The following is a 60948-nucleotide window of genomic DNA, read 5'->3' as shown; positions in this document are numbered from 1 at the left end:
AGTTAGGAGAAAAGGTCAGCAATAGTAAGTCAATGTCAAATTGTTTGAAATCTTCCTGGGCACTGGCAAATCTCCCATGCTGAGGATGAGCCCAGGTGTGACTCAGGATGACACACCCTGTCTACTTGGCAAAGACCACTTTGAGGACCCAAGTGCCATCTAGGGCCAACCCATCCAGGGAGGCACCCTGCAGAGTTCCAGGACTATTAGGCTCAGCCAGTGGGCCAGGACAGTAGACACAGATCTCTGTTCTGATTCAATGTGTATACAGTAATCTGTCTCCATGTCTTCTGTGATTGGAGTAGCAGGCTCTTACCTAGACCCAAAGTGTTTCTACCCGAAATGATCTCCTTATACACACCCCAAACCCCAAGATGTCTAATGGTTGAAATTCTATCCACTCTTTGAAGCTTTTTCTAAAGTATTTGTGCCACCATTATAACATTCTATCCTAATGATAACTTGTGTTTATGTAGCTTCTTACAAAGTGCTTTCACATACATGATTTCATCTTATCCTTACATCAGAGTCCTATGAGGTAGGTAATGGGTATATTATTATTCCCCATTTTATAGATGAATTAACTTAGGCTGCAAAGTCAGAACTTGAACCCAGGTCTTCTGACACTAAATCAAATATATGATATAACTTCTAGGTGTCCCTTCTCTCTTTATGGCACCTGACCTTTGCACAAAGTAAGCATTTAATGTTTAATGAATTGAAGACAAGGCCTGTGGTTGCCTTAGTTTGGACAGAAGCCAGCACAGTAGTGAAGCTGCTGATTAAGGCCCTAAGACTGACAGAATCAGGCTCTACTCCCAGAAGTTTTGGAGGGCCTTCATACTCATCCTATGGTGGAAGTACCATTGAATGAATTCTGAAGTATCCTCAATGGATTGGCTGTTAATATGAAATACTAGCCTCTATTCCTCCAGGAGATATTTTGGTAAGATAAGAGGGACAGAGACCTAGGACCTCTGGGGACAAGTAAAAGTTTGATGTGAGTTCCTTTGTATGGAGTTACAGCACTCTTTCTCTTTGAGAAAAGGCAGAAACCAATGAAACACTTCCTCTACCTTTGACCTTCTACCTCAAAATAAAGGTTCTCAGAGCCTACCTGGGGGAAAGATAGCCCCTCACCCTCAGGAGCAAAGGCATAAGCACCAGGGCCCAAGAAGTCACCTGTCATAAGGAAGCCACATGTAGCTACAACGATCTGGAGGTTATTTAATCCTTAATTCTTTTTTCCCCTCAAAAAGCAGTGTTGTTCTACTCTTGTAGTATTCTCTTTATTGTTTTGGCCTAAAATCAATGTAATTGTTCTTGGCAGCTTTGTTCAGATCTACACTCCCACCCCTCCCCTCCCCCCTCCCACCCCATCAAAAAAAAGAAGAAAAATGATGCTGCACTTTTAAAACATAAGCCATTGTTATCTTTATAAAACACAATATCATGCGGCTGCTTGTTTCAGAAATAAATGTCCGTTACAACCGCTTGGGCAGTTTCACAAATGGACCATCCAGCATACAGTCAGAAGCAGGACACTAACACAGGTCAAAGAGAAAACCAAAAGCAAACAAGGACTCTGGGTGTGGGGCCCCAAGGACAGCTCCGCCCTCACTGGGCTCAGGGAGGTGTGAAAACTGAACTGAAACTAAACCCCAGGAGTGCTCTGAACCCTCTGTCCACCATACCTCCGCTAAGTGCAACAATACCAAATACACAAAATAATGTCCTCCAGCATTTTCTTATTGCTGTTCAGCCACTGGACTGTCATTAGACTCAACAGATTCTCTTTATTTGCACAAAAGAAGATTCATTTTCAAAAGGGAGATGAACCCTGCCCCTCTTTAGTGCTTCTCCACGAACCTTGGGTGCTCCGGTAATGTGTCCCCAACCTCCCTCTCCCTCTGCAGCAGCCTGAAGCTCAGAGTCTGAAGAGAGTGGAATGGCTGTAGAATACCATTTTGGGTCCTGCATCAGCCCAGGGAGAAGGCAAGTCCTTAAAAATTGAAGAGATTAAAAGATAAGAGCACCTCCTCAGTTGCAGAGGGCCAGACAGAGCAGAGAGAATCCAGAATGCCTTGGGTGTCCTCCACAGACTTGGCACATCCACTTGATGTCCAAGCTTTTGGGAGAAGCAGGTAACCCAGTACTCATCCTGGCACAGATACCAGATTAATAAATAAAGCACAACTACCCTTGGATGCTATTTCCAAAGCCCCCTTTTTTTGCTACACAGAAGTAGCTCTCCCCACATCATATTGCCAAATGACCCGCCCTGCTAGGTTCCAGCTCCAGAAAAAGCCTCCAACAGATCTGTACACAACTATTGGCCCAGGCAAGGAGAAAAAGTATTTTCCAAACTGTCCTGCCTGAGGGTCTCATCCCCACCACCAATACTGCTTCTCTGGACCCTAAGGGTCCTGTGGCATTGATCCTAGGTAGACGGGAATGCCCGACTAGCACATCAAGCAAGAATCAATTCAATTCAACCTTGGGCAGCTTTTGCAGTGTTCAGGAGTAATCCCTCCCCTTTCTCTGTTTAGCCACTGGCTTGACATCTCAACACTCTAGTCAAAACAGTGGAAGGGATGGATCTTTCATCCAGTCTGATCCCAGGCACCCATGAAGGAACAGAAGGCAAGAATTTGTTCTCTCTGCTCCCCTTGCCCACCCAGCCTAAAATATTTGGCCACCTAAGGCATTGAATTCCAGGCCTCCTCAGAGGAGGCTACTCAGAGATGTGGCCCAGAAAGAGAGGCAGCTACTGGGGTAACTAGGACCAGAAGCATACAGGGTGCTCAGTATTACAGCAGGAATAGCACCTTGTGGTGGTTGGGGATGGGCCTAAGGAGAAGCAAAGCCTCCTGTTGTCACCCCAGCTTGGCATGCCTGTTGAGTCTGCATCAGCCGAGGCCTTGGGATAGAGACATAGCAAGAGGCTCACATGGACACTCATGCAGCACCAGATGCCAAGGTGGGCACTACACTATGAGTCAGGCCTATAGAAAAAATGGAATTCCAGGTGCTCAGAAGCAAAGAAGCAATGGCTTCACGATAGAGCTTAACTATTGACACTGGGGCTCTGCAGAGGCTTGATCTCAAAAAGGCATAGAAGCAGAATGGGGGTACTGAGAAAGGTGGGGGAAGCAACAGACAGTTAAGCGACTGGCTGGGGTACTATGGGTGCCCCCAGCACCTGGACAAGAAAGCCCACAGAGCCAAGAGCTTGCTGCCAGGAACACCTTCTCATTCTGCACACGGCACCTCACACACAAGTGCAAATTCTAAGATCAAGTTTATATTTCAAGTCTCAAAGGCTAAAAAAAAAAAAATCACAAGAGCAACAAAGCTATTTCGTTTTTGTTTGTTGTTTTTTTTGTTTGTTTTTTTTTTACCAATGCCCAAGCTGCTCCTCGCACTTTCATTCATTTATTTTACAAATGGCACATGTAATGCCAACATGTCTAAAAAAGCAATTCAGACCCCAGCTCAAAACTCAACAGGAGGGAGGCAGAGAGAGAAAAGGAGGAACACAAACCGGGCCCTGTGGCTGCCACCTGCCACGGGCATGGATAAATGCTGGTGAATGATTGTACCCTCCCAGGAAAACTGCCCTGAACCCCAACCCCAAGACACATGCGGAGAAAACATGCAAAGCCACTGGTCCTGGGGGAGCTTCAAAAGTCTGGAGCCCCACCCAGAGGTATGAATGGACACAAACTAGAGGCAAGGATATGGAGATGGACAGAGGAGGGCAGAGTGTTGACATCACGATATAGGCACTTGTGTAAGGAATGTAGGCTCCTAGGTGAGCTCACCCCCTCCCAGAGCCCCTCCCCACCCTGCCACCCACAGCTAGGGGAGAGCCACTGGCTTTCCCAGCCATCCAACCCTTGGATGGCAGGGTAGGCGATACTACCGGCTAGGAAGGAAGGAGGGAAGGAAGGAATGGAAGGAATTACCAAACTGTCCCAATGCCCTATTCCACAACTACTGTTTGTGCTAAGTTTTGCTGATATCTTTGAACAATATGGTCAACAAAAATAGAGACTGGGGTAGGTTATTTTGCATAGCAAATCATGGTCTGGCAACTCTTCTGCTGGGAAGGGGGAAGAGCCAATTCCAACACCTGCCCACCTTTCCCTGAGCAGACAAGGATGGAGACTTAGTTTCAAGCCAGCCTCCAGGCTTGTGTCTGCTTTACCAGCTACTAGGCCTGAGGGCCAAGGCTTTCTACATGGGCTTCATTTAAGGGTGTGGCCCTCAATGTCAGTGGCTGCAAAACAACCAAACTAAAGCCCAGTAGAAGAGATGACAGACTAAGCTGCCTAGTGTCTATTCCCTTAAAGCATACAGAGAAATTCCCACAATGAGCTGAGGTTCCTTGTCCTCACCAGATGGGCAAAATCAAATAAGCAGTCCTTATCCTTACCCATGGCAGAGGAAGGGGCCTAACCACTGACACCCTGGGCACCTAGCAGCCTAGAGAGGCCTTGGACAATCTGGTGCCTGTGTTCTTCCCAAAGTGACAGACCAGCTATACCCTTTTGACCCAACCCCAGCCAGACCCCTTCACTGACTGCAGAAAGAGGGAAGACTATATGCACACATGCATACACTTCCTCATCTGCCTCTTGAGCACAGAACTAAAAGTATTTGTGTAAACAGCAGCAAAAGCAAGCAGCAGAAGCTATCAAAAGTATGTTACAGGCCATGCTGGAGTTGGAGAGCCTGAGCTCCGACTAAGAATAGAGGAGACAACAGGATCCTCCGGGGAGGGGGCGCAAGGGAATGATGGATAATGCTCAGAGTAGGGGAGGGAGCCAAGAAACAACAGGGCTCCCACCCCACACCCTGCCTACTGGGCAGAACAATGACCGAGGTGCATGACCCTTCTATGGACAGACGGACGGACGGCTCAGTGTGTCTGGGATGTAAACTCAGAGGACATGAGAGTCACCTGCAAGTTTTGGCAACAGACTCAAGATACTGTATAAAAATAACATTTAGTTTTCTCTTTTTTTCTTCTTTTAGACCTAAGTATCTTTTGTTCTAAGATAGCCCAGCAAAGAAATGTTGAAACATGGGAGACTCAACTGTCATGGAGGAAAGGATGCCATTGAAATAACGCTCTGGGAATATGGGGACAGAGGGGTGGGAGCAGGGGGAGGGCAAGGGTCAGTTATTTCAGCAGCTAAGAAACTTGTCATGTTTGAAAGTGCAAATGTCTTCAATGGATTTTAACCATCTTGAGGTTGTGATCTCAAAGCAATGGGTTCACTCTGTGAATGTCATAGTCAACTCCTTCTAATGCAGACAGCTGGCAGCGTCACCTACAGGAGGCCTGTGAGGCTTGCGGTGTTCCTCCCCTGCTTCCCATATCCCCCTTCTCCCCCTCCCACACACAAAAAAAAGGTACAAAAAGGTTGCAGTTCTGCAGCATTACAGTGAAGGCACTGGTCACCCACCAGTGGGGCAGAAGGAAGACAGGGCTGTGTCAATTCGGACTAAGTGCCATAGTGCCTTACATCTGATGGGGAAGGGGAGGGAGGAAGGTGCCACAGTGGGAAGGTGTGCCGCAGAGGGGAGGGGTGACAGCTAGGGGGAGGAGCAACCAAAACTACTGGTGGTAGAATTTCCCTACAAACTGGATTTGAAACCCATTAAAACCTCTACTATTAAAACCTAAAATATTGGTTTGGGATTTTTTTTTCTTCTTAAATGAATCTATACCTTTTTGATTAAGGCTCCTAAAAATCCTTCCCTCCTCCTCCTCCCACCTTCTTTTCCAAGCCAACACTTTTCCCTCTAAAAGAAGTGAACCCAAACCTACCAGCTTCTGTCCCTCGAGCCGCAGCTGTAGAGCCGACCTTATGGAGCCCTCCCAGTCACAAGTCTTAGTATTGCATTTTAAAATGGGCACCTGTGAGCGACGATGCTGCCTCTCTCTTGGTCCACTGGGGTCGGGTCAGATGTGGCAGAGCAAGGGAAGAGTCAGGGGCCTCTGGCTGGTGGTCCCTCTTTGCCAGCCCTGCCCCCATCCCCCCACCCCCTAGTGATGCAGCTTCTGCTCTGCAGTGGGGAAACAAGCTCTCCTTCCCCCTATCCCCCCTCCCCCCAGCCTGCTCCCATCCCCCTCCCACTCCCCCGGATTCCTCTTCCTTGGGATTCCTTCCATCTGTATGGCTCCTTGGGCTCTGAAAGCTTTCTTCTTTCCAGTGAGGTAACAGCGTTCTGCCTTTCAAGCAAAGTACATGGTGCGCAAAGTGTCTTGGTGAACCTGCACAGCCTTGGCCAGGGCCTGGGGATCCTGCCCATTGCTCTGTCCCGATATGTGGCTCCCCTCGCCGCTAGAAAAAGGGAGACAGATAAGCACCCCCTCGATAGTTACAGGAGATGCTTGTAACATTGTTCTCCTATGCCCCACAGCATCCCTTCCTTCTCATGCCCTACAGCCCAGGCAGAGGAGTTATGGGCATCAAGTTGTACAGAGTTAGAATATGGGAGAGATGCTTTCCCTGCTTCTCTTTCCCTCCCCTTCTAGTCCTCTCCCTGGGAGTGGGGGAGCAAAGGCCCAGCCTCACAAAATGAATAGAATACCGTTGGCCTGGGACAACAGAGAACCTAGGGTCCAGGCCCACTGTTATTTACTGTCTGACTTTAGGCAAATCAATTGCTCTTTCTGGGCCTGTTAAAGGTTAGACTAGAAGGTTCCTTCCAGTTCTGCTAGTGTGCAAATTAAGAGGTCCTCTCCCTTTACTGAGGCTCTCTCATCCATCCTGCTGCCCATCTTTCAAAGAGCACTCTGCCACCTTCCCAATGCTAACCCTTCCTCACTAAGCCAGCCCTCCCTTCCAGCTGTGCACCTCACCTGTCATGCTCTTTGTCTACCAGGTGATAGCGGGCCCGGAAAGCCACGAGACGAGCATAGTAGGCAGGTGCTGGGATGGAAACGGAGCGTGTACAGCGCACGTAAGTGTGACATAGCTGGTAGGTCAGGATCTGCAGCTCATCTGCTGTGAATCGGTTATCATCCCAGAGGACATAGTAGTGGGATGGTCGGCTTGTGCCCTATGGAGAAGGGGCCCGGGAAATTAGGGAAGGACAATGGCTTCTAAGTAGGAACATCCAGCATACCTCCTCCCTCCCTCAGAGCTGGCAAACACATAAACTATCAATAAGCCTGCCTAGGGATTAAAATCCATGACTTCTAAGAAGTGATGTTCACCTCGCCATTTTCAAATCTCACATTAAACTTGTAATTAATGGCATAGGATTAAAACTGAGTTGTCCACAAATCTAAAATAGGAGAGCCACACAGATGAATGCTAATCGATGAACTTAGTAGGGTTCTAATCCATTCCTAGCTCACCCCATCATCATTGTCATCCCTCCGACCACTACCACCACCAAGAGCCTGACATCCCCAGGCATCAGCCTAACTACCTGGATGCCTGCATGGCTACACAGGTAGAAGTCAAATTCAAATGGATGAGTGATGTTGGTGTCCACGGTGGTACCTGCTGGGATATTTCCACTCTTCCCAATCTGCATGGAGGAAAAACAAGAGTAAGATCTTGGAAATTGAGCCTGGTCCCTAACCTATCTCAGCTGAATTCTGTATGGTCCTGAAGTAGGCCAAGGCAGTCCTGTCACGAGCTCTGGGTCCTTTGTAACCTAGGGACAGGCCTGGAAAGCTAACACAAAGAGCGCTGAAAGGCAAAGGTTGGGCACTAAGGGGATGGTATCTGGAAAGGAATAGAGGGCTAAGAAAATGTCTGATTTTTATCTCCAAGGATGAATTATCACAGGATTTTACTCCTACACTATCCTAGAGGAGACTCTCTTTTATGTTCTCAAACACTTCTCCACATGACCAAAAGCAAACTTTTCATCAGGCAAGCAGGCTAACAGTTTTGTGTCACACAGAGGAAGGAGAAAAACTGGGCCAAGGGCTTTGTGCATCTCACTCTTTCATTCTTGTCAGCACAGAAAAGGCGAGTGTGGTGGCGCTTCTGGACCACAATATAAGTGATCCCTGGTTGATAGTCCTTCTCCAGCTTGATACAGGCATCTCGGATGGCCAGCAGCTCATAATGGAGGATCTGGAACAGCAGAATTAAAGAATGTCTTGACTGCCATTAACCTTGGGGTGACCCATATGCTTGGCTCTAGGTGGCACAGTGGACATTATGCTAGACTTGGAGTCAGTCTAACTTCTAATCCTGTCTTAGACATTTATTGTGTATTAGTTAACACACATGGCATATAAGTTAACCTCCTTTCTATCAACTTCAGTTTCCTCATCTATAAAATGGCGATAATAATGGCAGCTCCCTCCTGGGGCATTTGTGAAGATCAAATGAGATCCTATTTGTATAACTCTTTACAGACCTTGGAGTGCTATAGAAATGCTAGTGGATCTTGTTAGCTATGTGTGTAACAATATGGGTAGACAACCAGAGCACTGTTATTTAACATTCAATAAGCATCAACCTCTGCTCAAAGATCCTAAGCTAGGTGCAAGGAAAATACAATGACAACGTTTAGCTAAGCCACAGTCCCTGTTCTTATGGAATTAAAGTATCTCATGAGAGAATGATGTATGTACAACAAATTGCTCTGTGAAGTTCAAGAGGGAGAAGTCTGTTACAGGCCGGAGGATCAGTGAAGGCTTCCTAGAAGGAGCAGCTGATGAGTAAAACAGGCAGCATTGGAGAGGGAAGGCACGAGGGCATTCCAGGCACAAGGAAGGTGTTAGCAAAGACATAGAAAGAAAGTGCAAGACAAGTTTGGGGGAGAGAGAGAGGGGACCAAGTTGGCTGCAGCTCAGGGATATTCATTTGATAAATCTGGAGAGGGAGAATTGGTTTCAGGTTCTGGAAGACCTTAAATGTCAAGCAAAGAAAAGCTAAAACTCAGGAACTGAGAGGGTGCCAGCAGTTCATGCTTTTTGAGCAGTGATATGACATCTATGCATAAAAGATTATTCCAGCAGCACAGCAAAAGATGTATTAGAGGGGAAAGAGTAGATGCAGAAAGATGTTAGGAAGCAATCGCAGTAAGTCATAGGTGATCATCACAGCTAGCCCAAGAGATGAAAATCTATCTAGAGTTGTGGCAATGGCAACAGAGAAGATGAAATGGATGCCAGAGATGCTGGAATCAACAGACTTAGTAAGATAGAAGACAAGAGAGGGGGAAAGATCCAAGTAAACATCAAGGTTACAAACTTGGGAGACCAAGTAAAGGTCTATTACAGACAAAAAGATGAGGTCAAAAGGGAAAAAAGTTGGGGAGGTGAAATAATCAGTGTAATTTTGGATACATTCAGTTTGAGTATCCAACAAAATGGAGATGTCCCATAGGTAGTTGAAGATGTGGGTCTGGAGCACAGGAAGGTGTGACTTAGAGACAAATTTCAGAATCCTCCTGACAGGGGTAGTAACTGAAGCCATGGAAATGAATGAAATCCTAAGGGAGAGAAAAAAGGGCCAGGACACACCTTTGAGAAACATTCATATTAAGGGATCAGGAGAAGGATGAGAGGTCCACAATGGAGAATGAAAAGACAAAGCTGAAGGAAGAAGAAACGGGGCAAGTGTGTGGTATCTCAGAAACCAAGGGAAAAGAAAGTATCTGGGGGAGGGAGTAGCCAACAACGTAAAAAAGCCACAGAGAGGTAAAAGCAAATGAAGGATAAGAGAAGCCCATTAGGAGTTTGGTGACCTGTGAGAGCAGATTCAATACAGTGAGAGGGATAAATGTCAGTTTATGAGGAGCTAAGGAGAAGATGGATGAATGAGTAAACAGACACTTTAGGTTGGTATAATTTTTTTAATAAGATCAGTACTGAAGGAGAAAAGAGGTATAGAACAGTATGAAGACATGGTAGAAAAGTCAAGGGAAGGATTTTTGTGGATTGAGAAGGCCTATTTTTTTGGCATACAAGAAAGAGCCAGATTAAGAGGGAGAAACTGAAGATGTGGGAGAGAAAAAAGGGATGACTGCCAGTGCAGATTGCTGGAAGAAATCAGATAAAGGATGCAGGTAGATGGAATAGCATGAGCAAGGAGCAGGGGTCTCTCTACTTCTATGACCACAGGAAAGAGAGAGGGTAATCCAACCATTCTGGAGAGCAATTTGGAACTATGCCCAAAGGGCTATAAAACTGTGCATACCCTTTGACCAAGTAATACCACTCCTAGGTCTGTATCTCAAAAAGATTTTTTAAAATAGGACTTACATATACAAGGATATTTATAGCAGTCCCTTTTGTGGTGGCAAAGAATTGGAAATTGAGGGGATAAGCAGCAATTGGGGAATGGCTGAACAAGTTCTGGTATATGATTGTGATGGAATATTATTGTATTGATGAGCAGAATGCTTTCAGAAAAACCCAGAAAAATTTACATGAACTGATGCAAAGTGAAATGAACAGAATCAGTAAAACACTGTACACAGTAATAGCAATACAATGACCAACTGTGAATGACTTAGCTATTCTTAGCAATATAAAGATCCAAGACAATTCTGAAGGACTTATGGTGAAAAATGTTATCCATCCCCAGAGAAAGAACTAGTAAAGTCTGAATGTAGATTGAAGCATATTGTGAGGTTTTTTTAACTTTGTTTTTCTTGGTCTTCTTTTGTCTGTTTTCTTTCACAACACAACTAATATAGAAATATGTTTTGCATGACTGCACACGTTTAACCTTTTTTTTTTTTTTGCCTGTTTGGAAGGCAATTGGGGTTAAGTAACTTGCCCGAGGTTATGTGGCTAGTTGTGTGTGTGTATTAAGTGTCTGAGGCTGGAACCGAACTTGGGTCCTCCTGACTCCGGGGCCGGCGCTTTACTCACTGTGCCACCTTGTTGCCCCTTTACACATTTAACCTTTATCAAATTGCTTGCCTCCTCAATTCCAGGGGAGAGGGAAAGGAGAGGAGAGAATTTAGAATTCAAAATTGTAAAAAAATGAAGGTGAAAAACAATGAAGAGAAAAAAAAGGAAAGAAGGTAATGCTAAGCTGGGGGTGTGCAAAGGAAAACTAGGGGAATTCATTCTAAATCTTCTCAGCTATAAAAGACACTAGGTTATCTACTGCAATTATGAAATGTGATGGGTGGGGTTGCAGGGTGTCAAGGGTGAATAAAAAGTTGGCAACAAAGTGAGGAATGAGATAAGAAGGTAACAAAGGAAGAGAAGAAAGATTGTTGAATAGCAGTGAGAGCTCAGCTGAGGTTGTATCCCAAATAGAGTGCAATTAGCTTGATTTTGGAATTTTCACAAGCTTAATATTACTGCTACGCTATTGGATGGACTAAGAAGGACCCTGGAATTGGAAGAAAGGATAGACAAGGTTAATCCAGATAGACAAATTAGCAGGGATGGCGGGGACTGTTAAACTTTAGTAAAGGAAAAAATTTTAAGTTTAAGACCATAAAATCTGGGATTTACATTCACAGATTTATGTGTTGTACAATTCTTGAAAATGTATGTTCAATCATGCATTCTTAATTCTCTGGAATTATCTCTTTGTATATTTTAATTTCCCCTTTGAAAAAGTGTAGAAAATGTACTTGTACCCCAGAACGCACAGAGATAGGGAATGAAGGAAAGAAGCAGGAGAGGGAAGGGCACAAGGAAAAGGGTCAATGGCAAAGGGACTAAGGGTAATTAGGGTTCAGATGAGGAAAATATTTTGTAAAAGAAAAGGACCTGGAAAGATTTAAGAAATTGATCAATGCTGTTGGCCAAATCGTGACTTTAAAAGAATGATGATCAACAATTAGAATTATAGAAAAATGTAATAGTCTGCCTTAGAAGGTAGTATTTACCCCATCAAGAGATCTTCATACTGGAGTTCAGATGACCCCTTGTCTTGTATGTTTTAATTTTATTTTTAATTAATTTTTTGATTGACCCAGTGCTAAGCACGTTGTCTGGCACACAGTAAACACTTAAGAACCAAAGGGCCTATTCTTAATGGGTATGGACTAGACAGTCTCTGAGGAGCCTTTCCAGCCATCAAACTATGTGACTTTATTCATAGGCAATGGAAAACCACTAAAGGTATTTAAATAAGGAATTGATTAAATCAGAACTGTGTATTAAGAATAGAAATATGGCTGTATCCCTGATATAGATTAGAAGGAAAAAGGGCTAGAGTGAGGCAATGGCCAGGGAAAAGAGAGGGTACAGATATGAGACATCTTAAAGATAAAATCTACTAAGGACTAGGCAGCAAATATATACGCATCCTTCCCTACTTTGGAATGATACACTAAAAGGCACTAAGCTGTGCATAAACTTTGATGCAGCAATATTAAGTCTATCCCCAGAATAAGTTCTACCACTTGGCTTGGCAGTACCTGCCAATGATATTACTGCAGGCTGGAATGGAGGAATTTAAACACTTGAATTTTCTCTCCCCGTTGTTATAAGTTAGGTTTGTTTTCACTGGCCTTAACCTATGCCTCAGTTTTCTCATCTACAGAGTGGAGATTGGGGGTAAGGGTAGAAAATTTCTTTAAGAACTTTCCATTAAGCCAGTTCTTTCTTTGTACTTTGCTTCATCTGTGGCCTACCTGGTCTGGATACTGCACCCCAAAGTATCTGCCCCCATCCCAGGGATTCCCTCACCTGTGGGAGTTGACCCTCAGGGACACCATCTCGGTAGAAGATAATGCGGGTAGGTTTAAATCGGGTGGATTTGTAGAACTGTATGAGTAGCTCCCGCACCATGTAAGACAGATCCTCAATGATTTCCTGTCTGGGTCGTTGGACTCGAACTGTTGCACAGTAACGACTTGGGTGAGCGTCCATGCTGCCAACCACCTGAGAGAGGGTGACCAGGGAGAAGGAGAGAGCCCAGCTTTACCCCATTCTTCTCTGTGTCAAGACTTAAGGGCTCTTGTGAACATGGTCTCAAAGTACAGTATATAGGGCTGGCATCTTCTCATCTGGAACAGGTCACTGACTGCTTACAATTTTTGCTTCTGAACATGGTCTGGGCTTTCCATGGCCATCAAAAAAAGTTGCTGGTTCTTCCAATTACCTTGCTGAGATGGAGTCTACCATGACAAAAGGGAGTAAATGGAATGGGGGCAGGGAGAGTGCTCTACATGAAAACCACTGCCCTGAAAAAATTATAGGAAGGATATCATATGTAGGGAGACAGAAAGAGGTCCCTGCTAAAGGCACCTACCATGGTGGGCAGAAGGGAAGAGTCTGAGATGGAGAAAGCTGGGGAAAGTTAGAAGTGAAGCCTTGTTCCTTCTCCTCCTTATATAGGAAACACCATGATCAGAGCAAGAGAACATCAGCTCAGAAAATCTCTGAAAACTTTCTTCTCTTCAGTGAGACTACATGTTATGGGGGAGTGGAGGGTTAGGACCCAAGCTTAATGTTGGAAATAAACCAAAGTACTCCATGGCCTCAAGCAGGAACCAACAGTCTCTCTGATTTTTCAGAAACCTTGTCCTGAGCCAGGGAGTAGGGAGAAAAGGGGGCTTATATATAGGAGCATCACTATCATAATCCAGTGCTTTTCTAGGTAGGAGGAAGGTGGGAAACCTAGGGAGGGAGATTGACTGAGACACCCACCTTTGCCAGGAATGACTTTCTCATCCCTCACTCCCTACTGAGAGCAAATAAGGCCAGTGTTTGGAACAAATGCACCATCTTCTGGTAGCTTCCAAAGCAGGGGGAATTTATTCTCTCTGATCCTTATCAGACTCTATCTTTCCTACCTGGCTCCCTTTCCAGGGGTACAGGGAGGGATATACCATGGAACATGAGTGGAGAAAGAGTTTGTATGAGCATATGCATGATTTTTTTATGTGTGAAGGGATTACCCTCACCTCCAATTATGACATCCACTAGAGGGGGTTGGGTGTTGGATGGTTAAGAATTGGCTGGGAGAGGTAAGCAGATATGGAGAAGGGGATCAAAGAGGTTAAGGACCATCAGCAATGTCTTGGGGGTGGGTGGCTGCTAGGGTGTATTGTATACATGTGGTGGAGAGGAGGAAGGAGATTGCACATAGGAAAGCCAGAAGAAGGAGGAGTCACTCACAGCTGTGATGGAGGGTTTTTTCCCATCCCCGGCTGGAGGATGTGTGACATCTGCTCCCAGGAATATGACAGGCTGCTGAAAGACAGCTGAGCTAAGGAGGAAAAATAAAGAAGTCAGGAGTACAACTCTTTCATTCCCATTCCCCAGCCTGGCCACACTCCAAGTTGAGGCCATCTCTCCCATGCCCCCCTGTTCATACCGCTGATGAGGGACTAGGATATTGTTGATTCCCCCAAGCTTGACGTTGATTTTGAGACAGAGATTCGACAGAGTCTGGGGAGATGTCTTCACCACATTCTTCACTTGCACACACTGAGTGGCCATGCCTAGCAGGGTGTCCCCTACGCGCTTTACCTCCGCTGAGGGTCAAGGAGAAAAAGAGACATAAGGGAGGGGAGAAAAGAGGTTGTGAGCTTGAGTACCCACATAGGAAGGCAAGATGCCTACATTCCAATTGCTGGTATGACCCTTCTATCAGGCACTGGTGTGAAAGTGAGACCACTGCAAAATACTTCTCTCTGCAAAGTTCCTCAATTTCCCTACCAGTAACAAAAGCAGTCAGCAAAGGAATAAATATTTAGTTCTTTTAGAAGATAACTTTCATGTACACAGTTTCTTCTACTCCTTAGCCAAGTACTTAGACAACTTCCCATCCCTAGGCTTAAGTGATAGTTAGACTAGGTGTCCTCTAAGGGTCCTGTCAATTCTAAAGATTTAATTCTACAAATTTAAGTTCTTTCTGGGTTCTTTCCTTACATGTCAGTTAGCCTGTCTTCTAAACACCCCTTGAGGAACTTCTGCCCAGACAGGTATCTCTCCTATAGTCTAGGTAAGGAAATCAAAGTAGAGAAGGGTGCAGAGGGAGAGCTGAATCTTCACCAGGGGTCATTAATGGAGAAAGGTCAACCTTCCTGACAGCAGGGGATGAAAATATCTTGAGTACAGTCTCTACAAACCCTGGGTTCAACCTGTCCCTGTAACAAAGAGCTGTATTTGTTGGCTATTTCATTATTAAAAAGTAGACTTCTCCATCTCTCACATTAGCCAGTGAAAATCTTTTCTGCAAAATAGGGACATTTGTACTCCTACCTCAAAGGGCTAAGGAAGCATTTTATCAGTCTTTAGGGTCTGTACAAACAGAACTACAATTATATAATTATGTAATAAGAATATAATTAAGATTTCGATAGGCAAAGACTAGGGGTGGTGCTATATCTGAGGTGGGAATCCTTCTCCAATGTTTCAGGTAGGACAAGCCTGGGGATATTTATTGTGGGTATAGTGTGATGGACCTAGAATGACATCCTAAGTAGTTGAGCCTTCACTTATGAGGGGCTGGAGTATGAATTAAAGTTTTCAAGCAAAGGAGTAACACAATGGTTTGTGTATTGGGGGAGAGGGGACAGGGCCATTTGGTGAGCAGAGAACCTGGACATGGGAAGCTGATTAGAAAACTACTTAGTAATCAAGGTGTATGGCATTAAGGGCCTGGATTAGAATGGGGATAGAGGAAATAGAAAAGGAAAAGGAGGATTATAAGGGGAATACTTAGATGGAAAAATCAATAGGATCTGGCAAATGAGAGGGAGGGAGAAAGAGAACAGTAAAAGATGACTGAAGTTTCAAGACAGTGGGACAGAAAATGGACAAGAAAAGTCAGGAGTGGTGGTGGGAGGAAGTATGAGATGTTTTAAATCTTGAATTTGTGGAGAGGCAGGTAGCTAGAAGGGGAAAGGAGAGGGAGAGAAGTGGAGGGAAGAAAAAAGGAGGGGAGGGGAGAAAGGAAGGAAGGTGAGGATATGGAAAGGAAGTGGAGGGGAGAAGGGAGGGAAGGGAGAGGAAGGGAAGAGAGGGGAGAAGATGGAAAGAGAAGAGAGGAAAGGGAAGGGGGCAGGAGGAAAGGAGGGGAAAAAGGAGAAGGAAGGAGAAAGGATGAGTGGGGAGAAGGGAGGGGAGGGAATGAAAGAGGGAGAGGAGAGGAGAAGGGAGGGGAGGGGAAGAGAGAAGAGGGGAGGAGAAAGGAAAAGAGAGGAGAGGGAAAGTGAGGGGAAAGGAGGAAAGGAGAAAGGAGAAGGAAGGAGAAAGGAGGAATATGGGGGAGAGAAGTGGGGAGAGGGGAGGGGAAGAGAGAAGAGGGGAGGAAAAAGGAGAAGAGAGGAGAGGGAAAGTGAAGGGAGAGGAGAGGAGAGGAGGGAGAAGAGAAAGGAGAGAGGAAGTGGAAATTTTATCTATATATATATATATATATATATATATGTGAACAATTTGAATAGAAGTGGCAATGAATACTATGGCAGTGAATGAGATTGCCAAGAGGGTGTAAGAAAAGAAAGAAGAGTGAGATAACAGAACACTGGGAAATGTCTGTGTTTAGGGACTGAAACGAGTGAAGGAGTCAAAGGAGGAATGGTCAGAGAGGTAGGAAAAACAGGAGCACAATGTCAAAAGAAGAGAAGCCAAAAGAGAATGGTGAACACCAAAAGCAGATGTTAATGAGGATGAGGTTTGAGAAGATGGCATTTGGTGATAAGGAAATTCACTGGTGACCTTGCAAAGAGAGGAAGCTGTCACCAAGAGTCTTTTTAGCAGCTATGAGAAGAGAATGCAGACTTTGGAGTGAAGGTTAAGGAGTTAGGTGGGTGGTAGAAGCAAGGGCTTCAAGTGGAGGGCTGAGCACCAAAGACTCAAGATAGGTGTGCTAGTAAAAGGGAGGAGAGAGCTATGATGGTCAATCAAGGGTAATAGGATTGAGGGAAGGGTTTTTCTTTTAAACTGTTCTTAGGAGTAGGGAGACCTGAGCATGATCACAGGCACTGGGAAGGGATCTGAAGAGAGGTAGGAAATGGCCTCTCCTTCCTCAAATTTCTCACAGCACCCCTTTTTAGAACTTGCCACATTGTGGTTGATAACAAAGCTATTTGTTACACATATCTTATCTCACATTATTAGACTGTAAGTTCCTTGAGAACAAGGACTATGTTCTGACTCATCTTTCATTCATTCATCATTCAGAGATGAGCCCAGGGTCTCAGTCAGAACAGACACTTAATGTTTGTTGAATAACTGATGGAATCAGGGCCTGGAAAAGAGAGAGACTGAAGAGCCCCAGTGGAGGAAAGGATGGGAAAATCCTATCAATTGTGAGGTAAAGAGGAAGGAAAAGAATGGAGACAGTCTACTAAGCAGACTGGCCATTTGCTGATAAAAGAGCTGACAGCAACATTACCAACTTTTTACCCTCCTTTGCCTTGTCTCATGGTAATGTGTCCTCTCCTAAGTAAGTGAAAGGTCAGGCCAGGGGTGCTCTTCACGAGGAATTTGGACAGGCTGCTGCCTGTAACCCCAAAGAAGCAGATCCAGGCAGCTCATCTCCCAGCCCTGAGGCTCCATGTGTGTTCTGGTTCCCTCCCCACTCTCAAGTTTGCCAAAGCAGAAAACCAAGGGCTCTTTCCCCATGCCCTGACTTTCCTCAACCTCTCAGGGTGGAAGCCCTCTCCAGGGCCTGGATTCTGCCCTCACACCTCTCAGCCACTGGGGCTAGTCTCTCAATCTCAAAACCCCTATCTCCATGTCCTCCCCCAGGAGGAGCCGCACCATACACAGGCGTCTTCCCAGGCAGGATAACAATGATGAGCTGCAGTCCCGAGTAGGTGTTCTTGAGATGCCGGAACATGGGCTCCACGCTGTCTGCACCCTGCGCGTATTTGCAGAAACAAGGCTGGCCTTGGATGGGCATCCCTGCATCCTTGGAAATCTTACGGAGCTGGTCTGTGAAGTTCCTGCAGGGCATTGGAAAGAGGAAGGGGGGGAGTGGGAGGGAAGCACTAAGAGCCTGCCAGCCTAGAAGAACCGCCGAGTGCATCCTCAGGGCTCAGAGCCCCTCGCATCTGAGGGAAGGTGAGCCCTGGCTGCCCTTTAAGAGATGGCCATTGGGCTGAGATGTCAAAGAATCATCTCCCTCCTCAACCTCCCTAACTAGAGCTTCATTCATGTGGTTTAAGGCTTCAAGAAGCAATATAACATAGTGGAAAGAGCCCTGGATTTGGAAGAGGAAGACTTGCATTCAAACCCTAGCTCTGCTCCTTGCTCTCCTATGTGACCTTGGACAGTTCTTTATGTCTAGGGGGCTCTTCATATGTAAAAGGAGGGAAATGGAACAGATAACTTCTAAGATCCCTTTCCATCTATCTAAATCCATGCTCCAAATCCTATGATTACTGCACAAATTCAAATACCTCTGCACAAATTCAGACAGCTAAGGATCACACTGAGATGATTAACAGGCCAGATGATAGAACTGGGACCTGAAGGTATGGAAAGGCTGAATGGGCTAAAGCCAATCAGATGGAACCAAACAGCGATAAACATGAAGTCCTGCCTCAGGCTTGGGGTGGGGGAGTGGGAGTGCTGGAGAATGAACAACAACACATACGATCACTTGAAAAGCAGTTCACTGGACACCGGTTTTTAGCAGGAGTTTGAGCGACTGCGGGCTCAACATGAGGTAAGAATATAATATGGCTGCTAAAAAAAAATCTTAATGGAGCTTGGGCTGCTTTAACAGATATCTAACTGAGGCTCCAAAATAAGGAAGCAACAGTGGGGCTGCCTTTCCTGGGCAGCCCTCATGGGGCTGTATTTTGGAAACACTTTAAGGATGAGTGTGAGCACGAAGGCAAGGAGGACAGAGGATGCCAGAAACCATGTCATATGAGGGAACAGTTTGAAAGAATAAAGGATGTTGAGGCTACAGAAGAGAAGACTTCTGGAAGATATGATAGCTGTCATCAAATATCTGTGACAGCTGTTATGCAAAAAGACCTTAGAGCTGTTCTGAGCCGGAGAGGGTAGAGCAAGGAGCAATGGGGAGGGGAGGAGAAGCAGGGAAGAGCCACAGGGAGGCTGACTTTGGCTCAATCTAAGGAAGAACTTTTTTCATAACAAGGGCCCCAGGGGACTGAGGCGGGGCATCCAAACAGCAGAGGCCCAAGCCCAAACTGGACTGAAATATAGAGGCTTCCATCAAGAGGCAGAACAATCCTCTTGGTGTGTCAGTCACGCATACACACCAAATTCTATACCCTTTTCTTTCCCTAAATGAGCCTTGTAGACAATCTCTTCTCCTAGACGTGGGCTAAAACTAATCTACTTCAGAATCTCTTCCTATAAGGTCAGGTTACAAAATAAGGGAATTCCCATGAGAAGTAGGTAGAGGGTATGTATATATATATATATTGTGTGTGTGTGGTGTGTGGTATATGGTATGTGTGTGTGGTGTGAGGGAAGCTTCCCCCAAGAATGTGTTTGGGATGAGAAAAGGATGTTAAATAGTCTTCCCCTCCCCACCCCAACCTTGTTGATTCTGTCTTTCCTGGGGGAGCTCTGGGCAATATCTAAACAAGATCCAACCCAGAAAACAGTCTGCTTGTAGACAAAAGGGGACAAGGCAGAATGCTATAAAAATTGGCCTTGGAGGGTTTAGTGGGACAGACAGCCTAGCCCACCCTGAGCTCCTTACTTCAGCACCTCTTCCCGACACTGCTTTTGGGGTGCAAAGCAGGCAATGGCCCAGACTTTGATCTCAATTCCATTGTAGAACTGCTTTCCTCGCATGTCCCATACACCTTGGTTGGGTGTGGCGATGGCTCGGTTCTGAGAGCATGGGTAAAAGACAACCAGCGGTTATTTATTGCCTGGGGTATCCCAATCAAACCCCAGGATGGGAGGACAAGTCTTCTAGGATGCTGTTCCTCCTTCCTCCCCACCCTATTAAATAAACCAGATCACTGGAGATGCCTGTTCTCCCCATCCCCTGTCCCCAAACATGATCCTGGCCTGTTCCCTAGCCCACAGTCTTCTCTGTTATTATGCTGGGGCCAGATGGATACTGCTGAGTTCATTGACTCCTGCCCTAGCTCACCCGTCCACCATACTGGAGGATTGGAGCTGGGAGCACTCGGCCAGTCACTTCTGTCATGTCATCTCTCACTTTGATCCCAAACTCCTGTATGTAGGGGTCTAGATTGTAGCTGGCATTCTTCATCTGTTTGGAAAACAAGAGAAAGGAAAGTGAAAGGTGAGAATAATAGTGTCTTAAGGTGTGTGTGTGTGTGTGTGAAGGAAATTAGGGAAGAAGTATAATTAAAATCATGCAGCAGAGCATCAAGGAAACTGAAGATTCTGCCCCCTCTTCTGCCTTTGAACTAAGGTTTTGGGGAGGATGCCTAGACCTGGGGCTAGGGGCTCTGAGTGATTTTGCTGCAGGAAGGAACAGGCTAGGGTCAGCACAAGGAAGAAGACAAGGAGACTGCAGCTTGAAGAACTAAAGCAAGCAGGAATGAGAGTCTCCCATATTCTGTTTTGTCAAGCTTATATGGGGCCCTTGGAGGGTAAGCTCTAAAGCACTGGAGCAAGGATCCCAGGACCTAACCCCACCTTTACCAGCCCCCAAAAGATTTTCTTCAGGAGCAGCAGAATCTAGCTGTCCTCTCTAGAGAGCCCTCTTACCAGGCGGCTAATCTCCTCCTGCCTGTCCGGGGCTGACCTTGCAGTAGCTTTGATCATGGTTGAAGTCTGATTGTCCGTCAGCTTCTTGATACAGCGCTGTCCAGCCACAATGTTACAGACCTGAAGAACATGGGCATGTGTGTACACACATACACACACACATACACACACACAAAAAGGTTCTGGGATCTTTCTCACCCACCCGTGTATACACATCTCATCCTTTTCAGGGAGCTCCCAGAGAAGGATAAAATCCCAGGCCTCAGACCTGATTTCAACCCCCTATTCAGCACCAAGAAGGGACAGAAGACCAGCTTTACGTATAAGCAGCCCACTTTTGCATGCATTTATGCCCCCACTTTAAGAAAACTGCAGGGGCATCTAGGTGGTACAGTGAATAGAGCACCGGCCCTGGAGTCAGGAGGACCTGAGTTCAAATCCAGCCTCAGACACTTAACACTTACTAGCTATGTGACCTTTGGCAAGTCTCTTAACCCCAATTGTCCCGACTTCCCCACTCCAAAATGCAAAAAAAAAAAAAAAAGAAAGAAAAAAGAAAACCGTAAATGTATGAAAATCAAAATTTATACAACAGATTAAGAGATGATATTTGTATTACAAAAGAGTTCTTCACTTTACAAAAGGATTCCTCTAAATATACAGCTCCCTTAGCACATTGCAGAAATTGGATATATACTCAGGTTTGAGGTGGAATTATATTTAGTCAACATTTCTTTCTAGACATTAATGAAATGGGATGGATAAGCATAATTCCAAAACAGACCATTCTACCTCAGGGACTTCAGAATGCACTCATCTCAAAAGGTTATAAACAGCTGCCCACTGTCATTTTTGTCTGCTTTTAACATTGCTATTCTGCTGTGGGACAACTTAAGATAGAGAGCTAGACTTCACAGAGAATTAAAAAACCTAGGTTCAAGTCCCTATCCTGATTATGATTTTAGGTAAGCCAGTCCTCTTCTCAGACTCTGTTACCTTATCCTTTGAATGGGAATGCTACTACTGTCTGCCCCAAAAGGCTTGTACTTGGATCAAAGAGACGACCTCTGTAAGCTCTGTAAATTTGGAATTCTTACTCTCTTGTTAGTTCCCTATGGACAGAGATTAGGACTCAGTTACTGTTTCTGGAAAGAACATAGCCCAGGTGGATGTGATTCGTCCCTTTCCTGAATATAGCTGGGCTCACTTGTTACTAGAACATTACTACCTAGTGAGCTCCATGGGTCTCTCTGTTGCCTTTAACATCAAGCACAGGGCCCTGCATACAGTAGACACTTAATGAACACTTGAGTTGAGCAAGGCTTCCTGAAGATATTCCCCCACCACAGGACCCTTCCCTACCACACTGGACTCAGGTGGCTAATAGTACCTGGGTCCAAACACTGATAGAAGGATGAAGAGGGGAAATGAGATATTAACATAGCCCCAGAGCTTGCTGAGAAGAGGGGGAGGAAGAAAGATGTAGAATCATCAACCAGAGATCAATCATTTGCTATAAAAGAATCTATAGAGTGATTAATTCAGACCTGGCTAATCAGGAATACAGGGAATATTTGAGACTCTATTCACGTAGTAGCCCTGACAACAGGTAAATTCTGGAACTTTCAAGCATCCAAACTATTGCAGGGATGACAACTGTGATGGGCTGTCCATGCTGTCTGAATGCCAAATGTGCACTTGCCTAAAAGATTCTTTTACAAAGAACTCACACAAGGCAAGTGCTCACAAGGAGGTCAGAAGCAGCCATACTAGGACACTCTCAAGGTCTATCTGAAGAACTTTGGAATTGATTGTGAGACATGGGAGATGATGGCACAGACTGCCCAGCATGGTGTGCCCTCATCAAAGAGGGCACTGTGCTCCATGAGTAAAGCAGCACTGCTATATCTCAAAAGAAAGGTGAAATGTGCAAATTTAGAGACATCTCCACTCCAAATGTTCACATGGGCTATTTGTGCCCACCTGTAGTAAAACCTTCCAACCTCGTATTGATCTGATCAGCCACAGGTGACACACTGTAACTTGACCCCGACATAGTGAAGTCATTTTGGTCCTCTTCAAGGACGAAGGACAACAACCAACCATGCTACTGGCTCAAGCCAGGAACTGAAATAAAATTAATAAATTATACTGCTGCTTACACTCTTATGGTCCTGGTTAAATGTCTGAGGAAAGCAAAGCTTTGGGAGTCTGGATAATAACAGACTACGATTTTATAGCTTTATGGTTGACAAAGTACCTTCACATCTATAATCTTATTTAATTCTCACGACAACACTTAAGGAAGAAAACAGAAAAAAACACAACTCGAAGACCTACAAAGTGCTGTCCTCACAACAAGTCTGTGAAACCCCTAATTCAAGCCCTGTTATCTTTATTTTAAAGGTGAGGAAATTAGGCTTAATAAAAGACACTTACTTGTCCAAGGATACCCAAGAAGTGTCAGTACTGGGACTTGAACCTAAGACCTTTGGAGTCCAGCATTTCTACAATACAACACTGGTCTAGAGATGATGATTATATTTTGCTTTCTGGTACAGAAATCCAAAAAGTTTCAGTTATAATGAGCAGGCATAAGCAATCAAAAAGAAGGCAGGGGCTTTCAAATGATATTCTTTGGGAGTTACAATGTAAACAAAACAATTAATTTGGTAATCTTTAATTCCTAGAGCTGACATTAACATTCTGTATTCCCTAAAATTTGACTTTGCAGAATTTCTAGGAGCCTATGTCACTGACTGTGCTCCCCAATTACTTCTACCTCAGTTTCACCAATTTTTCAATAAATGCACCCCCTGAGTACTTTATTTCTATTCCCTTTCTTGGTTCCTTTCCCATTATCTCTGGAATCTCACTCCTTTTTGAGTTTCTTTGTCTCAAAAAATGACTAGATTATTTGACCTTAGAAGTGACCTTAGAGCCAATTTCCTCCCTTCCCTTTGGCAGTTTTGTTCTTTTACAGATCTCACAGATCTCCCCAAAATAGCAAGAAAAAAGCCTGAGACACCCAAGGGAGCTGGTCCAGACTCTTGCTGGAAGATTCAGTAAAGAATACTACATGAGACCTTTTGATCCAGGGGGTTGGAACAAGCATGTAGTCACTGTCATTTCTCTTTGTAGACCATTAAGGTAGAGAAGAAGGGTGCACTGAAACAAAGACAGCTTACCTTCTCTGCATTTGTCTCTGGGGATATTTTGTAACTTATATACTAATGTTTAAGTATTGAATTTTAGATGTAAAGGACAACTGTTTTTCTTTTGTAACTACATGATTTTTAGATGTTTGCTATTTTAAAGCAAGATGTGATTACTTGTGATATAAACACTTTTCAAAAGGAATACATCTATCTTTTAGCAAAAGTCATTGGGAAGACAGAATTCAGTTTATAGGTTAACATTTTGGGAGCATATCTCTTCTATAGAGTAAGGCAAACCTGTATGACCAAAAGGTTTTAGGTCCTGTGGGGATCCCAGCTACAGAAAGGAGGGAAGAATAAAAGGGTGAGAAGGAGAGGTGTAGGTCTCTGACACCTCAGTCCTGAAAAAACTGCCCAACAAGTCCTCTATTAAGCACTAAATTACCCAGCCTGTTCCACTGATTTGGGGTGGGGATGAAAAAAATCTGGCAGCTTTGTGGTCTGAGGGCAGGTAAAGATGACAGAAGAACTAGGTTCCATTTACCCCAATCCACCTAATGCCTCTGGACCTAAAGCCACTAAGACCCCTCAATTTCCCAATCTGCAAAATGGGAGACATGAGGAAAAGAAGGCAAGAGTATGGGAAGAGGATTGGGGATGGCTGGGAAGGTATGGGAGAGAGGTTCAGTGGGAAGGAGGGGCCTCACCTCCAAAGGCAGGTAGGTATGTTTTTGTTCCTGGCCAACCTGCAGGCATGGCAAGTGGGGGTACTTAAGTTGTAGGTTGTACTTCTGCTTGAAATACTGAGCTACAGTACACTCTACTGTCTGTCCACTCTCCAACTGCAAGGGAAACCTATGGGCAAAGGAAGCATGTTAGCAAGTTATTCCCCTTGAACCACATCCCCACTCCCCCTATCTCTAGAAATACCAGGCTCTTCCCCCTTTCTCTGACCATTGCTAACTTCTCAAATGTAAAGAGAAGAGCTAAAGTAGATGGGGCTGAGGGCAGAGATAGAGGAGAGAAGAGCCAGGCAGACTCGAAGCCTTGTGAGGAGACATGAAAGCCTGTCATAGCATTGAGCTCCAAAGATATGGGGTAGGAATTTAGCATACCTAAGTGCCCCTAAAAGAAACAGGCTAATGAGGTTGGAGTGAGGGTCAAATGTCTTGCCCCGTCTGTTCCAAGCCTTCACCACCCCTACCTCTCCCAGACACAGGCAGCCAGGAAAGTTTCAGAGTTCTTTGCCCCAGCTTCAGGAAAAATCCCAGAAGTTACTTAAAGGTCTGGAGCCAGGAAGCAAAAAGATGTCTGTGATGAAACAGGGGGCTGTTTTTGTCTGTGTATGTATAGCAGGTGGGAAGGCCACAGGAATACAAGATCACACAATCACCCTAGGACAGGCAGATGGGCCAAATCCCAGGGCTCATCGCTAGAAGAAGGGCTATCAGGTTTCTGGGCCCTCTACCACTTTCCTCATGCCCCCATCCTAGCAGCTGGGTAATCACTCAGCATCCGCTCCTGGATGTGAGCCAGAAACCCTGCCCACTTACGTCTGGTGGCTGGCAGGCCGGCGGGTGACGTTACATACTCGGTATTTCCTCTTCATCTGCCCACAATGGGTCACCTCCACCTTGAGGCCTGGGTGGGGAAGGGAAGATAGAGAAATAGGAGAAATTTTAAGAGAGGAGTCTTATCAGGAATGGACTCAGCAGCCACCATCCCCTCAAAACTACCCAACATCACAAAGGCCAATTTTTATACCTCAACACATTGCTCTTCCTGTGGTGGAACCCACTTTGTCCCCAGCCTCATTTGCATTTAACACTCACCTTTGATCTCCTTGGTGAATCGAACTCTCTGGGAGTCAGTGAGTGGCTTGGGCTGCTCATCGATGTTCCTTATGTCAAGCACCTCACACATAAACTCAATTACTGGCTGTGCTTTGTAGAAAGCGGTGGCCGAAACTGCAGGGATTAGGCAAGAGATAACTCAGAGAAAGTTGGAGGTCTGACTTAAGGGAAACCTCTATTCCAAGGGAGAAAGGCTCCTATGTCTTAGAATCCCAGGATTTAAAGCTTAAATTCAGCACTCCTCACGTCCAGTGGTTTCCATATTAGACTCTAGAGTTATTTCAAGGAGTTTGAGAAGCTATGTGCCATGGCACTTACCATTATCATTTTGATCTTTATTTAGCTCCAACAAAATATGCACTATAACTTTATTTAGGTGAACATACCTTCTATGGATTAAAAAAATATTATGTCTTGCACCTCTATGTACTTTTCAAACATGTGAAGGCTGTTGTGATGAAATACAAACTCACTGAAAGCATTACTGAATTAAAAGTAGCTAGTCATCTTGCATTTCCTTCCTCAGTGGCTACAACTATAATGAAGGGAAGGGTCTGTGTTGAAGTTACGAAGGGTTCCCCCATATTTAAAAAGGTTTGGAGTCTTGCATTTAGTCCAGCTCCTTGATTTTAGAAATAAAGAGACCTCTGGCTCCTCCAGAGCAGAGGATAGAGCAAGGTGGGAGGGTGGAGAAACACTGACACTGACTACAGAACTGGGAAGGCTTCCCCCCCCCCCCCCCCCCCGCCGCCCTCCCTGTTACTTACCATCAATATTCAACATCATTTTCCACATGGCTGGTCGCACAGACTGGTGAAAGCCAAACCAGACTTCACGCCCACCCCCCAGAGGGTGGTAGTATCCCTCAGGGGGAGAGAAGAAGGAACGACCAACAGGAGTGTACCTAGGAGGGATAGGTAGAGACCTGTCCCTCCAGCATAACATGACCAACTCCCTCCCCACCCATTAAGTAAAAGCCATGGGCCAAGAGACTGGACACCCAGGTTCTAATACAATCTCTGGCTCCTCCCTTGTTGGTGTCCAGGGGAGAGAGCATCTGTCCCTTTTTAGGTGTTCCTTTTCTTTTCCAAGAGGTATGGATTCAGAGAGTACCAAGAAGATAAAACATGGAGAAGGACTTAGAACCCTTCAGAAGGGAGAGATGATGGAGATATGTCTCATTTGCCCTCATCCTCCTATTCCCCTCCTGGGGAATAAGAATAAAGCCCTGGGGGGTGGCCAGGTAGCACAGTGAGTAAGAGCACTGGCCCCAGAGTCGGGATGACCTGGGATCGAATCCGGGCTCAGACACTTAGCACCCACCCAGAAACACCTGGCCGTTTAACCTTGAGCAAGTTACTTAAACCCAATTGTTAGAGGAGGCCAGGTGGCTCAGTAAGAGCACCAGCCCCAGAGTCAGGATGACCTGGGATCGAATCCCCAGAGTCAGGATGACCTGGGATCGAATCCCCAGAGTCAGGATGACCTGGGATCGAATCTGGGCTCAGATACTCAGCACCACACCCAGAAATAACTGGCTGTGTAACCTTGAGCAAGTTACTTAACCCCAATTGCTTTAAAAAAACAAAAAAAAGAAAAGAAAAGAATAAAGCCCTGGGAGCTAGGCAGAGGGATAATAATTCTTATTCAAGGCCCTTACTACTTCTTACCACAACATCCAAAATACCCTTCCCAACCAACCTGGGTGTCTCCTTTCCCTATTTCACTATGACCTTTTCCACAAACTGAGCAGTGGTCATTTGCTCAGAGTCCCAGGGAGTTCCCTCATCTGAGTACCTCATAGATGCCAGGTGCCTCATGGCTACATCCAGTGCCTGCACAGACTCCAAGGGGACAGGAATCTGGCCACTGACCAGGGCCTCATGAAGCATACGCCAGCTGACAATGGCCATCCATTTGATGGAAACCTTGAAGATCCGATCCTTTCCTTCACCAGGGATTGTCACCTCGAAATCCACCTTTGGTTGAAAATAGGGTAAAGGAAGGGAAGAGAGCTAGCTAGCACTCATATCCTTGTTCCTACTGACCCCTCCTAGACTATAAAGGCCATGAAGTCAGGGTCCACATTTTACCTAAACTTTCTATCTTCCCAGAGCCCAATGCAAGATTATGCACACAGTAGAAACATGACAACTATGTTTAAAGAATGAATGAATCAATGCCCTCTCACTCCCAGATCCCCAATTCATCCTCAAACACAACTCCTTCAGCTATTGGGTGTCTATATAAACGGGCTGTCCTATTCAATCCTGCCTTTAATCCAAGCTCAGTCAATCTTTGGGACCTGAGGTGGGAAGAGAAAGTTGCCAAACGATCTCCAGAAGGAAGTTCTATAGAGCTAATCTTGGTCCCCTCCACTGGAAACCCAGAGTCCCTTATTTCAGGCAATGTGCTTTAAGCTGGGTTAAGCAAGAGGACAGAAGGCTTTGTGCTTAGCCCTAAGCCCATGCTGTGGGTTACATATCTTTCTTCCCCCACACTGTGCCATGGAAACACATCAGTTCCATACAATTTCTGGCCCCTTACCCTCTCATTGCCAATAGGCAAGGCAGTAACTGTGTAGATGTTCTTCTTTCCATCATAGACAGGTTTGCGGTCACCAAAAATCTGGGGCTTGAAGTGCTGAACCATATACTCCACCACCTCTCTGCAGGGGAAGAGAAGAGAGAAACTCATAGAGTCCTTAGCTCCAGAAAGTCTTGCGAAACCACCTACCCTACCACTGTCCCTCAATCTCCAGTACTCAAGGGGAAAAGGTACCCCAGGGCCACAAATGCACTTAACAATATATTTCATGATGATAGAGTGTTTCACAATTTACAAAGCACTTTCTCTGCCTGTTAATAGCCCTATGAAACAATTACTATCAAGGAATTATTATCCCCATTTTATAGATGAGGAAACTGAGGTTCAAGGTTTCTCAGGATCACAAAGCTAGACAGTGCCACAGTTAGATTTCAAATCCTCTCCTTCCAGAACCATGGATGCTCTGTCCCTCTAGACTACTCCAATTTTTTCCCTCACCCTCAATTCTAAAGGGTTCCTTCAACTAGAAAAGTATGTGGGTTATGAATATACCTACTAGTACTGAGGTGACCAGGGTTCAGGATTCCACCCCACAACTCTTTCTAGAGGTCAGAATTTGGTCTAGCTAGAAGAAGGAAGACCCTTTGTAATCCCAATAGAGTCATGATAAGATAGAGGAGTTTAAGACAACACCCACCCCATCGATCTTGGTGCATTATCACCTTAGTGCCTTTGCTTTCTCATCACATTCATTAGAATTGGTCAGGAGCAGGGGAGGAGAGGTAGGGACAAAATACACAGTCTACCCACAATGTGGGTGGGAAAGGGAAAATAAGGAAGGAGGTTGAGGAGAAGGAATATGGACCTCAAGGTCTCGCCTTAGTCAGGAAGAGGAGAGACAGGAAGTTCCAAGTCAGAGAGAGGAGGTAGAGGGGTTCCAAGTCAAAAAGGAGAGAAGGGGGGGGGGGTTCCAGGAAATGACAGGGGGTTCTGAGCAAGAGAAGGGAGGGACAAAGACTCCCAAGTTGGACAGAAGAGGGACATGGGGTTCTAATTCAGGGAGAAGAGGATGTGTGGGGGGGAGAGGGGGAGGTTCCAAATCAGGAAAAGGAGATCTTGCAGGCCAAGGGGTGGGGCTTCAAGGGGCTGCAATACTTGCCTTACCTGTTGACTCTGCGGGGACACTTGTCCGGTTTGATGTCCACTTCATAGTGGTAGACGTCGATCTTGGGGATGTCTACCTCGAAATAGTTGGCCAAGAGTTTGATGGGCTTGCCTACGGTGCCTATCCCAGGCCGTCTCGGGGCCTGGAACACCTGCTGCAGGGGGGGCAGGTAGGTGCCTGCAGCTACAGGAGAACAGAGCAAAGGAGCTCAGGCAGAGAAGCCACCAATTCAATTCAGTTCAGTTCAGTTAAACAAACATTAAGGGTCAGATCAGGGAGAAATCCCTTTTGGGGGAGCAGGGTTTGTTAGGAAAGGCTTCATGAAAGTTTATACTCAAATTGGGCCTTAAAGAAAGGGGCTTTCCACAAGCAACCAAGTATCCTGGGGGAAACCTAGCCCTGTTTGTACAGAGGAGGTGGCTGTAGTTACTATGGCCTGACCTCCTCTAACCAAGCCTCCATCAAGTGCAGGATGCCCAGACTTCTCCACACAATTCTCTATTCTCAATTGCCCATTTGAAGGGTTTTATGTCTAACCACTGGGTAAAGGTCTTCCCACTATATAACATCTTAGTGTAAAATTCAAACAGTTCACCTACTACTATATCCATAGACCCAGTCTATTCCTTAACCTGACCTTGGGGCCTCAGGACTAGCATTCTGTACCAAAAGTGTCACTGAGGAAAGCCTCCAGAGGAGCCCCTGGGACACAGAGCTCTTGGGTCTTTCAAAGAAAGAGAACACAGGGGAGTCTGGGAGGTAGGAGGGAAAGATCTTCTTTGTAGGATGCTTTAACTCTCATCCCCCTCCGCCACCCTACCCCACAGCTAGATGTCTAATTTTCCCTACTTCAATCAGGACCTAAAGTCTGCTTTCTGCCTTCCCCTCCCCCCCACCTCTCCATAGCGAAAGCACCAAGTCTTCTCCTCTTTCCTTCCCTTCCTCTCCCTCCCTCCAGAATCGATTCCTGCAGACAGACAGAAGGGGCCCTAGGGGCGGGGCCAGCTTTGGCCTCTCTGATCCCCCTGGGTTTCCAAGGCTGCCTGTTTGGTCTGCCTTTCTTTCTCCTTTCCACAGAAAACACCCCCCCCAACCCCATTCTCCAGCTGGGGGGAAGGGGGTCACTGTCAGGCTCTGAGCCTGCTTTGTCTTCCTTCGGTTATTGTTTAATCTCACTGGGGTCCCAGGGCCTGGGGGAGGGTGGGGTAATAAAACCAGCCCAGATCAGACACAGGGAGACAGACAAGACACCTCCCCCCAGGCTCAGCTTTCACTGTCTGGATAGCAGGGCCCCTCCCCCCAGCCCCAACACCAAAAACTACTGTCCTATCTCTTCTGGGGGGCAGTATAGGTCAGGGAGAGTTCAGAGTAAAGGAAGGATAATGGGGGCACTAACAGCTCCCACATTCCCACCGTCCCCTCCTAGTTTCAGAGACCAAGAGATAACTTCCTTCTTTCTCCAACATCCACCTGCTTGAAAAACCCTCTCCCATCAGTTCCTTAACTGGATACCATCTGGAAACTGGGAAGGCCCCCAGTGCTAGGCCCCTACTTTCGTCAATTCTCTTAATCCCCAAGGCTCTCTTAGGGTACTCAGAGCCCAGCTTCCAGGTGACTAAAGTGCCACTTTCCTAGCCCAGAGAAAAGTTTGCTCCCTCTCCCTCCTGCCTGGTCGCCCCTACCCCCAACTTTTCCCATCAAGCATAGGCCAGACACACATGCAGACGTGCACTAGATAGTAAATGCTAGAGACCCAGCTGCAGAAGTTGACAGCCACACAGAAGCAGACATGGTGCCTGACACACAGTAGACAATCAATAAATGTTTGTTGACTATATGAATGGACAATGACAAAGAGCCGTATAAACCCAGGTCCAGATAGAGCTCTGTAGATTCAGACATAGAATCACAGGCTGTTGGAGTTGGAAGGGGCCTCAGAGAACATCTAGCCCAATCCCTTTCATTTGATGGATGAAGAAACCAGGGCTCAGAAAGGAGAAGGGCCCAAGGTTACACAACTGCAAAGCTGGTACTCAAACCCTGCTCTTCTGACCTGCTCTCTCCAGCACACCAGGCTAGACAGATGCAAATGTAAAAACACACACACACACACACAGCAGCAGCAGCAGCAGCAGCACATGGACACTGCAGACAAAAAATGCACAGAGAGGGCCCTGGTCCTTCTCCAGCCACTTAGAGGTTTCATAATCTGCTGGTTTTTTCAGTAGCCTAAGTAGGAGAGTCCCCCCCCCCCGCCTTCAGCCCACCCTCTAAGGAGAGGATAGCAGGGCCCTTCCCCCCAGTCCTGACACCAGAAACTACTACCCTATCCCTTCCAGGGGGGCAGGGATAGGTCAGGGAGAATTCAGGGTAAAGAAGGGACAATGGGGGCACTACAGCTCCTACATCCTCACTGTCCCCTCCTAGTGTCAGAATTGTGGACTTCAGAGACCAAAAGAGAGACACCCTCCTTTCTCTTCCCAGATCCACAGTGCACAGAACACACCTGCTCAAAAAGCCCTCTCCTGCTAAGGGGACCTCCTCCCTATCACTTATAGCAGGATCTAGAACAGGGGTTCATAACCTGGGGCCCGCGAATATGCTCTCTAATATTTTGACAACTGTATTTCAATAGAATTGATTGCCCTTATAATGTTACATGTTTTATTTTCTGCATTAAAAAAATTTTTCTGAGAAAGGGTCCATAGACTTTACCTGACTGCCAGAGGAGGTCCATGGCCCCCCATAAGATGAAGAATCCCAGCCCTAGAACCTACTACTGTAAGGGTCTTAAACTACAAGCACAAAGATTTCTTCCTCCCTACAGGCTGACCTCTGGGTTAGGGAGGTCTGTCCAGTTGAAGAGCCTCAAGGCATATAGTCCTAGGGGAAGAATCCAGCTCCCAGGGGTAGCTAGAGCAGACATCCTGGTTCAATCTTAGTCTAAGGCAAGATAACCATAAGCTTCCTGCACCCCCCCCAAAAAAACAAAAACAAAAACAAAACCAATAACAAAAAGTGCAGTTCAAGGTCCTAGAATTCATCTGAGTATCTGGGAGGAGGGGAGTCACAGCAGGTTGGGAGACAGAGAAAGGGCAAGCAGGCTGACTCCAAGGGGTGCCCTCCACCCCCACCTTCTCCTCTCTCCCTGGGGCTGACAGACGGGACTTTGTGATGCAGATGAGGGACTGGAACCCTGGGTCTTAGAGCTGGGGGGAGGGGGAACGGCCAGTCACACAAAGGGGGTAGTGGTGGTGCAGCAGACAAGATCAGGAGAGATATAACCCCCAAACACCTGTTTTCTACTCTCTTGTGCTCTTCCTGGCCACATGCTCCTGGGTGGGCAGAAGCCTGGCTCAGGGGCTCTGGGGTTGCTTCCCAGATCTTTGAAAAGACCCAGAATTTCACTCTTCCACCTCCAGTCCTTCCTCCTGATATGAGCAATATATTTGAATGAAGATAGGGGGCTGGAATTAGTTCTTAGAGATTTTGAGAAGAAAGAAAATCAAAGGTTGGTTATGTACATTAGAGACATGTGTTAGATGTGGGTTTCTTGGGAATGACAGCTTGAATAAGATCATGCTGAAGCCTGAAGAAGAATCACCTTGCACAAATTGATCAACCAACAATCATAAATCAAGTGTCTACTGTAAGATATCTCCTTCAACAGACACACATCTATAAAAACAGACATGTGCATACATGTACAAAGACACAGGCATGTATGGGCACATGCACAAACATGGTTGGGCACAGACATAGACCGAAAGAGAAACAGTCATGCAGAGGCCCAAGAACCTGAAAGTACCAATGCTCTCCCTCCCAGAAGGAAAAGAAACCCTGGTGAGGAGACAAAGAAAATTTGTGCCCCAAAGGGCTCTTCAGTTATCCATCCCTTCCTCCCAAACAGGAAAGTCCTTGGGGTTGACCAGTCTGGGGCATCTAGACTAAGTGGCTCCCCCTAGGTTAGAATTCTTCAAACAGAACCTAGTTGAAAACTTGTCTGGGATGTTTTCCCAAGAAACAACTGGGAAAGAAAAAAAAGTCGAAGCCCTACCCAGCTTGGTTATCAATTGATTTCAATACTGCTCTAAGGAAGGATAGACACCCATTCATAGGTCCAGCTACCTCCAAAGGGAACTCCATCTCCCTTCACCAGTGAGGTGAAAAAAAAAATACTTTACACCAAGAGAAGAAAGAGGTCTGGGTCACTAGACCTTTGCTCTAGGTCCCCTCCTCAATTCCATAAGGCAAACATTAAGCACCTACTGTGTACATCATTTAGCCTATTGCAAATCAGCCACCAGGACCAACTAAAAGCCATGGTTCACTGGAGTAAACGTAGTGTAGCACAGTAAACAGAATCCCAGGATTTGAAATGAGACCTAAGATAATACTGGCCTTTGCCACTTGATAGCTCTAGCTATGTGAGCCCAAGCAAGTCACTTAACTCCTTTGAGTGTTAACTTCATCTGTAAAATGGGTACAATACTTATACTGCCAAAAAATGGCTACTTAAACTGAAGTTGTCAGTGTTACAAAATTGCCTAAAACTCAGTAATACAGGCAGTACCCTAGCAATGCTGGTGTTATGAGAGACCCAAGTTTAAATCCTGCCTGGAGTACTTAATAGTCCTGTGATCATGGACAAGTCACTTTAACCTCTATGAACCTCAGTTTTCTCATCACAAAATTCTCATGAATCTCAGATAATTTGTGCAATGTACTTTAAAGCATTAACATAAATGTCAACTATTATTATTATTATGATATACCTAAAAGTGCTACATAAAGGTTACCTATTATTATATGGGGAACATGAGGCTAGTAGGGGAAAAATCCCCATCCATTCTTCAGCAACAGCCTTCAGTCCAGCCTGTCAGGTGTCTGCTTAAAGCTCCCTTTCAAACAGGTACTCAAGGTGCCAGGGTGGCAGGAGTGATCATGTTTAGCCTCCTATGGTAGCTATAGTTAGCTCCTATGGCAACTGTAGGGGGTTGTGGTAAGAAATGATTTGTCCTGAACCATAAGGGCGCTGCTGAGAAAGTACTTTGGCAATATAGGGAATGGACTTACTATTTACTAGTGTTATGAGTGATTCTGGGGAGGTCACTTAATCTCCCTCAACCTCAATTTCCTCATCTATAAAAGGTGGTAGGTAGCCCCTACCTCAACAAGAAGGGTGGTTGTGAGGACTAAATGAAATATTATATGTAAGGTGCTCTTAAAGCACTACATAAATGTTCACTGTAAAGGCACCATACTGTACAGGAAAGAGCAATGGACTTGGAGTTAGGAGAGAACAAGAGCTCAAATCCCACCCCTCAAGTTAGGTCACCAGGGTAAGCTACTTCAACTCTCCAGCCTTCAGTTTTCAAATGTGACTGACTACTGTAACCATTAACTAGCACTGACACTCTTAATTCTAGTCCTGCCTGCACCTGGCCTACCCATTCATGCTCCACTGTCTGAAGAAGAAATGTCAGTCCTTAAAGCCTTTCTAACTCCATGAGTGGCTGGGGGAGGGTCTATGGAATCAGTTTCCTAATGGCCACCTAGTTTGTGGAACAGAGAGAAGCAGGATAGCCTCCAAACCTCACCGAGTATCTAAACTCCAGCATTTTCAACTTCTGGATTGACTTGCCTCAGTTTCCCTCTATTTCTTCTTAAGCATGAAAAATGGGCCCGTGAAGCTGGTCTCCACCACCCCAACAAAAACTGACCTACAATGGGGTTAACTTAGTGGTAACACTCCCCATCTCTGGCCCTCAACCCCATCCTCCCCCAGTCCCCCAAAGTGTGTATAGTGGGAGGCAGCAGGGGCCTGGATTGTTTTGTGTCTAGGCCCCTGACAGCTGCTCTGGGTGGGGGAGGGGAGAACGCCGGCTGGCTCACTCCACAGACCCTTAGTGAAGGCAGGGCTGGGAAAGGGATTTTTTTTTGTTTTAATGTTCTGAAATCTTGACACCCAAAGACGTTCCAAACGAACCAGGCTTTGTGCATGGATTTAAATTCCTGGTTCTCCCCCACATACCGAAAGGGGAGGGGGGAAGAACACAAAACCTCACACACCTCCTCAATTCGAGGGGAGGGGGGTGGACCTGGGTATTCTCCAAACCTTCCAACAAACCAAACCCAGCAGGGAAAATCAGTGCTGATGTTAGAGGCAAACCCGGGGCCAAAAGGACTCTCTCCTCGGTTCCCAACCACTCCACCTCCCCATCAATATTCCAGAGCTAGGTTCCTTCTATCTCAGGAGCCCCTCTCCAAACCAGTGTTAGCATCTACTAGTGCCCGCCCCCATCCAATCAATGTCAGTTTCCAGGACGCTGAACTCTCACATCTGTCTCCACGAACTGAAATCAACATCAGCTTCTAGGCCTTGAAACCCTCACATTTCTGCCCCTCCAATTTCTCCTATGCAGCAGAGAAAGGATCTATTCCGGCCACCCCAAACGTAAGGCTTCCCTAGGATGCAGGACGGGGGAAACTCCCCCAAATCCTACAGCCTATGGAATCTCGGAGACGGGGTCTCCTCCCCCTGCCGCCCCCGCCCCCACCCCACCCGGACCCCAAACCGACCCAACCCCAACTAGCTCTGCGCATGCTCAGGGCCTGGGCGCCCCCCCCCCACCCCCACCCCTCACCACTTCTCTCCACCGCCCCCAGACCTCAGGCCCCTTCCCCCAATTCTACTTTTTTCAGCTGTGGGACACAAGAGCCGCCTTCTCTCACAGGATGTAGATAGAGCCGGATCCCCTAGCCCGCTCTCCATCCAAACCCCCAGCCTCAATCACAGCCTCTCTTCCCTTCCCCCACTGTAGCCCAAACACCAGGAGCATCTCCCCTCCCCGAAGGCTCATCCCTCTGCTCAGACTGAGTCCCCAGTTCTCTGGTTCCCCGCCCCAACACTACGAACGCATTCTCCTAAGCCCGAGTGATGTCCCTCATCCCACCTCGATGTCCCCCATTTCCCCAGGCCTGGGAACCCTAACAATCCTCAGGTACCACCAAAACCCATACTCATAGCCCTCCCCATGCTGTGCACACAGGATTTCCCTTGCAGCCAGGAGATACTCTCATCTCCGGAACCTCCGGGCCTCGATCCTCCTCCCCTCCACGAACACACAAGTCTCAGAATCCCAACAAGCCCCTTCCCCATAAATCCAAGCCTCTCCCCTCCCCCGCAGGTGCACGGAAGCCTCCCCCGCCACCTCCAGGCACATAAGACCCCCTTCTCAGATTGCAGACATACTGCCCCCACCATGCACACAGCCCCCCACGCAGGTGCACAGGCCTTTCTTCCCTTCCCTCCCAGTCATGCATACATCCATACCCACAAGTCCCTCTTCCCTTCTCTAGTGACACAGACCCTCACCCACCTACATACAGGGCCCCCATTCCCCACCAATGGCCCCCAGGCCTCTCCTCAAATAGGCCATTACCTGCTCCCGAGGGTCCCGCTTCCATCCCATATACCCGTGTGTAGGTCAGGCGGCTGGGAGAGAGTCTGGTGCACGGCGTGGGGGGGCCCGGGCCTCCGTCGCTCCCGTGGTTCCCGCTCCCGGGCCGGGCTCCGCTCCCCCCCCCCCCCCCCCGGCTGCTCCCGCCCGCCGCCGCCGCCGCCGCCGCCGCCGCCGCTGCCGCTGCTGCAAGCTCTCCCTGCAAGCAGCCGGCCAGCCCTAAGTGCGCAGGCGCGCCCTCCCCGGGGCCGAGAGGGTGGACGGGAACAAGTCAAGCCCGTCTCTCCTACAGCAACAAAGGCCAGCGGAGCAGGGAGGGAGCGAAGGCTCTCCTGTGGCCGCGCCCCCTACCGCCCAGTCGGTGGCGCTGCACGCCGAGCCCACTGTCAGGCTCGCGGCTCTGGGCTCTGGGCTTCGGGCTCCGCAGCTGAGCAGGTGGGATTGCATCTGCACCCCAGGGCTCTCCCACCGAGGGAGGGGCCCTGCTAGACTAGCATGGGGGAGGGGAGTCTGGAAACCGAGAGCGTAACACTGGCCCAGGGCCAGGATTCTCTCCAGCTCTAGTAGCCCAGAATCTTTTGTCTCACAGAGGCAGCCTGGGGCAACTGTACCTCTAGCACTCCCACCCACCCAAGGGATACAAGAAACATACATAGTTGCACCAGATCTGATCTTAAGGGGAACTTTGTTTAATGAAGCAAGTCAACTAGTCTCTGAACCTCAATTCCTTTATCTGCAAAATAGAGATAATATTGATGCTACCTATTCCCCAGGGGTTGTTTTGTAGTGAGAAAAGCACTTTTTAACCTTAAAGCACAAGAGAAATGTATTATTATGATTAATTATCATTATTACAATTCCAAACAGTGCAATGGAGTGAAATGAGCACGGAACTATGGAGAAAAGAGAGCTGAGTTCTACTAAATCAATTTAATGTCTTTATTGAGCACCTACTATATTCATAGGTCTAGGGACACAAAGGCAAAAAGAAATAGCTTTTGCCCTCAAGAATCGTATTGTTATTGAGTGTGAAACATATACACACTTGAGTGAATACAAAATATATAAAAATAAATACAAAGTAACAGTGAAACTAACAACTGGGGAAATTAGACTAGATCTCTAGTAGCTGGTGATACTTGAGCTAAGCCTTGGAGAGAGGTAGGAATTCCAAGAGGCAGAGGGGAAAGAGAACATTTCAGGCATGGGGTGGGGAATATCCTCTGCAAAGGCTGGGGCATGGGAAATGGAAATGTCCTGTATGGGGAACATCCAGTGGGTCACTCTGGCTGGAATGTAGAATGCCTGAGGAATAATATGAAGGCAGTCTAGAAAGGTGTGCTGCAGCCAGATAGCTTTAAATATCAAATAAGTGCATTTATTTTATCTTATATAAAATAGTAAGTCATTGAAGTTTCTTGAGCAGGGAAGTGAAATGGTCAGAAGGGCTACCTATTATCTGCACTTTAGGCAAATTATCTCTCTCAGTACTTTCCCTATCTGTAAAAGTAAAGAGGGTTAGACCAGACACTCACTAACATTCTTTGCAGAAGAAGTGGACTTCTGAAGACCCCAAGAAGCAAACCTAGAAAGGCAATTAATTAAGACTTCACTAAAGATGGCAAAGGGATAATTCGTACAAGAGAAAGTCCTGCTTCTAAATATCCCCTCAGAAACTGCAGTAGAAATGCCAGTAAAAAAGAGACAGGATTAGCAGAAAAGCAGAGCTATAACTAGGGTGGGGTGGCTGGGACATAGTCCCAGTTGCTAACAGCACTTACATTACTTTAGCAGCTAGAAAATACTTAGTTTAGCACCTAGTTAACAAGAATTAATTAAAATGTAAAGCTACCAGATGGCAAGCAAAACCTGTGTGGAGCTTCCTTGCCATATCCCAGGATTTTGTCCTAGGGTTTTTGACACCCAGCCACCACTTGTGTTTGTCCAAAAGGCTGACGTCAGTGCATGTTTTGCGATGTTTGCCTCAGCGTTAAAAAAGAAAGTTAGTTATGGCTAACTCGTGGATCTACTCAAAGAAAATTATTTTTCAGAAAAGGTAAAATTAAAGAAATTGGCAAACAAGAGAAAAGCTAATAGAATGAATAAAATATCATAGATGAAAAGATACTGATGCAAAAATGCCAGAAGCAACATAGGTATTAGTACCAACAGTAGTAGTCTGAGAAAAGGAAGTTGCAATTATCCCAGGTTACAATGAATATGCAATAAACAACACACTAAGGGGAGCAGCCTCTGTAGTTAGGCACCTAAAGAACCTTCCTTTCCTAAACCCAATTTAAGCATATCTTAGACTTTAACAGAATCTTAAATTTTTTTGATATCTTTTTTTTACATCACCTTTCCCTCCAAATATATTCTATCCCTCTCCTCTTGCCTCCCCAGAAAATTGTCCCTAGTAAAAATAAATAAATAAGAAAGCCAGAGGAAAAAACAGTTCAGTAAAATAACCAACATATTCACTAAGTCTAAGAGTATATGCAAAATTCTGCACTGAATCCTCCACATCTATAAAGAAGGGAAGTTCAATCACACACTTCCATTTCATTTTTTTTCCTTGCATTGATTTTTCAATCATAATGCATATTGCTTTCCTAAACCTGCTGACTTCACCTGGCCTCTGTTCATCTTTCTTTTCATGCTTCTCTGAATTCTTCATAGACATTGCTTTTTATTTGGCCGAATCTTCTTCTTTTTTTAACATCAACATGAAAACAATAATAACAACAAACCAAACAGACCATGTTTGTTTGATCCTTAGAAATCAGAAGACCTGGGTCAAGGTTCTGCTACTAACTGGCACAGTTACTTCCATGGTGAGTGAGTGACTTAGCCCCTTTGAGTAAGAGTGAAAGGAATCTCAGAGTCCATCTAGTCTAACAGATAGATGAATAAGAATCATTTATAACATGGCCAACAAATGGTCATTTAGACTTCACTTGAAGAAAGATAAAATTCTTTACCTCCCAAGGAAATTCATTCTTAATTATTAAGAAGCTTCTTCCTACATTAAGCCTAAATATGCCTCTTCCAGATAACAGCTTCAGATCCTTGAAGACAGTTTTTATCTCCTATTTCCTTTTTCCCAGTTCTTTATCATTATATGACATGTTCTCCAGACTTCTCACCATGCTCCCAAACACAGTGCCATCCAACCCAAATATCTCCACCTTATCTGTACATGTAGCTTGGAAGATTTTGTCAAATACTTTTGTAACAGTGGTATGGGCTTTATGTGTCTTGAAGTTTCACCTCGTTTGATACAGACCCTTGGTCTAGCTTGTTCAGAGATTTGGGATTGATGCTCTGTCATCCACTATGTTGGCTGACCTATCTTGTCTGCAAGTTTGATAAGCCTGCCATCTATGCTTTCTTGCAAGACACTGACAAAAATGTTGAGTTATATAGGAGCTTTTGATGGGTATCCCAGATGAGGTTTGAGATGCTACTGTTGCCATAGCAGCCCACATCAGCTATGACCTTCCTTCCTCAAGCCCTCAGGAAAACAAAGTGCCAGTTTGCTATTAGCTATAAAATAAGGGAGTTCAGAATTTCCCCCACCACTTGGTCCTATACCAAACTAGCAGCCCAGTGATCTTTTCAAGATTCATGCACTCTAATCCATGCACTAAAGAACAAAGATATATACTAATATCTCTTCTAGTTTATGCCATTCTGCCAAACAAACCATATGTTTCCTGGTGCCGAACAAAAAGGAACCCTTCATTAATTAGGTTCTGAATCTAGACCAGGTTCTGAGGAAACATAGCATGCAAATTACTGGAAAAAGCTCAATTTCTAACCTATATATTTATATTATACAAGAAAACAGTTTCACATGGCCACATGATATAGTAGATATTTATAAAATTACAAAGGAAACCATTAAATTCTTCTATATTGAAACATTTGGCCCATTTGTTTCCTAATCCCTCATCCCTCAGCCACAGGTTGTGGAAAAGGAATAAGGGTGCGGTGTGATGCTCTTGGCTAGGCCCTGGCTCCAGGTTCTAAACTGGAACAGAGAAAGCAGGGAAGCAGAGGGGAGTGAGGAGGCTTGGATTAGGATTGGTCGCCTGGCCTTCCCACCAGCCAATAAGGTTTCATAGCAGATCCCAGTCCATTTCTCCTATGTGCTCACCTCTCCGGGCTGGTCGGTCTATCTCACTTCCAAGATGTCTTCTCATCTCTGTCCCAGGAACCCCTACAGCGCTGCTCTCCAGGAACAGTCCCAGCTCTCCCGCCACTCTCAGTTTAGGCTGCAGCGGCAATCAGTTACAGCAACAGCAGCAAACAGCAGTCTGCCAGCAGCTACCTGACCGTAGAAGCTGTCTATCTCTCCCTCCTCTCCTGACAACAGAATTGAATAGCAGACTGGAAGGTCTTAAAGGCTAATGAAAAGGCAAAGGCAAAGGGCCAACCTACCCACTAGCATGCAAATTTGATAATCATGCACAATCTCACCCTGTCTTCCTCCCCTGTTACACAGCTTCATCCTTACCCCCAAGCATACACTTAGGTAGTACGACTTTCAATGGCTTTCAGACTTTACTTCCTCAGTGAAAATCCTCAGTGTACCCTCCAGCTCTCACAGTGACGAAATACACTGCAGACTTCTAGTCTTTGCTAAAGTATTACTTCACTTATAGTATTCCCCTGATCTACTGATTTAGTTGTCCTATCGAAAAGGGAAATTAATTATAAGATATATTGAGTCAAAATATGTCAATGCAATTTTTTCAAAAGGAAATGATCTTATCTAAAAGAAATGCGGATGACTTCATATGTGTAAGACATGTTGTCATTTCTTGCCTTCTCAGTGGATGGGAGAGAGAGAGGGGAGGAAGGGAGAGAATTTGGAACTGAAAATAAAAATTAAAAAATACAAAGAAATGCAGAAAAGGTAACAAATAAGGCAGTTTTATTATTGCCTGATTTAATTTAACATCTGTACTTTTTTTTTTAAAGCTCGTGGTTTCTTATACAATCTTCTTTCCTTATTACTGTGCTCTATAAAACTATAACTATACTAATAGCTAATACTAATAGTACTCTAAAGTTTGCAAAGCACTTTACATATTTTAACTCATTTGATCCTCCTAACACTAGGAGATAAGTATTATTATTATCTCCATTTTGCAGATGAGAAAACTATGACACGGAAAGGTTAGTGACTTGCCCAGTGGTAAATATCTAGAGTGCTGGACTTGGGAGTCTGGAAGACTCATTTCCCTGAGTTCAAATCTGGCCTCAATACTTACTAGATGTACGTCCTTGGCAAGATGCTTAATTTCCTTCTACCTCAATTTCCTCATCTGTAAATGAGGATAATAATAGCACCTATTTTCCAGCGGAGCTAAGTGGCAGTGTGGATAGAGTGCCCTGGGGTCTGGAGTCAGGAAGACTCATCTTCCTGAATTCAAATGTGGCCTCAGACACTTACTAGCTGTGTGACCCTGGGCAAGTCACTTAACCCTGTTTACCTCAGTTTCCTCATCTGTAAAATGAGCTGGAGAAGGAAATGGCGAATCTCTTCAGTATCTTTGCCAAGAAAACTCCAAATGGGGTCATGGAGAGTAGGATGTGACTGAAAACAACTAAATAACAAACTAGAAAGTGTCTGAGGCAGGATTTGTTTTTTATCCACTGCCCCACCTGGATGCCTAAGAATGTGATGAACACAGAAGAAAGGATTTACAAGAACTGATATGGACCGAAGTAAGCAGATAAAAAGAAACAATATACATGAGGACTACAATGTACCTTGAAAATAAAACAGCCACAAATCAATCAAAGGTAAATGTTGCATAATAGCAAAAACAAGATTGATTCCAAAGAAGAGATGGAAGAAGACTTTTATTGTTCCCTCCTCTCCTTTGTGAAGGTGAAGGTCCATGGACATGAAACATTGCATATATGTTCAGACTTTTTCAATGTATTGAATAGTTCTGCTGATTTTTTTCCTTCTTTTTCCTTTTAAAAATATTCTTTGTTATATGAGATAGCTTCCTGGGATAGAAAGGGGGAGAAATTTAGGTGATGTGAAAGCAAAATATTTCAATGAATATTTATTTTTCAAAATCCTCTCTTCTGTATGGAAATATGGAAATATCTATGATGGTTAAACTTAGGATAAAAAAGAAGTGTGTGTGTGTGTGTGTGTGTGTGTGATAAAATGAAGTGATTTTATTCTGGTATGACCTTTTTTTTCTTTTAAATGGTGTTACTGATATCTTTTGCTTTAAAATATCATCATTTCTCAATAACTCCTTCCTCTATAGAACCATCCCTTGTAACACCAACACTATTAAGCAAAACAAATCAGTTCAGAAATCATTTCTGATAGCACATGCAACATTTTGCACTGGTAATGCAACTCTTCATTGACAATAATAGCTAGTAGTGCTTTATGGTCTGCAAAGCATTTTACATACATTATCTCATTTGATCCTTATAACAACCATGAAAGATAGGTAGTATTATTATTCTTCCCATTTTACAGATGAGGAAATTAAGACAGCCAGATGTCATTTGCCCAGTCACAGCTAGTGTATATGAGCCTGGATTGAAACTAAGGTCTTCCTAACCACAGACCCAGCACTCTATCCATTGTGCCATCTAACTCCCTCTGTTGAGAGGGGGGATTATATGGTTTACCACCAGTCCCCTGGAGTCAAGATTGGTCATCACATACATCTGAATTCTAGTGTATTTTAGTGGCTTTTTTGTGGTCATTGTGTGATTTGTTGGGGTCACTGTTCATACTGTTCTTGTAGATCTGCTTTCTTTACATCATGTCAGTGCACAATCTGTTCAGCCTTGCTAGCTTTGGTGAACTTTGCTTTACTTTCTAAGGGCTCAAATGCTGTTCCTTTAATAATATATTCTAGAAACTTGTCAGGAATAGAACTGACAGTAATTGGTCTATAGTTTACAGACTCCATCCTCTTACCTCTTTAAAAATTGGGACATTTACCACTCTCTTGTCCTTTCGCATTCTCCAAGATCTTTCAAAATTCACCAGTGATGCTATTCAGAAACCACATCTGCTAATATTTTCAGTAATCTTTATCTAGGCCTGGTGACAAACGAATTCCTCACTTACCTTAGATTTCACTCTTTGCTAATCTTTCTTGTCTTCTTTTTCCCAATTCAAAGATTCTCTTTGGCAGAGAATATGGACACAAAACCAGAGTTTAGCTATATCTCACCATCATCTGATAACATCATTTCATCCATTCTGAAAAGCTGTTTTAGCCAATCGTTTTTCTTTCTTTTGCCTCCAATGTAGCTACAAAACAAAAACAACTCTTTAAAAAAAAATTCTGAAATGTTTGTTGTTTTCATCACCAGCCTCAGCTCCTTATGGGATTTCTGTATTCCCAACACAATCCATAGAGTCATAAATGCACTTTTTTTGGAATTTGTGCTGTCACTCAGGATTGTTTTCATCTTCTGTACATTCCATCTTCCATATATAGAAGCCAAAACGGCACTGACTTCAGGCCCCAGGGACAGTGACCTGCACCAGTACCTGTTTATCTGGTCATTACCATTTGTCTAGGTTCATTGCTTCCCAACAGATAAAGTATTCCATTTTTATTGGCTCATCACACCCACCCCAGTTTTCTGACTGAAAAAAGTTACTAATAATTTTGTCTCTATACTAGGGTTTCCCCCCAAAAGAGTATAAATAAAAGAAGCACCCAATATATAATATAAATCAGGCAGAGGCAGAATAATTTATTCCACATAGAAAGCAATGGGAAGTATAAGAGAATCACAATGAACAATTTAAATAGGATTCAATGTATTAGCCTTTTACTACTAGTACAACAAGCTGGGAGGTTAATATTCAAGTATTGTTGGGACATCAAACTGCTTTTTGCAAGCCTTCCAATTTATATATGAACTCATTTGACCTCCCTAAGGTCTGTAGATGCTACAGAAATGAAATATACTAGAAAGGCAAAGGCAACCAAAGGCCCTGATATAAGCCTAGCTAGTTGTGGGCTTGTAGGGGACACAGTGGAATGAATGCAGCACTTTGAGTCAGGAAGAATTGAGTTCAAATTCTACCTCAGACAATGCAAATCACTTAAATTCTCTGTGCCTCAGTTTCCTCATCTGTAAAATGGGGATAATAATAGCACTTACCTCCCAGGATGGTTGTATCAAATGAATTCATGTATAAACCACTTTGTAAACTAAGGTGTATGCTTTAAGAAGCACCATAGAGGGCAGCTAGGTAGCACAGTGAATAGAGAGCTGGCCCTGGAGGCAGGAGGACCTGAGTTCAAATCCAGCTCAGACACTTAACAGAAAAACTAGCCATGTGACCTTGGGCAAGTCACTTAACCCCAATTGCCCTACCTTCCCCCCTCTAAAAAGCACAAAAAAAAAGGCAGCAGCACCATAGAAGTATTATTATTAAGTCTACAAAATGAGTACAGTGCTTGTTGATACTATGTTGTGCTTATGATAGCACAACATTATGAAATTTATGATTTCATCACAACTCTATGAAATCACATCTTGTCACCTAGAGAGCTGCCTCCAAGAGGGCTGCTGGTCAGAAGCCCCCTCTTTCATCAGTTGTCACACCCTCAGTCATCAGCTTTTCCAGCTCAGCAGCCAGTTAAGGGACTCAGTGGATGAATGAATAATGATTGGAAACTGGCTCTTAAAGTTTCCTCCTTGTCCATCAGAATGACAGCTGCACATGTTTTGAGGTGGGGAAAAAGGCAATAATGTCTTTTTATTCCTTAAGCCTGACTGTATCCTCCTTTATTAAAGATACTTTTTATAAACACAGTAATACAGGCAGGACCTGGGTTACAATTGGCAACAGTTTAGAACTTTCAAATTCCTCTCCTCCATGGATTACCCCAAATACAAAGCTATTATAAAACTCAATGAAGAACATTTTATACTTTAAATGGGAAAAATTTAGAGTGAAGGCAGATGTTTTCACAAGGAAGATAATGTTGTTTCCCAACTTTTTACAAGACTACCCCCTGACTTGTAGGGGGAAAAATGAAGAGTACAGAAGTCTTCACTGGAAAAAAAAAAAGATATCTACTATGAAAGGAATCATGTCTCTCTTAGGGTGCCCATCTCAGGGCCTAGATTGCCTGAAAGGGGAAGACTAAGGAATAAGCATCTAAATAGCATCTACTATATGCCAATCAAAGTGCTTTACAAATATTATCTTATTTGAAATATTCACATGTATGTATATATATGTATGTATTTATATAAACATACAATTGATTTAGGAGGTGATAAGAGAGAGGGGAATGGGGGGGGGGGCAGGCCATGATAGGCTCCATGTGTATGAAGGGATAAAGATGGTTCTGACAGCAGATGGAGGAGAAGTACTAATTTGTAAAGTTTCCTTCTCCTATCCCCAGCAGAAAGGCTGGAAGCATCAGTATTTATATCAATGCATCTGATATGTTACAGTATCAGGGAACCACCCTGCCCCCACCCTGCAATTCAAGAGAGGCACTTTCAAAAACTACAGGGTAGGGGTGGCCAGGTAGCACAGTGAGTAAGAGCACCTACTCCAGTGTTGGGATGACCTGGGGATTGATTCCCAGGCTCAGACACTTAGCACCCACCCAGAAACACCTTGAGCAAGTTACTTAACCCCAATTGCTTAGGGGCAGCCAGGTGGCTCAGCGAGTAAGAGCACTGGCCCCAGTGTAGGGATGACCTGGGGATCAAATCCAGGCGTAGATACTCAGCACCACACCCAGAAATAACTGGCCGTGTAACCTTGAGCAAGTTACTTAACCCCAATTGCTTAAAAAAAAAAATACAGGGAGAAGAAATCCCCTTCTATTTCAGCCCAGCTCCTGAGCATTCCTATTAGTTATATCTGCCCCTTCCACCAAAACTACAAAGAATTTTGTGGACTAACAACATGACTTTAAAAAAAAAAGGAAAATCAAGTTCTATGTTTTTATAAAACTTGATTAAAATAGTATTTTTAAACTGTACAGTCACCAGAAATACATTATTTATCAAAAACTCACACAAGTCCGTTGGCATTGCCAGCATCTTCAGCTTTCAGTAATAGGGTTCTGGCGCACAAACAGAAAGCCTAAGGACAAACTCTCCATGTGGAAAACTTGGGTAGCCTGTTTCTGGGAAAATGGTGGTGATGTGTAAAGGAAGGGCCTTGGAGAGAGACATACTGTGGAGCAAATGTAGACATTCTGCAACTAGTTCTGGTCAGCTAACCATGTTTTGAAGAAGAGCCTCATTGACTGCAGAGGAATTAAGGCCTTTTGGTTTAATTCAATGATCTCTTTAGGTCTTATTCCCTTCTGTGGGATCATGGGGACTCCTTTGGTGAAGGGAGTGAAGTCTCTGACTTTGGAAGTTTCAAAAGGTCCGGAGTGAAAGCCACAGAGATCCATAAGTAGGAACCCGGGTCTAATATTGCATCCAGTCCAACACAGAAGCTCAGAGGAGCTAAGAATAGTCTTTAGTAGGACCTTTGGGTTCCCAACCCAGCAGAAGCTGAGAAGAGGATTTTATATAGCCTTTTGTAGTAGGTGGAATCAGTGCTACAAAGGAATTAAGTTAACATGAGTATACTTGATGCCCTAGAGGTGTGAGAGAAAATTTTTGTATGTTTGTTCTGGCTATGTCTTTGAAATAAATATCCTTTGGTAAAAGCTAATGATATTAAATGGTTAAAAGAAATTGGGGCCCTGGTCATTGGCCCCTTACCAATGAGACAATTGGTGGGGGCTTGAGCCAATGGCACTTAGAGAAGAGAAATGACCCAACCCCCTTAGGGTATCTTAGGATCCTGATGGGATGATATAGTAGTCTGGTCCTGAGAAAATGGGGTCAGATCATTCTATGCTACTTAATCCTGGTCTATTCTGGTATCTCCATTTTCTGTAATAGCATTCCCATTTTCATATGCATCAACCCCCTCCATGTTCCCCCAGTTTGGCTAACTTCTCTGTCTTGTTTGCATTGCAGTGACCTTTTCGGGTTTCAGTTCTATCTTCAGATGGGAGTAAGTTTAGTAGATAACCCTGCCAGTCTCCTTCATGGTTTATCCTTAACTTTGGTCTTATCTCCCATGGCAATCTTCTTTAGTCCTTCTCTTGGCCATGCTGGTGATGCCTGAGGGGAAGGGAGACAGTGATAGAAGCAGAGTCTGAGTCCTGTTGCTCTGTAGGTCCTCAGGGTCACTTCTGTCTCTGCTTCCTCATACTGCTAGGGGTCCTGGAAATCTGTGAAATTTTTATAATGCTGGAAGTCCCAGACTGGTTAGAACTGGGTTTCATCTCTTGGTACTATTCATTATCAGCTCAGTACCCATGTCTTTTTAAAAGTCTGAGCTTGTTGATGATGGGACCCTCATTGTTCTTCAACAATTTCCCTTTTTTCTTTTCCCTGATTGGAATAATTGGTATTTTCAAAATTTCATGTCTGGGAAAGCTTCTCATCTCTAGTGAATGACTTCCCCTTCAAAATATTAAGCCTTTGGATTTTACTATTCTTTTTCAGAACCCTTTGATATCTACATTCCCCCAAACTAGGGTTCATGTCAATGATGACTTTCCTCTCATTTTCTACTAGAAATTCTATGATGGAGTGGTCCTTTCAACTTCAGCCACCAGTTTTTTTCTTTGACAGAATTAGGTCCCAGAATATCAGTTTCCCTTGTCAATTCCTATACCCTTTGATGGATGATTATATTATCAAAACAAGTCTAAAATTTATCAGTTGCTTTGTTTTTTGTGGGAGTGGGGAGAGAGAGACACAGAGAAAATCAGAGAAAGCATGTACATCAGAAAATGTATAGACATAAGAGTTTCTTCTCTGTTTCTATGCTAGGTTTGTGCTGTTCTCAAACTCCTTCTACTGAGTTCCTCTTCTAGTTCATGGAAGTCTCTAGTATACCACTAAGATAGGGCTTATTTTCTTACTATAGCAAGGCAGTACAATGGATAGATAGTTGAGTCGGAAAACTTTGAGTTCAAATTCAGCTTCAGACATGTATTAGGTATGTGACCTCTGCTTGTTTCTTCAGCTGTGAAATGGGATAATAACAGCACCTACTTACAGTGTTGTTGGGAGGAGAAAATTAAATAATATTTATAAAGCACTTAGCATAGTGCCTGTGACTCATGATAAGTGATATGTAAATGCTTATTCTCTTTCTTTCTTCCTCTCTGTTAAAAAAATAAAAAATAAAAAGTCAATGAAAACAAATTCTAAAGGTTTGCTAGTGCTCACATTCCTTAAATACGAAGCTTACACTGGCAGTGCTTTTGTTCCAACATATCAGGCACAGATCTCATACTTCTTTGTGACTTTTGTTGCCATCTTGGGTCAATAATATTTGTTTCTTACTATCTCTAGGGTTCTTTCTTGACCCACATGTGCATTGTCATCATGTAATATTTTCATGAGCATAGAATGATGTGCACTGAGTAACACCAATTGCTTTCTGGTACCATGTATAAGACCAGTTTGCTGCTGCACAGCTCCAACCCCTGCTCTGTCTAAACAGGAAGTGCCTTTTGGGTAATGGAATTTTAGTCCTCTGGCTTTCCTTCTTTTGCTGCTTGTCTTGTATCTCTTCTCACAGACCTTCACCAGCCATTTGCTCTCACTTGCTCACTCATCCATGAACAACTGAAATAAAGTTCCCATGTACTACTGAAATGCTGTCTGGCAAAAGCCCAAAAATCTCAACTGTTCTTCCGTGTGATTTAGACCCGACTCCCTGGGTATCACATAGAACCTCCATTACTTCTTTAGTTATTATCATATTTCTGTATTATATGATCTTCAAGGGAAATTATCTGTGTCCAATTACTCTTCCCTAAGCCTAAGTGTAGACTGAAATTATACTCAGCTAGTGCTACAGTCCAGTTCTGGAAAGAAGTATCTAACCTGGGACTAGTCAAAATATGACAGTCTATTGTTTTTCTTTCAAATTTCGCTTTATATACATAGATTTTGAACTATTCAATGACAACCTGCATCAAAGCCAAGAACTCAAGGTTGTGTATGGGGCAGTAATCTCATGGTCAACAAATCCTCTGCTAATGAATGCAACTGATTTCTGGTAACTGATTTCTCTCTTGGTATAGGACTATTCCTCCAGGTTGGAATAGATATGCAATGTCAAAGACTTTCTCAGATATGTATAGATGTTGGCCAACTCTGGTAGATGCTGACCAGATCTTTGAAAGCTTGCCACATTGCTCCATCCAACAATCTTTGAATGGCTTTAGAGAATTCAGTAGAAAAAAATCTGTCTAATGCATATAGTTCTTTTCTATCACATATCCACAAATGAGATCATTCACTGATTTAGCACTTTAGCAGTATAGCTCTTTACCAATTTGTGATACCAAATCCTAGAAAAGCCCTTAAGTTGTATGGCTGCAGCCAATTAAAGAATGCTTCTGCCTTTTCTGGGAAGGGGGGTGGTACTAACACACTGCTGAGATGGGATGCGACCCACACATTTGACAGAAGCTCTGAAGAACACACTTGTTAATTAACAGCCCCTTTAGCCAATTCAATATTTTCATCAATCTCTCTTCATATTCTTCTAGTGTCCTTCTAACTACAGTGAAGTCATCTAGGCTTAAGGAGTGTGTGTGTGTGTGTGCATGTGTATATCAATGTAGATTATGTATTTACACATAAATGTAGCTTGTGAGAGGTGTTGATAGATACCTCTGGAATCTTGCCCAATCTTTTTGCAAGGAAGAGTGCTATTCCTGCCTTGAGGAGAACAGGAGAAGGGCCGCGAGACTGGATAAAAGTCTTTTCTCTGGTCTCTGAGAGTAGAGAATTACATCTGTGTACTCTACATATTGCTGGACTAGGGATACAGTAGATTTCAAAAAAGAACCACTTCCCTGGTCTCCAAATTTTAGCTTACTCTCACTAATTTGACTCTTTCCCACTAGTTTAATTCTTTGTATTTAGATAAAATGTTATCACAAATAAGAAATATCAAGTAATCCCATCGAACAGAACAGAATATACACAGTAGCAAATGAACGGATGAATGTGTGATAGGACCTCAGGTTGAACCAAGAGAGATCTTGATCTCATCCACGGGGTGATCTCTGAAGTCTACAAGGAGGAAACATGGAAATCAGGGATATATTGGGGATTTGGATTCTTCTAAATGTCTATAGCTTCCAAAGTCTTTCTCCCCACTGGAGTCAGTCCCAAAGAATGTCTGGAATCACATGTAAATCTCTTTTAAGATGTGTTTTGAAAATAAAATAAATAAAATTTTTTTAAATTAAAAAATAAATAAAAATGTGTTTCTTCCTCAAAAACACTTATACCAACTCTACCCCTATGTCTGGCATGTAGCATCACATCAGCATTCTTTTCTCCAGTTAGGAGTTTCCTTCTTTCTACATAGTACCATAGGCACAAGATGTACCAGACTTGAAAATCTGGGTGACATAGATGTATTGACAATTTTCAAGTAATTTGTGTCTCCCACTACTTTTGCACATGCTCTTAGTATTCTTTCCTCTACTCTCCCCTGTTTATAACCATCAGGATGATACCTCATTTTTTATCACATGATAGTTCCAGGGTGGTGGCTCCCTCTTCTTTATCCATTTCTCTCTCTCTACTTCAAACCCCCAATACCCTTCAAGTCCTAAGAAAGTGAAAATCAGTAACTTTGGAAAATGTATGCCCACACACCTGCTTTATTCCTCCTGAGTCTTCCTGGGTCTTAGCTGGTATATTCCACCTCTGCTTATTTTCCAAAGAGTATGTAAATTAAATGGGATTTTGCATTTGTCTGAAATGAAAGTTTTCAGTTATTTTTCTCTTTACTCATGGAGCTCTTCCTGCAGTTTATGCCCAGTACCTTGGTATTTCACTGTCACTTGGAAGGGGCTGGATAGATAGCAGGTATATTAGGAGTAGGGACCAAATATGTTGACAGAGTATATACATACACACACATACATATATATATACATACACATATGTATGTATGTATATATTCTGTCCACTCTCTTCTTTACTAAAAAGTTCCTCTACTCTGGACCCAGTCACATCGGCTAGACTGGGTTAAGTCCTGGGGAACCTGATCCTCCAATAAGAGTGGGGTTAGGCTCTTTCTTCTCACTCTTCAACTCATTAAACTCCCATCCTGGGGACAAATTATTTAAGGTCAGTGGGGTGAGATTTGTGGCAGGGAGATCAACTGGCAGGTTATTTCAATAGTCCAGGTGTAAGGTGGCAGGGTGGTGGCAGTGTTAAAGGAGAGAAGGGAGCATATTTGAGAGATGTTATGAAGGTAAAGTTGACAGGCTTTAGTAGCAGATTGGAAATATGGGTTGAGTGAGAGTGAGTAGTTGAGGATGACACCAAGGTTGGAAGCCTAGGTGATGGGAAGAATGGTGGTTTCTTCAGCAGAAAGAGAAAAGTTAGGAAGATGAATGAGGAGATGGTTTGGGAAGAAAGATAATGACTTCTTTCTTGGACATGTTGGATTTAAGATGTCTATAGAACATTCCGTTCAAGACATCCAATAGTCAATTAAAGATGCATGACTAGAAATCAGAAAAGAGGTTAGGACTGGCTAAGTACATCTGAGAACTATTTGCATAGAGATGAAATTACTAAGGGAGATAGTATGGAGGAAGAAGAGAAGAAGGTCTAGGACAGAACCTTGGGGAATGCCCATGGATAGTGGGTATGACCTGAATGAAGATCAAGCAAAGAAAATGGAAGAGGGGTCAGACAAGGAGGAGGAGAACTATTGGAGCATTTATAAAATACATAGAAGACAACTGAAGGAAATTGGGAATGAAATATAGATAAGAACAGCTTTGACAGTAACATGTTCCATATACTATATACTTCAAAATCAAGTCAACAGACATTTATTAAGTACCTACTGTGTACCAGGTACTGTCCTAACTGCTGGGGATACAAAGAAAAGGCAAAAAGAAAATAGAATGAAGTCAGCTCACTCGACAGCTGTGTGTAATAAGATCTGCAGTTTTGTGCGCAACTCTCTTTTTGTTGTTCTGCTTTGCCTGTGGGTATGTTATTTTTATTGCTAAATTCAGAAGAAAAAATAAGGTTAAACAAATCAAATGAAGAATCCCTATATTCATTCTCTCCATTGATGCTGTATATATTTTTATGAGAGCATGTCCTAACATTTATGGCAGAAATGTTCTATTGCAAACTTCCTCGCTATACTATTTCATTAAATGATTTTGTTTTGAACTAATTGCCTATTACAACAGACTAGAGAAAAGGAAATACATTTTTGAAGCTTATTTGGACCTACATAGTACCTTGAAACTGGGGTAGCAATCCTGAGGATTCCATGTATGAGTGGGTTGCCATAGGGGATATCTATCTGTCTGTCTGTCTATCTATCTATCTAGATATAGGCATATATATATATATATATATATATATATATACACACACATATATATGTATACACAAACACATATACTCATATGTATATAGAGATATATATGTATGTGTATATATGTACATATAAACACACAGATATTTCTATATGTCATGTATTTTTAAAAATAAAATTAATTTGGTTTAAAGGATTTAAAAATTTTCTCAGATGCTTCAGAATAATCAGAGGCTCTAAGGTTCCCAAATGGGGTTGGAGATCATGCTCTGAGTGCTCCAATTTTGGGTAAATGATCTCAGACTTCTCTAGTGCAGGGGTTCTTAACATTGGGTGTTTGAAGATATTGGGTTATTTTAAAAAGTATTTTGAGAATTGTATTCAGTGTAATGGGTCCTTTGTAATTCTTTGTATTTTTTTTTTTGGAGGGGCAATTGGGGTTAAGTGAATTGCCCAAGGTCACGTGGCTATTAAATGTTAAGTGTCTGAGGCCAGATTTATATTCAGGTCCTCCTGACTCCAGGGCTGGGCTCTATTCACTGCACCACCTAGCCACCCCTTAATCCTTTGTATTTTATCACATGCATTTAAGAACAGGATTCTGACAAGGGGTCCATAGGCTTCACCAGACTGACAAAGTGGCGCATAATATGAGAAAGGTTAATGATCCCTGATCTAGTGCCCTGCATCATTCCTTTATTAAATATTTGATTATAACTGGGTACATACTTATCTCTGCCCTGCCCCACACCCCCAACAAAAAAAGGCCCAAATTTGGGACATTTGGCTCCTCATTAACATTTTTTTTAAAGCAATTGGGGTTAAGTAACTTGCTCAAGGTTACATGGCCAGTTATTTCTGGGTGTGGTGCGAAGTATCTGAGCCCGGATTCAATCCCCAGGTCATCCTGACACTGGAGCCGGAGCTCTTACTCACTGAGCCACCTGGCCACCCCTTCCTCATTAACATTTCAAGGGCACAGAATCAAGTAAGTATTAAGAGAAAGCTAGGTGGTACAGTGGATAGAGTGATGGGCCTGGAGCCAGGAAGACTCATCTTCCTTAAATTTAAATTTGGCCTCAGATACTTACTAACTGTAAATGACCTTAAGCAAGTCACTTAACTCTGTTTAACTCAGTTTCTTCATCTGTAAAATGATCTGGAGAAGGAAATAGCCAACCACTCTGCCAAGAAAACCCCCAATGGGTTCAGGAAGAGTTGTACAAGTCTGAAATAACTGAGCAACAACAAAACACCTGAACATACATACTCCCCTCCACACATGTGCTCCAGCTCACAGGAAGTCTTTGCTGAGGACTTCTTGGAAGTTTGGTTTCAGACAAAGTTCTCATTACAGAGAAAAAGCTGATTAACACCCTTGCACCCTGGATGAGGTCTTTGAGAGCAAACCTCACTCAGTATAGCCATTTCACACTAGATTTTTGTTGGAAAGAAATAGCCCCAAGTGACATATAAGACATGCAGGGTTTTCTCTCCTTCCATTCACTCACAAAACCATAACTTCAAGTCGGTGTTTTTGGAGGTTGCTGGGTTGTTGTTGCTTTTGTTTTTGGATACTACCATTAAACTAAGGTTGATTTAGGGATGGGAATAACAATAATAGATGCTAAAAGAATAAACATTGACTTCTCATGTACCTGGGAGGATGCTGCATAATTTACCAACTTTCCATTCTTTAATCTTAGGCATCCAGGGAGTTCCAGCATACAAGACAGCTGTCTATACACATATAATAGTATAACCAGTGTGCCGTGGGATTGTGTTCACAGGTACTCTTTGCCTGTTTTCTGGATATGTGTGATTCAGGAGGTTGCCGTGAGAAATGATGAATTCTCTAATCAGCTGCTGAGTTGTAGAGACTGATGACTCAGTAGGTATATAAATCAATCTACAAACCCTCCACCTCTCTCCCTTTCTGGTTTCTAAGTATGTGGAATTATGGTTCAAGCTCCACCAGAAGAATCTGGTAGAGAACAAATAATGGTGCTCATCTCCCACCTGCACTCCATGTGCCCATGAGCACGTGGCTACCTAGGCCTCTTTTGTGCTTATTCTTTCCAGACCTTAGTTAGTGAGTCAGCTAGTTAATAAACATTTATTGAGAGCTTACTGTAGGGGGGGCCAGGTGGCTCAGCGAGTAAGAGCACTGGCTTCAGTGTCAAGATGACCTGGGGATCAAATCTGGGCTCCGATACTCAGCACCACACCTAGAAATAACTGGTCGTGTAACCTTGAGCAAGTTACTTAACCCCGATTGCTTAAAAAAAAAAATTTAAAAAGCGCTTACTGTATACCTTGCACTGTGTTAAGCCCTGGGAATATGAAAAAAAGGAAAAACATGCCTTCAAGGAACTCATACTCTAATTGGGAAGACAGCATGCAAATAATTATGTACAAAAAAGATATATATATGTATGTATGGGTGTGTACATAGGTTACATATCTATCTTATATAGGTATGTATATGTATGCACATATATGTATTTATGTGTGTTTATACATATATAGAGAGAGACATACACATGCATGGAGAGACACACACAGACACATACATGCACACTTGCACACTGTAAATGGAAGGTAAGTACAGGGGAATTCACTGAGAAATGGGAGTTGAGGTGGGGCTGGGAATGGCCTCCTGCAGATAGTGGAGTTTGAGATGAGTCCTAAAAGAAGAGGAGACGCTATCAAGCTGCTGAGAGTGTTATTAAGGGTTTGCTATGTGCCAAGCACTGTTAAGCACTGGGGATACAAATACAAACACAGAAATCTTACCCTTAAGAAGTTTATATTGTAATAATAATGATTGCTGGCATTTCTATAGTGCTTTAAGGTTTGCAAAATGCTGCACGTGTTATTTTGTTTGGTCCTTACAACACTCCTGGGAGGCAAATACTATCAATATCCCCATTTTACCAAGGGGGAAATTGAGACTGAAAGAGGTTGAGTCACTTACCCAGAATCACATAGCTAGCAAGTGTCTGAGGCGGAATTTAAACTCAGGTCTTCCTGAGTCCAGACTCAGCACTCTAACACCCGTGTCTAGCTGCCTGTCTCCACCTACCTACTTTATAAGGGAAGAGACTATATTAAAAAATGCTGCAGGGGCAGTTAAGTGGCACAGTGAATAAAGCACTGGCCCTGGAGTCAGGAGGACCTGAGTTCAAATTCAGCCTCAGACACTTGACACACTTGCTAGCTGTGTGACCTTGGCCAAATCACTTAACCCCAATTGCCTTGCCTTTCCCCCTCCAAAAAAAAAAAATGCTGCAAATGGGTGAGGGAGAAGGATCCTAATACCACTTCAGCTTGTGAAGAGATCTTGAAAAAGTCTGAAAAGTAAGTCAAGTTTCAATTTGTGGCTGGGGCCTCTCAAGAAATTATGGTCTGTTCTCCAATTAATAAATGGTCAAAGGATAAGAAGAGACAATTCTTAAGGGAAGAAATCTAAGCTCTCTATAGTCACATGAAAAAATGCTCCAAATCATTAATAATTAAAGAAATACAAATTAAACCCCTAGGTCCATGCCCCAAAGAGATCAAAGAATGAGGAAAAGGATCTATATGTACAAAAAACATTATAGCAGCTTTTTGTTGTGATAAAAAAAACTGGAAACTAAGGGGGTGTCAATAATTCAGGAATGACCAAATAAGTTATGGTATATGAATGCAATGAAATGCTATGGTGCAGGTGATTTCAGAAAAACCTAGAAAGACTGGTATGAGCTAATGCCAAGTCGAGTGAGCAGAACCAGAAGAACAATTGATATTTTAATGATGACATTGTAAAAGTGAACAATTTTGGAAGTCTTAAGAATTCTGATTGATGCGATAGTCAATTCTAGACAACTGGTGATGAAGGATTGAGAGGTGATGGATTCAATTTGCAGAATAAGCCTCATGTTTTTGGATATAACCAACATAGGGATTTATTTCCCTTGTCGAGGCATATTTGTTACAAGGGTTTTGTTTTACTTTTTTCTTTTCCAGGGGTAGGAGGTGGTAAGGAGAGAGTGAGAAAAATAAAGAAATAATTGAAAATTGAAATACTTGGGGCGGCTAGGTGGCGCAGTGAATAAAGCGCCGGCCCGGAGTCAGGAAGACACGAGTTCGGTTCTGGCCTCAGACACTTAACACCCACACAAAAAAACTAGCTGTGTAACCTCGGGCAAGTTACTTAACCCCAACTGCCCTCCAAAAGGCAAAAAAAAAAAAAAAACCCAAAACATTGAAATACTTGATAGTTGAAAACAATTTAATTCAAATTTTAAAAAATGATTGCCTGGGCTAGGGAATTACGAATCAAGAGATTAAGGCTCAGAGAGGCTTATCCATGGTGGAAAGGTGCAAGGAGATAAAGAAGTATGAAGAGTGAGTCAAGAGAAAATGTGCAAATGGAGATGTGATATGTATAAGAGATGTTGTGATGGTAGAAAAGACAAGATTTGAGTACAAACTAGGTTGTGAGCCTGGGAGACTGTGGGAGGATGATGACACCATCAGTGATGATAGAAAAACTGGGAAGAAAGAAAGGATTTAAGGAAAAGATAATGTGTTCTGTTTTGGACATGTTGAGTTTGACATGCCTGGAGGACATCCAATTCAAGATGTCAAAAACCCAGTTGCTAAGGCAGGACTCAGGGTTCAGGACTCAGGACTCAGAGTTCAGGAAAGAGTTCTGGGCTAGACACACAAATCTGAGAATCATTTGTATAAAGATGGTAGCTGAAACCATGGGAGCTGATAAGATTATCAAGCAAGATAATATAAAGCAAGAGTTCATAATCTTTTTTATGCCCAAGCATTGGAGGCATGGCTAAAAAAGTTAACATCCTTTTACTTCACTAAAGTGATGGGACAAAACAAAGCACTCACAAGTTATAGAACATTTAACAAAGAAGGTATATTTTACCCCAACATAAGAAAGACTGGAGGGGGCAGCCAGGTAGCACAGTGAGTAAGAGCACTGGCTCCAGTGTCGGGATGACCTGGATCAAATCTGGGCTCACGCACTCAGCACCACATCCAGAAATAACTGGCCGTGTAACCTTGAGCAAGTTACTTAACCCCAATTGCTTAAAAAAGAAAAAAAAGAAAGACTGGACAACAAGGATACATGAACATTAGCTTCTTTGGATGTGCCCTCCCCATCTGGAAACATTTCTGATCAGTATTATCATCAGGGTGCAGTGACTTGGTTTTAGGCACCCGCCAGGTGTGAGGGACCCAGATTACATGCAGCTGGGACTTAATATGTCCCTTGATGACCAGGAAGCTGTGTAAGGGAAGCTAAGGCTAATCAGGTCCCTGGAAAAGCTTTGTTTACTTTCAGGTAAAACCACCCCATGTTGTGAATGGGAGGAAAGAAGCTGAGTAAAGGAAATGCTAGTCCTATCCCTTGGTGGCAAGGTCCTAAGGACCTTCTAGAAGACTTCCCACCATTTAAATGCTTATAGGGCCTTTACTGTACAGTTGTTGTGTCAGGGGTTGTAGTACTAAGGCAGGGAAAAAGGTTAAAAAAAATAAACAAAACAAAAATGTAGAGAACAAAAGACAGAAATTCTAGACCTTTCCTTTCCCTGTCCCCTTTGGAAATTCTAAGTCTTTTACTGGAAAGTCCTAACATGGGCAGTAAAAGAGGAAGAACAAAAGCAAAACAAAATGGAAATGTGGAAGAGAACAAGACCCAATAATTCTAGGTCTTTCTTACCCCTTCAGAAAAGTCTTTTATTGGACAATTCTCCTAACATGGACAGTGCTAAAGGAAAAGGGAACAGAAACAAACAAAGCAAAACAAAAATGCAGAGCACAGAAGCCAGAAATCCTAAGCCCTTCCTTCCCCTCTACTTCAGTCTCAGAGTCTGGTCCATTTGATGGGTGTTGCCACATCTCTGAAGTTCATGGTGGGTCTCCTAATGCAAGGTGGCGATGATACCCCAGAGGAGCACCAAGAACATCAGAGCCACAGTGCAGAAGATGGCAATGTCCAGTACAGTCTCTCTGATCTGGGGAGGTGATGCCAAGCAGGAGCAGCTCTGAGAGCATTAGGGCCACTGCATGGACATTTCTGGCCTGGACAACAATGTTGCATCTCACATCAGTCATCTATAGTAAAGGGGCTAAGCAGCCTGCATGCTATCTATTCTGATACCAGGGCCCTCCTTGCATTGCCACCTCCTCAGTAATCCTTGGCCCACTTCTAAAACCTCCTCCTCCCCAAGCGCCAAGTCAGGAGAATGATAAAAAAAACAAAGCTTAGTCCCTGTAGAGGCTTCTGTGGAGAGGTCGCCCCCTTCTTCCACAGTGGCCAAATAAGAATTCTTCCTCACTAGGATGCTATGACTTGGAATTACCACTAAGGCAACTAAAGGATCCCCCTTTTTTCAGGTAAATACACACCTATCATAGTTACATAGCAATCAGTTTCACCTCTCCTGCTATTAGAGCCACCTTCCAACATTAGCACTGCTTGGTTCCCCAAGCCTTTTATGGGAAGGAGTTCTCCGAACGATTCCAGAAAAAAGGAAGTCCACCAATTGAAGGGAACCGGAGCTGCTTCTCTAGGTATCTTTTCTGTGTAAGGTAAGGTATGTCATGTTAAAAAAAACAACTGACCTGAAAAAACAGATCAAAGAGAGATAATTTGATTCATTCAACTACCTGAAATCTGCAACCAAAAAATGAACCTTGACATCATATTTCAAAATATTGTGAAAGAAAACTATCCAATCTCTTAGAACCAGAGGGCAAAATAGAAACATAAAGAATTCACCACTTACCTCTAAAAAGAAACCAATAAAGGAGAACTCCCAAGAATTCACAGCAAAAATCCAGAGCTTCTAGGTCAAAGAAAAAAATACCAAGAGCAGCCAGAGAGAGAATTCAAGTACAATCAACAACATCCAGGGAAAACTGACCTTGGCACTTTTTTTTTGCCCTCTTGGGCAGCCTCCTCCAGTACCCACCAAGCTAATCCCTTTGCCCGAGCAGAGGACTCTCCATCCACAGCCAGGAGGGCTTTTGCAACAGGGAACCAAGTAGAGTCCCACCAAATAATCACTTTCCTTGTTTGCGGTGTTCTTCCCCCAGCTTAACTACAATGTGAACTATCTCATTTCATCTTATCCCAATCTGCCTAGAATACCAAATATTGTAGGCATAATACTAGCACCCTTTTTGTTCAGGTTTGGGATGAAATGAGGCACTCTAAAGTCACTGAACATTTAACAAGACAGGTATACTTCGCCCTAACACAGTGAGAATATGTGAAAAGGATCTGGTAGCATTTGCTGGTAAGCAATCTAGGGTTATTAGCTATGTCAATGCTTCTTTCTGTATTCCTGTGACTGTATCTAGTCAGAAAAGTTTGCTTTTGCCTGGGAATGAATCCAATATACCTTCATCAACCCTTCCCCAGGGCTACCTGAATTCAAACAAATGAACTTAGTAGCCTAATGTATGGTGGCATGAAGACCCCAATTACTGCGATAAGGACTCAGTATTTAAAAAAAAATCTGAGAAAACTGGAAAATAGAGTGGAGGAAACTAGATATATACCAGCATCTCAAATTATACACCAATAAGTTCCAAAAGACTTAGACATAAAGGGTGACATCATAAACACATTTGAGAAACAAAAAAAGAAATTATTTTTCATATCAATGGATAGGAAAACAGTTCATGACCAAAAAAAAAAAAGATAGGGTACAC

At 43.8% G+C, this 60948-nt stretch overlaps 1 protein-coding gene across 2 annotated transcripts; it reads right to left on the bottom strand.

The window, feature by feature from the left end:
- Positions 1 to 1409: 1409 nt before the first annotated feature.
- On the bottom strand, positions 1410 to 36920 carry LOC138146201 (protein argonaute-1). Of its 2 annotated transcripts, XM_069067927.1 has the most exons (19): positions 36759 to 36918; positions 29313 to 29496; positions 28149 to 28269; positions 27399 to 27580; positions 26369 to 26505; positions 25581 to 25715; positions 25302 to 25389; positions 24456 to 24603; positions 20591 to 20710; positions 20004 to 20126; positions 19602 to 19735; positions 17678 to 17862; positions 14283 to 14442; positions 14084 to 14174; positions 12650 to 12844; positions 7977 to 8111; positions 7453 to 7554; positions 6878 to 7077; positions 1410 to 6356 (listed from the first exon to the last, which is right to left on the bottom strand). In XM_069067927.1, the coding sequence occupies exons 1-19, from the start codon at positions 36781 to 36783 to the stop codon at positions 6248 to 6250; spliced, it is 2574 nt and encodes an 857-aa protein (XP_068924028.1). In that variant the 5' UTR covers positions 36784 to 36918; the 3' UTR covers positions 1410 to 6247. The 2 variants fall into 2 exon arrangements, with proteins under 2 accessions (XP_068924028.1, XP_068924029.1); XM_069067928.1 differs by lacking the exon at positions 12650 to 12844 and having other exon boundaries at positions 36759 to 36920.
- Positions 36921 to 60948: the final 24028 nt, after the last annotated feature.

This window comes from Petaurus breviceps, unplaced genomic scaffold (assembly GCF_028583685.1).
Source record: "Petaurus breviceps papuanus isolate PSGF00001 unplaced genomic scaffold, PetGlider_PUasm1.0 90760, whole genome shotgun sequence".
NCBI classification, from domain to species: domain Eukaryota; kingdom Metazoa; phylum Chordata; class Mammalia; order Diprotodontia; family Petauridae; genus Petaurus; species Petaurus breviceps.
Note: the sequence above shows the minus strand (reverse complement) of the source record. Positions and strands in the feature narration are given on the sequence as shown.

What these genes read in the sequence shown, in the direction of transcription:
- LOC138146201 (XM_069067927.1), bottom strand. Translation starts at nt 36,783, where the DNA reads ATGGAAGCGGGACCCTCGGGAGCAG. An exon ending in TGCCTATTGGCAATGAGAGG is followed by an intron (nt 27,581 to 28,148) that starts GTAAGGGGCCAG and finishes TTTCAACCAAAG; the next exon opens with GTGGATTTCGAGGTGACAAT. An exon ending in CTGAGGGTCAACTCCCACAG is followed by an intron (nt 8,112 to 12,649) that starts GTGAGGGAATCC and finishes CTGCTGTTCCAG; the next exon opens with ATCCTCCATTATGAGCTGCT.